This window comes from Eschrichtius robustus, chromosome 3 (assembly GCF_028021215.1).
Source record: "Eschrichtius robustus isolate mEscRob2 chromosome 3, mEscRob2.pri, whole genome shotgun sequence".
NCBI classification, from domain to species: domain Eukaryota; kingdom Metazoa; phylum Chordata; class Mammalia; order Artiodactyla; family Eschrichtiidae; genus Eschrichtius; species Eschrichtius robustus.
This window is the reverse complement of record NC_090826.1, coordinates 106,012,402-106,072,334: the sequence shown is the minus strand read 5'-3', so window position 1 is coordinate 106,072,334 and position 59,933 is coordinate 106,012,402. Positions and strand designations below refer to the sequence as shown.

The 59,933-nt window shown below is 41.0% G+C and overlaps 1 protein-coding gene across 1 annotated transcript; it reads left to right on the top strand.

The window, feature by feature from the left end:
• The first annotated feature begins 20,192 nt into the window (after positions 1–20,192).
• On the top strand, positions 20,193–42,740 carry REG4 (regenerating family member 4). The gene is given in 7 exon segments (XM_068537569.1): positions 20,193–20,291; positions 20,618–20,678; positions 32,735–32,842; positions 33,041–33,138; positions 36,520–36,657; positions 38,443–38,548; positions 42,673–42,740. Coding segments are annotated over 7 exon segments (678 nt in total).
• Positions 42,741–59,933: the final 17,193 nt, after the last annotated feature.

Below are 59,933 nucleotides of genomic sequence, written 5' to 3'. Positions count from 1 at the left end.
TCACTGCATTCAGCTCAGAATAATTCCTTGAGGAGCCCAGCTCTAGGCCAAAATCTTATGTGTGCTTTTTCAGGCCTGACCATAGTCAGCTACAAGGTTTTGCCTGGCAGGCCTCACTAGAGTCCGTACATAGTCAGTGCATTGCAGTTCTCTGCAGGGGGTTGCAGTCAAGGACTCAGGCCCTCCTGGGCCAGCTGTAATCTTACGCATATCTGCATTCATAGCCCTCTGCATTCAAAGGAATTCTTACTGGGGCCTAGGCTGAGGCACTTCTCTCCACTTTGACTCAATACTTTTCCACTTCTGGCCCTTCCCCCTCTCCTGTCCTTTCTCTTTCTTCTTTCCCCCAAGGTCCCTGGGCCCATAAAAAGGTAGGAGTCTTTTGTTCAGGGCTCCTGGGCAGAGATGATTCCCCACTCCCTCCCACCTGCACCATTTGTCATCTGACCCTCTCCTGGAGCCATTCTGGGGGGTGGGGGGGAATGCAACACTAGTGCTATATACTGAATGTTTGTGTCCCTCCAACATTTTTATGTTGAAACTTAATCCTCGGTGTGATTGTATTTGGAGATGGGGGCCTATGGGAGGTAATTAGATCATAAGGATGGATCCCTCATGAATGGGGTTAGTGGTCTCAGAAAAGCAACCCCAGAGAGTTCCATTGCCCCTCTGTCATGTGAGAAAACAGCAAGAAGATTGTCAACTATGAGCTAGGAAGCAGGCTCTCACCAGTCTGCCAGAGACTTGATCTTAGACTGCTCAGACTCCTTACCTGTGAGAAATAAATTTGGGTTGTTTATAAACCAACCAGACTATGATATTTTTCTTTTAGTAGCCCAGACTGACCAAAATAATTCCAGGGAGCTGAGTACCATTGTCTTTTGTCCCCTGTCTACACTACTAAGTAAGTAAATAAAGACTTGTTAGTTTCACTTTGTCTTATCCCAATTGACTACTCTGACACATGGCAGCTTGACATTCCAAATTTCTTTTTGATTTCTGTTTTGAGTCATGGATAATTATTATATTTTCTGAATATTTGGAGATTTTCCAGGGATCTTTCTGTTGATTTCTAATTTAATTAAATTATTATCAGAGAACATACTTTTATGACTTGAATCCTTCTGAATTTGTTGAGACTTGTTTTGTGGCTTTGAATATGTCTATCTTGGTAAATGTTATGTGTGCACTTGAGAAGAATATGCTATTGTTGGGTGGAGTATTCTATAACTGTCAATCAGGTAGAGTTGATTGATAGTGTTGTTCAAGTCTACTATATACTTGATATTCTGCCTCCTTGTTCTATAAATTATTGAGAGAGGGGTAGTTCAATCTCTGATTATAATGTGAATTTGTCTACTTCTTCTTGCAGCTCTATCAATTTTTGTATCATGTGTTTTAAAGCTGTTATCAGGTGCATAAACGTGTGGGACTGTTATGTCCTCTTGATGAACTGATCTCTTTATTAATATGAAACAACCTTCTTTACTCTGGTAATATGGTTTACTCTGAAATATGTTATATCTGATATTAATATAGCCACTCCAACATCTTTTCAACTACTGTTAGCAGAGTATACCTTTTCCATCCCTTAATATATTTGTATCTCCATATTTAAAGTGTGTTTCTTGTAAGCTACATATAGTTGAGTATTGCTTTTTTAAAAATAAAATCTGACAATCTCTGCCTTTTAATAGATGTTTTGACCATTAACATTTAATATGATTATTGAAAGGGCTAGGTTCAAGTCTATTAGCTTGCTATTAGTTTTGACTTTGTTGTTTGCTTTTTTGTTTTCGCTATGCCGGGCAGCTTGTAGGATCTTAGTTCCCTGACCAGGATCGAACCCAGGCCCCCAGCAGTGAAAGCGTGGAGCCCTAACCACTGGACCAGCTTGCTATTAGTTTTTGATTTGTCCCTTTTCTCCCTCTTTTTCTGCCTCCCTTTAAATTAAGCTAGTGTTTTTTATGATTCCATTTTATCTTTTTTGGTTACTAGCTATAACTCTTTGTTACTTTAGTGGTTGTGTTAAGGTTTGTAGTATATAGCCTTAATTTATCACAATCTACCTTCTGGTGATATGTTTCTTTACACACAGTACAAGAACCTTAGAATAGTATACTTCCATATATCAGCCCCACCATTGGCCTTTATGCTATTGCTGTATGTATTTTATTTTTACAAATGCCATAAACCCCACAATATATTATTATTATTGTTGTTGTTTAAACAGTCAATTATCTTTTAAAGAGATTTAAATAATAAGAAAACAAATGTATATATTCTCCTATGTAATTACCATTCTGGTGCTCTTCATTCTTTTGTGTGGATCCAGATATCCATCTGGTATTATTTTCCTTCTGCTCAAAAGTCATCCTTTAACATTCTTGTAGTACATATCTGCTGGTGACTAATTATTTCAACTTTTGCATGTCTGAATACATCTTCCTTTCACCTGCATTTTTTAAAAGATAGTTTTGCTGGGTCTAGAATTCTAGGTTGACAGGTTTTTGTCTTTGAGTGCTTAAAGATATGAGTCCACTGTCTTATTGCTTCCATTGTTTCTGACAAGAAATTGGATGTTATCTTTCTTTTCTTTGTAGGTAGTATATCTTTTTTCTCTGGCTGATTTTTAAAATTTGCTCTTCATCTTATTTTTTAGCAGTTTAATTATGATGTTCCTTTATGTAATTTATTTATGTTTATAGTGCTTGAGTATGTTCAATTCTTGGATCAGTGGATTCACAGTTTTTGTTATGCTTAGAAAGTTTTCAGTTATTATTTCTTCAAATAGTTTTCTGTCCTCCTTCCTCCTCCTTTGTGGACTCTAATTATTCATATTTTAGCTCAGTTGAAGTTGTCCCACAGTTTACTGATGCTTGTTTTTAAATTGCATTCTTCTTTCAGTGTTCCTTTTGGATAAAATCTTTTGCTTATGCCTCATATTCACTAATTTTTTTTCACTAATTTTTTCTTCTGCTGGGGCCTAGAATTTTCTAATCTGCTGTTATTACTACTGAGGAATTTTCCATCTCGTACATTCTAGTTTTCTTTCCTAAAAGTTAGATTTGGGTCTCTTTTATACCTTTCACTTGTCTATTTAATGTTTTGAATTATGGAATATAGTTATAATAACAGTTGTAATGTCCTTCTCTGCTAATTCTAACATCTGTGCCAATCTGGGTCAGTTCCAAATGATCATGGGTCCTATTTTCCTTTTTCTTTGAGTGCCAAGTAGTTTTGAATGGTGCATGTACTTTGTTGCTGAATAGTTTTATCTTCCTATAAATTTTAAGCTTTGTTTGGCAATGTAGTTAAGTTACTTAAAAAGTTTGATCCTTTCAGGTTTTAATTTTATGATTTTTCAGATGGTCCAGAATAGTGCTGTCTAGGGATAACTATTTATAGCTTCTGAGGCAAGACCTTCCCCATTTCCTGTCAATGATAAGTTGTTTCACTCTGACTGTTGGGAACATGTCTATTCCCAGCACTTTGTGAGTGGCAAGTACTGTTCTCTCTAAAATAATTTTACCTTGACTTTGGGTAGTTTCCTCACATGGTTGTGTTGATCGGTACCCTGCTGGACATTGGAGGGAAATCCTCTGGAGTTCTTTATGATTTTCTTCCTGTAGCTCTCTCTTCCTGGCATTCTGTCCTATGGATTACACCTGCTTTGACCTCCCTAGACTGTCAGCTCAATCTGCTCAGTTCAAAGGGGCCCACTGTACCTGGCTTGGAAACTCTCTCAAGGCAGTAAGTTGGGTATAATACTAGGGTTCAACTCATTTTTTCCATTTCTCAGGGATGATTGTCCTTCTTTGCCTGATGTCCAGTATCTCAAAAAGGGTCATTTCATGTATGTTGTCTGCTTCTTTAGTTTTTTCAGGAGGTAGAGCATATCCAGCCATTGTTATCCAGTCTTGGCTGTAGCACCATCTTTTAAGGAAATCAAAGTTGGACAATATCAATCTAGATTTTGAATGGAGAAATTTACAAAATACAGAAAGCAATAGCCACATCGGGTTAAAACCATTAACCCTTAAAGCTTGTTTTTAAAAGCACCATACCAGTTGTAAAGACAGTTTCTGTTTGACCCTATGACAGAGAGTGCACAAACTCCATCATCCGTCCTCGCCCGAGAGCTGAGCAGATATTCCTGTGCAGTCTGTGGTGAAAATAGGCCCTTTGTGAGTTGTGCACTTTAGGAGCCTGTCAGTCTTGATCATTTCTCCTATCTCAAAGGTCCCCCAAAGGAAAGATGAACAATGACTATAAAGCAGCCCTAAGCAGAGTACTGTCTTCCTCTGGTTTATTGTGAGTCTCGTGGTTAATATTGGGCTCCCACAGGATCTTCCTACATGAGCTACCTTTTATTTTCTGGGGAGCAAGGGAGAGACATCACCTTTGCCAAATCTGTGGGCTATAACCCAAGCCCTAAAGGAGAGATAAAGTTGCTCAGACACTCTCCCAGGCCCCTCACGGGGCTGCACCAAGAGACTCCAGAAAGGGAAAGGTTTCCATGCAGAGGATCATTTTCTTCCTGTTGACAAACAATATTTGTGTAACTTGCTTGTCAAGCAGTAGCTACAGCAGTAGATATTGTCTACAAGTTGGGGGTACTGCTGTCCCCATGATAGAAGAAGAAAAGGAAGAGGAGCAGGAGGAGACAGAATCTATGTGAGATATCAAAATGTTTGGACTCCCTAGGCTGGAAGAAGCGGCACCTGGACTCACAGGTATCCCTGAGTTCAGAACCTTTTTGGGTGTGAAGGGGCAATTTCATTTTCTCCTGTCACTGCTAAAAACTGGGCCTTTAATGAGAGAAGAATGCAGACAAAGTAGACAAAGACAAGAGAGAATTAGCAAAACATGAGCAGGTAGTTTAACCATGGTCCAATGCATTTTTATCCCATGGACACCAACGTTCCCTGAAGTTGATTCCACACCAGGTAACACCAGAGGGCACTACTAGAAATATTCTTTATAGCTAGACCAACAACTCTGAAGTAAAAAAGCTGTAGTTTTAGAGGGATAAATTAGGAGTTTGGGATTAACATATCACATTCCTATATATAAAATAGATAACCAATAAGCTCCTACTGTATAGGGAACTCTACTCAGTATTTTGTAATAACCTATAAGGTAAAAGCATCTGAAAAAGAATATATATATATATATATATATATATATATATATATATATATATATATATATATATATATATATATATATATATACATGAAACTGAATCACTGTGCTGTATACCAGAAACTAACACAACACTGTAAATCAACTATACTTCAACTAAAAAAAAAAAAAAAAAAAGCTGTAGTTTTACTTCACTTTTTTTCTCAAACTACTCCCTCAAGAAAGATCCTCTTTTAGCAGTTGATACCAGGGTAAAAAATGGCATAAAGAAGTATGAACACACAAGCTTTTCTCTGAGTTTCAGTTTTTATTTACCATTATATTCTCTTTAGGAGAACGAGACCTAAGGTTCCCTACTGAGATTTTGTGTAATGACAAAATTTATTTTAGAGGAGCATGGCCACAATGGCCGAGTAGGAAGACCCTGAGCTCACCTTCTCCCATGGGCACACCAAAATTACAACTATTTACAGAGCAATTATTGATGAGAAAGACCTGAAGACTAGCAGAAAAGATCTTCTACAACTAAAGATATAAAAAAGGAACCATAATGAGACAGGTAGGAAGGGCAGAGATGCAGTATAGTCAAGACCCATATCTCTGGGTGGGTGACCCACAAATAGGAGGATAATTACAATTGCAGAAGTTTTCCCCAAGGAGCAAGGAGTCTGAGCCCCATATCGGGCTCCCCAGTCTGGGGTGTCTTGCACCAGGACGACAAGCCCCCAGAACATTTGGCTTTGAAGGCCAGTGTGTCTTACTTTTGGGAGAGCCAGAGGGCTGTGGGAAATAGATAATTCACTCTCAAAGGGTGCACACAAACTCTCACACACTCAGGGACCCAGGGGAGAAGCAGTAATTTGAAATAAGCCTGGATCAGACCTACCTGCTAATCTCAGAGAGCATCCCGGAGACACAGAAGGCAACTGGAGCTCATCCTAGGGGCATAGACATTGGTGGCAGACCTTTTGGGAGCTCGTTCAACCCCGAGGACACTGGAGCTGGCAAGCACCATTTTGGAATCCTCCCTCCAGCTTATTAGCTCTGGGACCCAACCCTGTCCACCTTATTGTGGGCACCAGTACTGGGACACCTCAGGCCAAGCAACTAGCTGGGTGAGGACATAGCCCCACCCACCAACAGGCCTGCTACCTTAAGACCCCCTGAGCTCACAGGTGCATGGGGACCCAGCCCTGTCCACCAGAGGGCCCAGGAACTGGCCCAGCACACCAATGTGCCAGTACAAGCAGTTTAAAGTTAAATGATCTGAATAAGAAAACACCACTCTCTGGAGATAAAAGTCTTTCACTGCAGACAACCTAAAAGCAGAAAGCTATCTTGTAAATGTTAAATTGGATATATGATGCTATAAAATTATGAGCAAAATATACCCATTCCTATATGATGAGATATCCATTTTATTCTGCATTTTCAAATGGCAACAAATAATTTGTATCAGATGATACATATCCCATACAATAGTCACTTCTCCAAGACAAAACAGAAGTTAGTAAACTGTACTCTCAGTATTTGTATTCTTTATTTGACCTGCTCTGTCTTCCTTGGATTTAGAATTTGGAATATGGAAAATCTGGGTTTAAACTTAAACATACAACCGTGACAACATCGGAGTTGCTCTAGGGAGCTTTTCTCTGCAATATAACGTAAAGAAATGCTCCCTTAAGGCAGGGTCTAACGCAGGCTTGACATCTGGCACAACACACAGTCTACAACAAAACAGCCTCCTGATTTTTAATAGGCCAGGAAGAGTGAGAAGCCAAGAGTCATTTCATAGTGAGGGTGGAAAGAGGCACATGTGTATGCAGGACGGGAGGCGAGAGGCAAAGGCGGTTCTACGTGTAGTTCCATCCTGCTTATAAGAATCATCTGGAGGGGGGGCTTCCCTGGTGGTGCAGTGGTTGAGAATCTGCCTGCTAATGCAGGGGACACGGGTTCAAGCCCTGGTCTGGGAAGATCCCACATGCCGCAGAGCAACTAGGCCCATGAGCCACAACTACTGAGCCTGCACATCTGGAGCCTGTGCTCTGCAACAAGAGAGGCCGTGATAGTGAGAGGCCCGCACACCGCGATGAGGAGTGGCCCCCGCTTGCCACAACTGGAGAAAGCCCTCGCACAGAAACAGAGACCCAACACAGCCAAAAATAATTAATTAATTAATTAATTAATTTAAAAAAAAAAGTATCAGTGTTAATTTAAAAAAAAAAAAGGATCAAATCCCAACTAATTTTGAAAGCTCCCTCCTCAGCAAGACCCTAATAAGCAAAACCTTACAAAAAAAAAAAAAAAAGAATCATCTGGGCAGAGACTTGAATTCCCATCGCAGTACTCTGCAAGGTCACATGCATTTTCTTCCTGCCTACATACATATCCAGATGGATGTAACTGACACTTATGACAGCTAAGTCCAATACTACAGTTGGCATCATGTTTCAGTTTACAATCTGGCTGGCAACATTCATTGTTTTTACAGCCCTCTTTTGAGCTACAGTCACATTCCTCTCCTTTGCCCACAACTTTGTCTCCACATCTCTTCCCTAAAAATGTTATCTCTGGTATATTATTCAAACAATCAGCTATTTTATATATTAAGTCTAAATAATTGATAAAACTACAGCTACTAAACCCATTATGCCCAAGACCCACGATGCACCTAGGACTGCCTCCCTTATACCGACAAGAGTCCTGAGTCATGCCTCATTCCCACAGCATGTCCCAGTTCATGTGTAGACACAGAAGCAGAAGAAACCATGTTTTCAGTTCCAAGAATACTAGTTGATGCACCATGATACTTATCACAAACACCTCCAATCTAGCCCCTCCCACGTGCATCACCAAAAGAATCTTTTACAAATAAGTGTGACCAATCTGTTTGAATTTGAGGATACTGGACATCTCTTCTATACGTTGAAAAACAATGCAGAACATTTAGCAATTGTTTTTCACTAGTATTTATTTCCTCACTCTCAATCCGGATTTGAATAGCTGCTCGATGTATCTGTAGATTCAGTGCCTGAAATTGAGAGTCCATAAAACCTGCCATGAGAAGTCCTTCAAAAGTGATACGGGTTAGATTATATCCCCTGAACACAAACCTCTTCGGATCAAATACGAGGAGCAATTCCATACACTTTCTGTGGCTATGTCTGCCAGTATATTCCAGCACCTCTGGTCTCTCACGTCTGGTGATCTGCTGTTCTATTTCTTCATCGGTTAAGCCACAGGCATTAGTGATAAAATTCTCATCCTTTAGGAGATAAAAGATGTACTCGAAGCTGGAGGCGTCTTTGATGGGCTCAATTTGGAAAACCCAAATCCATCTTCAGAATGCCTCTGAGGCCCCCCAGGCATGTACTTAGCGTGGCTTCAGACTCCTGGGAGCCTTCCACAAAGCCCATATAGTTGCAGTCTCTGGGTAAATAAGGGTGATCCTGCAGGAGGTCTCTCTCCTCCTCGAAGGAGAAGACTCGCAGGCGTGAGGGCAGCAGGAGCCTGTTGGGCCTCAGGGAGAGGACATAATTCCTGCCCATCGGGTTCAGGAGGTAGGACACCTGTCCTGGCACGGTCTGTTTCTCCATTCTGGGGTTCAGCTTCCTGGGGATGATGATTTACCCCACTCGGGGTGTAAATTAAAATCCTGTCCCAGGCAGCGTGGGCCAGCGCGGTTTGCCAGCAAGGTTAGTATCAGGTTGCAGCTGTCCAGGCACCGGGAAGTCTCCATTGCCCTCCAGCCTGAGCCTGGGCCCAGGGCCCGGCAAGAACCACAGTGGCCACCACTAGAGGCGCTAGAGGGTCCCGCGCAGGGCCAGACGGGCTGCTGGCGCAACCGGAGCTGCTCTGCCTGTTCGCCGTCCATCTTTCGGCGGCGTCGCAGCGCCCCTCGCAGGGCCTGGCCGGCCTATTCGGGCGCGGCTGTGGGCCTGAGCTCTCGGGGAGCCGGGCAGAGCGCGGAGCGGAAGTACTCGAGGAGAAAGAGCGCCCGGTCGCGCGGAGGGATTCGGAAAGGAGAGGCGAAGGGGACCCCTCTGGGGTGAAGCGGCGGGAAAATTGGGAATCTATGGGAAGTATAAAGACCAATAACGTCTTCTCTTCTGGTGCCTGCCCTCTGCATCTCTCGACACTGAGTTGGTGTTATTTTAAAAATCAGAATGGAGGGGCTTCCCTGGTGGCGCAGTGGTTGAGAATCTGCCTGCCAATGCAGGGGACACGGGTTCGAGCCCTGGTCTGGGAAGACCCCACATGCTGCGGAGCAACTGGGCCCGTGAGCCACAACTACTGAGCCTGCGCGTCTGGAGCCTGTGCTCCGCAACAAGAGAGGCCGCGATAGTGAGAGGCCCGCGCACCGCGATGAAGAGTGGCCCCCGCTTGCCACAACTAGAGAAAGCCCTCGCACAGAAACGAAGACCCAACACAGCCAAAAATAAATAAATAAATTAATTAATTAATTAAGAAAAAAAAAAATCAGAATGGAGATTTTATCTAGAGTTCTGGGTCTTAGCTGATTTCATTTCTTAAGCTTATTGGTACAGTCTTCGGAAGCGATCTGGTTGGATAAACTAGTCATTTGGAGAGCATGGCAGTCTTACAGTTTGCCTTTTACCAACCTGTGGAAAGCAGTATATTCGACCCGTCATGAATATTTGGGGGAGAATAACGGACCCATATCAAATCTGCTTGTGTAGGCAAGCAGATTAGCCTGCCTTTTCTGGTGATTGTGAGAGCCCCATCAGCTGGTCTGCCCTTCTCCTGGCACCCTTTTATCACCTACCCGAGGATCATTCTGTGGTGCAGAAACAATGAGATACTTGTTTGAAGACTGCTCCAGTCCAGGTCTTTATGTGCCTTGGAAAATATATATTATATTAAGTACATGCATGTATTCAGTTAGTGCAGACAGTATTAGGAAAACAGTAACGTACATGAACAATAACAATAAAGCGTACTAGTTGGAAATTTCCATTTTTTCTACATGTTATATCTCTTCATTTGTTGAGAATTTTTATTTTTTGTATGTAAACTTTGAATCCTGTGACCATGATAAACTAAAAAATTAATACTAGTGATTTTAAGATTTCTTAGAATTTTCTACATACATGTTTTCTGCAGAGAGTTTTATTTCTTCATTTCCACACTTCATTTCTTTTTATTCCTCTTTTTTTCCTTATTACATTGGCTAAGATCCCCAGAATAATATTGAATAGATGTGATGAGAGCAGACATCCTTACATTCCTCCCTATCTTTGGTGGAAAGAATGCAGCATTTCATCTTTAACCATAGTATTAGCTGTATGTTCTTTTTTTTTTTTTTTTAACATTGTATGTTCTTTATAGATGCATTTTGTCAGGTTGAAGAAAGTTCATCCTATTCCTAGTTGGCAAGGGTTTGTTTCTTTTTAAAAGTATCCATGAATTTCAGTTTTGTTGAATGTTTTCCACATCTATTTAAATAACTTGTATAATTTTTCTTCATTCTATTAATAGAGTGAATAATACTGATTAGTTTTCAAATGTTGAACAAACTTTGCAATCATGGATAAACCAGACTTGGTCAGGATGTAAATATTATACCTCATATATGTCTGCTTTTGATTTGCTAGTATTTGTAGATGATTTCTTGTGTCTTTGTGTATGAGAAATAGTTGTATGTAATTTTTTTCTTATAAAATCTTTCTCAGGTTTTGGCATTAGGGTTATGCTTGCTTCAAAAATGAGTTGGGGGCTTCCCTGGTGGTGCAGTAGTTGGGAATCCTCCTGCCAATGCAGGAGATACGGGTTCAAGCCCTGGTCTGGGAAGATCCCACATGCCACGGAGCAACTAAACCCATGTGCCACGACTACTGAGCCTGTGCTCTAGCGTCACAACTGCTGAGCCCCCGTGCCACAACTACTGAAGCCCACGTGCCTAGAGCCTGTGTCCACAACAAGAGAAGCCACTACAATGAGAAGCCCGCGGACTGCAACGAAGAGTGGCCCCCGCTTGCCGCAACTAGAGAAAGCCCACCTGCATCAACGAAGACCCAACGCAGCCAAAAAAAAAAAAAAAAAAAAAAGAGTTAGGAAGTTTCTTCTTTCTCTATTCTCTGAAATAATTTATGTAATATTTGTATTATTTATTCCTTAAATAAATGAAAGAATTCAATAAGAAATCATCTGGGCTTGGATTTTGCTTTGTTTCAGTTTTTTTCTTTATTATGAGTGTGATTTCTTTCATATATAGAGGGAAATTATTACCTCTTTCTTTTGGTCAGTTTTGGTGAATTACATTTTTCAAGAGATTTGTCCATGTTATCTAAGTTGTATTTATGGGCATAAAGTTGTTCATTATAATTTGTATCCTTTTAATGTATATAGAATATATCATCTTTTAAATTCTTGATTAGTTGGCTAAGTGTTTATCAGTTTTATTAATCTTTTCCAAAAATCAACTTTTGGCTTTGTTAATCTTTCTATTGTTTATTTTCAATTTCACTGATTTCTGCTCTTTATTATTTCTTTTGTCCCATTTACTTTGTGTGTAATTTGCTTGTCTTTTTCTAGGTTCTTAAGATGGAAATTTACATCATTGATTTTCAAGCTTTCTTCTTTAATATAAACATTTAAAGCTGTATATTTTCCTCTAGGTACCTCTTTAGGTGATCCCACAAACTTTAGTATATTGTGTTTTTATTTTCATTAAGTTTGAAGTATTTTTCAGTTTTTTGTGATTTCTTTTTTCTTTTTTTGTGTATTATTTAGCAGAATGTTATTTTAGGCTTTGCTAAGGCTGGTCTAGAATAGATCTTATTCTAAAGCATGGTACTTTTTCCTAAGGTACAGACTTTCTGGTGTCTCAGCTGAATACCTAGTGTGCTAATGAGGTATTAATGAGATCTCCCCACACCCTGGATGGGCAGGAACTCCATCATTTATTTACCAACCCTGCTGGACCTCAAATATTTCTGACCTATACTCAACCTTATAGTAGCCATTCTCTGTTTAACCTCAGTTAGTCTTTTCCTGTGCAGATACAGCTCAATCCTTGGTAAAGTATTTACATGAAACGCCCACAGGGAATTTTGAGGTCACCTCTCTGCACAGCTTCTTTGTCCCTTCTTTGCTGGATGGAGAAGGCATGTGGCAAAGGATATGGGAGGCTTCTAGGAGCTGAGAGAGGCCCCTGGATGATGGCCAGCATGAAAATGGAGACCTCAGTCCCATAATCACAAGGAACTGAACTCAGCTGGCAACCTAAGTGATCTTGGGAATGAATTCTTTCCCAGAACCTCCAGAAAGAAACAACACATGGATGACAACCTAATTTTAGCCCATGGTACCCTAAGCAGAGGAGCCAGCTAACCCATTCCTGGACTTTTGACCCATTGAAACTATGAGATAATAAACAGTTTTTGCTTAAGTTTGAAGTTTGTGGTAATTTGTTATGCAGCACTAGGAAATGAAGCAAATATGGAATAAAAAGGACCTTGGAGTGGTGACAAGTACTAGACCATGGGGAAGGGTTGCCCGTACACTGAACAGGCTGTGTTGGGTCTGTTTCTTTCTCATCTAATTAGTATGCTCTATTAAGGTGAGCAGCTATACACAGATATTGGCACCAGATGAGTCCCGCAGAAGAATGAATCGCATGATATAGAGTAGACAAGAATACCTTGAATTTGGCATCATTCTATCATACTGCAAGATTCAATAAAAGAGACTCATGGGAGTCTAATGATTTATTCCCTTTTTAACATAAATAAGTTAATATGCAGAAGCAAAAGAGACTATGGAAGAAAAGTCAGAGTTACCACAGGAAAGCAGTTTACATTCTCATGATTCACCATGAGTGTTCTGTTGGAGGGAAGTGGTACGAGGTTTTCTCTTCACAAGCTAATCCTCACCCTGGGAAGATGTCAGAGAGCTCTGGATTCAGAGCACATTTGTTGGGGCTGCTGACTAGTTATGTTTTCTGCAGCTGGAGATGTGAGTGGTGTGTTTTCATGGCCACTACGGGCCTCCATATGTTTGCATTACTCAAAGCCAGAATCGAATAAATCCCAGAAGGTCTGGGTATTTCCCTTTCCTCAGTTACCCCAGGAAATGGCTTCAGGTCCCTCTGCAGAAGGCCTGGAGGAAGATTTACAGCATACACTTGTGGCTGCTTTGCAGGGTTCAGTCTTTCTCAAAGAGACTCAATCTCCTCTCAGTCAAGGAGTTCCAAGTCTAAGAACAGGAAGCGAGGTCACAAATTCCACTACGGTGACTCAATTACATTGCTGTTACCTCAAACCAGATTTTTTTCTAATTATGTAAATCAAACTATTTTGTAGTAGATTTCTTGTCTATTTCGCTCCTTGGGACCTCACATGATGATTAATCACCACCACACATCCCTGCCCCTCAAGGAATGTAGTTACTCCCAGCTTGTCTCTTGATGGTTAAGTGCCACCACCTGTCCTGTGTTCCTCCAGAATCCTGTTATTCCCACCAACATCATGGATGTTGGAAGCCAAATCCATGCCACTGTCTCCCACCATTACCTCCAAGCCTGCAGAAGATACACACCACAAGGCCTTTTCCTGGGCGCCGGTGCTCTTCTCATCCATGCATGTCTTAATGCCTTGGTGAAGAGAATGTCTTCTGCACCTTCCTTGTTGGGAGACAAAGAAACAGGTAAATACTGCTACACAGACCTACTGACAATTGGGACTGTGGAAGAGGGGTCACTGAAATGATGGAAAGATGCCGCTACTGCCAAAATCTCAGTACCAGAGCAGGGAGGGAGAGGGGAAGAATATTGACCCCGACTCTCTTCTCATCTTCCAGCCTCCATCTGGTACCTCCCATTGGCCAGACCCGAAAGCCTGCAAGCAAGGGACCCCAGAGCATACATCTTGAAGGGGACAAGGCTCCAGTGGCACAAAGCAAGACAGAGATGCTTGGAGAGTGGATCAAGGGGCAAGTGGTTGGGATGGTGAGTGTGGGACAAAAGAAGAATACCAACGAATACATTAGATAACACTAATTTCATACTTTCTGGGCGTTGTTCTATGCATTTTACATGTGTTAAATGGATTTAATCCTCACAAAACCCTGCAGGGTAGAACTATTACTATCCCTGACTTAGCAATGAGGAAACTGAGTCTAAACTCTCCTACCATCTGTACTCACATTCAGAAAAGAAAATTCAGCATAAATCACTAAACCAGGAGTCAAGGTGTTGGGCTTTTCAACTGTCACTCCAACAGACATGTTATAAAGAGCAAGCCGTTTCCGGCTTTTAAAATTTGACCTTACAGGGTCCGGTAGCACTGGGGCTGGGGCAGCCATGTTCAATTATGTGTTGAGGAGTATACAAAGAATGCCAAGCTAAAGGAAGAAGCAAAAGACGTCCAAAGGGAACCACAGATCATGCGACCTCAGAGTCAATGGCTGCATCAACCACTAATGGCTTCTCATTTCCCCAGAGAGTCCACAAGGCCTAGCCATGCTTTGTTTCTGCTAGATGCTTCTCTGTCCTTTCAATAAGCCCACTTGAATTTGAACTGGCTGGAGATTATTTCTCTTTCATCATAAACAAAATCTCAGCTGTACACAGTCTCCAATGAACTGTGAGTGCAGAAGTCAGGCTTATCCCTGCTTTGATTCCACTATCTTCCTTACAAAATGAGGAGGAGGGAGTGATGACCGCCAAATTCTCCTCTGGCCTTGACATTCTGTAATTCTGGTTCCTTTTCAACCACTTTGATTTTGGAAGCATATATCCTAAAGTAGCCAGTTGAACAGTTTCTGTCTACCGTGTCCAGGCATTCCTAGGGCTATTTCAGATAAAAGGCTCTCAGGTTGCTATACTCACAAACATTGAACCTGTTCCACGACCATCTGTGTCATGGCCATATATTTGCTCATTTGATGTGTGCATAAAAGGAAGTAGACAAACAGCAAACTTACATATTATAAATTTTGTCATATAAAAAGGAAACAAAGGCAAGACATTGCAATAAAACCATAGATTTATCAATTTTAAGGCCGAACCCCATGAAGAATGGCCATAAAATTCTTATCTAAAGAACGTTTAAGGAATTGTTGGACAAGGGACATCATTCAAAGAGGTGTGAAGAAGTTTCTCAGCTAGCATATGGTCTATATTAGAAAGAAAAATAAACAAAGAACTTGTGTTTTCTCTGGAAAAACAACTGATGGCCTTTTCCAAAAAAATTACCTCTATTTGACTCTACACCTTGACATGGAGGCATAAATTTGATGCCCACTTGCTGTTTCTTGGCATTAACCTGGCATTCCTCTCTTTTTAAATCTTCAAAAGACCCGAGTTTCTCCAGATACGATATTATTTTGTTTGACCATCCTTATCTTCAAGGATTACCAAGAAGGGACAAAGAATGTATTTACCTGCCCATGGGCACAGGTATCATGATTCACCATGAGACACTTCCCTACTAGTGACCCCAGGGCCTCCTATTCTCTAGTCACTTGAACACTCTGTATGGTTTGATTGGAACTCATGCTGGTCCTAGGATTCCTTATACAATTGACCTACTCCTTGAAGTCCAGGATGATGGTGGTGGTGGACTTGACTCTGTATCCCATACTCATGTTCCTGAAGTCATCAGCCATGTCTCCAGACAAAAAAATTCACATGTATAGATAGAGGAACCCCTTTGGAAGTAGCAAAAGCTTTCTCCCTTCTCATACATTATTGGTGTGAATGTAAAAAAACTTACCCTCTATGGGAAGAAGTTTGGAAGATTCCTTATAAAACTAAACAACTACCTATTCTATGACTCGGTAATTCCTAGGTATTTATCCAAGAGAAATTAAAACATATGCCCACAAAATGACTTACGTGAAAATGTTCATAGCAGCTTTATTATTATAACAAAAACTGAAAACATTCAGGTATCTGTCAATAGAATGGATAAACTGTGATATATTCATTCTATGGAACAGTAAAAGGGAACAATAAAAAAGAATAAATTACTGATATACAAAACAACATGGATGAATCGCAACAGTTTATTGAGTTGAAGAAGTCATGCACAAAAGAATACGTACTCTTTAATTCCATTGATAGAAATTCCGGAATTTAAAATTAATCTTTGATTAAAAAATATCAGAACAGCTCTTGCCTATGGATGGGGTAGGAATTGATCAGGAAGGGACACAAGGAACTTTCCAGGTGATGGAAACGTTCTATAGCTTTATAGGGGTTTGATTTATATATTTGTATGTACTTGTCAAAACTCTGCAAATGTATACTATGTATTTGTGCATTTCATTGCATGTAAATTTTACCTCAAAATTTTTAAAAATGTAAATAAATATTAAACTTTAGTAAGTGATATGTATGTTGAAGTATTTAGAGGGAAGTGTACTGATGTCTGCAAACTACTTTGAAATGCATCCAAAAAACCCCCATGGATTGATGGGTAAATTGGGAGATGTGTAAATGTATAGCTATATGGTAAAGCAAGTATTGTAAAATGCTAATGATAGAATCTAAGTTATGAGCATGCAGGTAGAAGTATACCACCTTTGTAAAAGTCTTTCACTTTGTTTTATGTTTGAAATTTTTTGTGATGGTGAAGTATTTCAGTTGTTTGGAGATCCCACAAGGAGGGAAACTGCCATCCACATCATGCCAGCCACATTAAGGATTGACTATGTTCATTAGAGCATCACCTTCTCACCCAGAATACATTTTAGAAAGTGTTCATTTTTTAAAAATCTGATATTTATTAACTTCTTACTATGTACCAAGCACTGTGCAAAACTCTTTGCATTCATTATCTCATTTAATGTTCAAACTTTCCTATGGTAGTTGTACAATTCATATCTGATTTTATTAGTAGGAAGATATTCTTGAGACTAAGTATCTACCCAAAGACCCCCAGTTAATAAGAAGCAGAGCCCAGTGAGAACCTGAGTTTCTGATGCCAAACCCACTAACAGACAACTACGTTCCCTGTCTCCCTCCAAATCCATTATTTGCCTCAGGAATTCTGCACTTCAATGTCATTCTTTTAGAGATAATAAGGAGCCCAGAAAAGAATACAGATTGTCCCACATGTGAATTCTCTTCTCATTAAGGTCTGAGTCATTTTCTTTGGGTAGTCTTTAATCCCGTACTCCTGAGTGATGTTACAGCACAGGAAATGACTATCTTACTTTTTGAATTAAGAAGAAAATACAGTTAAGTCCCCTACATATGAACGAGTTCCATTCTGAGAGTGCGTTCATAAGTCCAATTTCTTCATAAGTCCAACAAAGTTAGCCTAGGTACCCAAATAACACAATCGGCTATGTAGTACTGTACTGTAACAGGTTTATACTATTCACACAAATAATACATAAAAAACAAACAAACAAAAAATAAAGAAAACATTTTTAAATCTTACAGTACAGTACCTTGAAAAGTACAGTAGTATAGTACAACAGCTGGCATACAGGGGCTGGCATCAAGTGAACAGGCAAGAAATAAAGATACTGTTCTATTATACTCTATACAGTACTGTACAGTAAAGTACACAAAAGTGCAACCACTTGTAGAGGATGCACGCACGTGACAATGTACGCCAGACACATGAACTAATTTACGTGGTTGGACATGTGAATGCACGTTCGCATCTTTGAAAGTTCGTAACTCGAAGGTTTGTATGTAGGGGACTTAGTGTATTAAAAGACTGACACTTTCTAATGAACTTAACCATACACTTATTCCATGACCCAGCAAGCCCTCTCCTAGTGATGGAATGAAAACGTGTGTTTCCCAAGAGACTAAGAATGCTTATAGCAACTTTAGTCAGAAGTTGGAAATAGCTAAAATGTCCATCAACCAAGAATGAGTAATCATAATAATAAATAACCTGTGCTATATTCATGCAATGGAATGCTACTCAGCATTATAAAGAACAGATTATTAATACAGGTAACAATATGGAAGAATCACAAAACATTATGTCAAGTGAAAAAATACAGACACAACAGAGTACATATTATATGATTTTTTTCATACAAAGTTTTAAAGAAAGGCAAAATTCATCTATGATGTTAGAAGTCAGAATAGCTGTTGCTTTGGTGGGAGGATCGAATGGAAAGGAGCAGGAGGGAATTTTCTGGGGTGATGGAGATGTTTTATATCTTGATCTGGGTTATTGTTACGCAGGGATATAGATTTGTCACTTCTCTTTTCTGCTCCCCTCCACTAAATTTCATGTTTATTGCTCAGAAGCAGAAATATTTGGATACAGGCATACCTTGTTTTATTGAGCTTTGCAGTTATGTTTTTTTTTTTTTTTCACAGATTGGATGTTTGTGGCAACCCTGCCCCGAGCTAATCTATTGGTGCAATTTTTCCAACAGCTATTGCTCACTTCATGTCTCTGCCACATTTTGGTAATTCTCACAATATTTCAAACTTTTAAATTATTATTATATTTGTTATGGTTATCTGTGATCAGCGATCTTTGATGTTACTATTGTAATCGTTTTGTGGCACCACAAACTGTACCCATATAAGACAGTGCACTTAGTAAATACTGTGTGTGTCTGGCTACTCCACAGACCCACTGTTTCCCCATCTCTCTCCCTCTCCTCAGGGTTCCTTAACCCCTGAGACATAACAATATTGAAATTAGGCCAATTAATAACCCTACAATGACCTCTAAATATTCAAGTGAAAGGAAGAGTCACACATCTGTCACTTTATATCAAAAGCTAGAAGTGATTAAGTTTAGTGAGGAAGGCATGTCGAAAGCTGAGATAGGCTGAAAGCTGGGCCTCCTGCACCTAACAGTTAGCCAAATTGTGAATGCAAAGGAAAAGTTCTTAAAGGAAATTAAAAGTGCATCTCCAGTGAACACATAAATGATAAGAAAGAGAAACTGCCTTATCATGGATATGGAGAAAATTTTAGTAATTTGGGTAGAGGATCAAACCAGTCACAACATTTCCCTAAGTCAAAGCCTAATCCAGAGCAAGGCCCTAATCTCTTCAATCCTCCAAAGGCTGAAAGAGGTGAGGAAGCTGCAGAAGAAAAGTTTGAAGCTAGCAGAGGTTGGTTCATGAAGTTTAAGGAAAGAAGCTGTCTTCATAACATTAAAGTGCAAGGTGAAGCAACAAGTACTGATATAGAAGCTGCAGCAAATTATCCAGAAGATCTAGCTAAGATAGTTAATAAAGGTGGCTACACCAAACAACAGATTTTCAATGTAGACAAAACAGCCTTCTATTGGAAGAAGATGCCACCTAGGACTTTCATAGCTACAGAGGAGAAGTCAATGCCTGCCTTCAAAGCTTCAAAGGACAGGCTGACTTTTGTTAGGGGTTAATGTAGCTGGTGACTTTAAGTTGAAGCTGATACTCATTTATCATTCAAAAACTCCTAGGGCCCTTAAGAATTATATTAAATCTACACTGCCTCTCCTCTATAAACGAAACAACAAAGCCTGGATGACAGCACCTCTGTTTACAGCGTGGTTTACTGAATATTTAAGCCCACTGTTGAAAACTACTGCTGAGAAAAAAAGATTCCTTTCAAAATATTACTTCTTATTGACAATGCACCTGGTCACCCAAGAGCTTTGCTGGAGATGTACAATGAGATAGATGATGTTTTCATGCCTGCTAACACAAAATCCATTCTGTAGCCCATTGAGCACAGGGAACTCTGCTCAATATTATGTAACAACCTAAATGGGAAAAGAATTTGAAAAAGAATAGATACATGTATATGTATAACTGAATCACTTTGCTGTACAACTGAAACTAACACATTGTTAATCAGCTATACTCCAATATAAAATAAAAAGTTAAAAAAAGAAGTAATTTTAACATTCAAGTCTTATTACTTAAGAAATACATTTCATAAGGCCATATATATATGCCATATATATGGATCTGGGCAAAGTAAGTTGAAAATCTTCTGGGAAGGATTCACCATTCTAGATGCCATTAAGAACATTTGTGATCCATGGGAAGATGTCAAAATATCAATATTAACAGAAGTTTGAAAGAAGTTGATTCCAACCTTTATGGATGACTTTGAGAAGTTCAAGACTTCAGTGAAGGAAGTAACTGTATATGTGGTGAAAATAGCACGAGAACTAGAATTAGAAGTGGAGCCTGAAGATGTGACTGAATTGTTGCAATTTCATGATAAAACTTACATGGATGAGGAGTTGCTTCTTATGGATGAGCAAAGAAAGTAGTTTCTTAACATGGAATCTACTCTTGGAGATGATGCTGTGAAGATTGTTGAAATGACAACAAAAGATTCAGAATATTACATAAACTTAGCTGACAAAGCAGTGGCAGAGTTTAAGACAATTGATTGCAATTTTGAAAGAAGATTTACTGTGGGTAAAATACTATCAAGCAGCATTACATGCTACAGAGAAATGATTGATGAAAGGAAGAGTCAATCAGTGTGGCAAAATTCATTCTTTCTTATTTTAAGAAATTGCCACAGCAGCCCCAAGCCTTCAGCAGCCACTACCCTGATCAGTCAACTGCCATCGGTATTGAGGCAAGACCCTCCACCAGCAAAAAGATTAGGACTTGCTAAATGCTCAGATGCTGGTTAGCATGTTTTAGCCATAAAGTATTTTCTAATTAGGTTTGTACATAATACAAATAATACAATTGCATACTTAATAGACTATAGTGTAGTGTAAACATAACTTTTATATGCACTGGGAAACAAAAAAATTCTGTGACTTGCTTTATTGTGATATTTGCTTTATTGTGGTGGTCTGGAACCGAACCCACAATATCTTCAAGGTATGCCTGTATATGTTCTATGCTTCCATCCTACTAATAAATGTTCTTAGGATCTTACTTTTCACCCCAATTTGCTTATCAAGGTAATGTTTTTGAAGACAACCCCCTCAAAAATGAATTATAGTACCTGCTATTATACAATCTTTTCACACCTCTACATATGCGTAAGTTATTCAGAAAATATAGAAAATGGAAGCTAACATATATTGTGTATCTTCTATGTGTCAAGCACTGTCCTAGAGATTTTAATATATTGAGTTTGGTCCAGCAAACACGTTTTGAGCACCACCCAAGTGCCAAGTGCCCAAGATAGAGATTAAGTCACATCCCTGTTCTTGAGAGTGGCATCCTGGCCCACGAACAAATAATTTCCATACAATGAGGGAAATGCTATTACAAAGGAGGGGCTGGTTTAGGGCAGGGTTCACGGAGGAGATAAAGCCTGGGATGAATGTACTGAAGGATGAAGAAGAGAGCTAATCATGTACAGACTTTTCAATTTAAAATTCTGTGACATAACTTCCATTGTGCTTCTTAAGCAAATCACCTGAGGCTTTGTAGCTGGCAGAGCTTGTCACATATATAGACAATAGATTGCCCAGGAAATGTGGAGAAGGGGAGATTCCTCTATACCACCTGTCTCCTACATTGGGGCTGAGTGGGTTATCATAAAATCTATTGTCGCCAAGATAAGTGTTTCTCCAGACTGTCTGTAATCAACACCTCCTCGGTGACTCATTTCCTCTCTCCCACTGATAGGATTTGTTCCAGTATCTTGGGATATTACAGGGCTTGCTTGCAACAGTACTCATGGTCAATATCTCCGTCAAATATAATACGACAATGTCCAAGCCTGTAAAAATTTGCACCCTAACGGGGGCAAGGAGGAACTCTTCAAAAGTTTCTTAAAATAATGAGGGGTTTATGCTGTTTTCTCAGGATTTAGGATTGGAAAATATTTCAAGACTCTCCTTCTCATTATATAATCACTTCAGATTTTTCCACATCCCTCTACCAGACTTTATTTTTCACATTCTCTTAAAGCACCTTTTTAAAAAATCTCTTTCTCTGATCATTCCATTAGGTACTCCCCACTCCCCTGCCCCTGCCTGATTGAGGTTCTTTTTTCATGCCAGTCTAACAGTACTAAAATGTTTAGCTGTCAAAAAGTAATCGACTTTTTTTTTTTGAATTTCCGAATTTTATTTTATTTATTTTTTTATACATCAGGTTCTTATTAGTTATCAATTTTATACATATTAGTATATATATGTCAGTCCCAATCTCCCAAATCATCACACCACCACCTCCCCTGCCACTTTCCCCCCTTGGTGTCCATACATTTGTTCTCTACATTTGTGTCTCTATTTCTGCCCTGCAAACTGGTTCATCTGTACCATTTTTGTAGGTTCCACATATATGCGTTGATATACGATACTTGTTTTTCTCTTTCTGGCTTACTCCACTCTGTACGACAGCCTCTAGATCCATTCATGTCTATACAAATGACCCAATTTCGTTCCTTTTTATGGATGAGTAATATTCCTTTATATATATGTACCACATCTTCTTTATCCATTCATCTGTCAATAGGCATTTAGGTTGCTTCCATGACCTGGCTGTTGTAAATAGTGCTGCAATGAACATTAGGGTGCAAGTGTCTTTTTGAATTATGGTTTTCTCTGGGTATATGCCCAGTGGTGGGATTGCTGGGTCATATGGTAATTCTACTTTTAGTTTCTTAAGGAACCTCCAGACTGTTCTCCATAGTGGTTGTATCAATTTACATTCCCACCAACAGTGCAAGAGGGATCCCTTTTCTGCACACCCTCTCTAGCATTTGTTGTTTGTAGATTTTCTGATGATGCCCATTCTAACTGGTGTGAGGTGATACCTCATTGTAGTTTTGATTTGCATTTCTCTAACAATTAGTGATGTTGAGCAGCTTTTCATGTGCTTCTTGGCCATCTGCATGCCTTCTTTGGCGAAATGTCTATTTAGGTCTTCTGCCCATTTTTGGATCGGGTTGTTTGTTTTTTAAATATTGAGCAGCATGAGCTATTTATATATTTTGGAGATTAATCCTTTGTCCGTTGATTCGTTTGCAAATATTTTCTCCCATTCTGAGGGTTGTCTTTTTGTCTTGTTTATGGTTTCGCTTGCTGTGCAAAAGCTTTTAAGTTTCATTAGGTCCCATTTGTTTATTTTTGTTTTTATTTCCATTACTCAAGGATGTGGATCAAAAAAGATCTTGCTGTGATTTATGTCAAAGAGTGTTCTTCCTATGTTTTCCTCTAAGAGTTTTATAGTGTCCAGTCTTACATGTAGGTCTCTAATCCATTTTGACTTTATTTTTGTGTATGGTGTTAGGGAGTGTTCTAATTTCATTCTTTTACATGTAGCTGTCCGGTTTTCCCAGCACCACTTATTGAAGAGACTGTCTTTTCTCCATTGTATATTCTTGCCTCCTTTATCAAAGATAAGGTGACCATAGGTGCATGGGTTTATCTCTGGGCTTTCTATCCTGTTCCATTGATCTATATTTCTGTTTTTGTGCCAGTACCATACTGTCTTGATTACTGTAGCTTTGTAGTATAGTCTGAAGGCCAGGAGCCTGATTCCTCCAGCTCCGTTTTTCTTTCTCAAGATTGCTTTGGCTATTCAGGGTCTTTTGTGTCTCCATACAAATTTTAAGATTTTTGTTCTAGTTCCGTAAAAAATGCCATTGGTAATTTGATAGGGATTGCACTGAATCTGTAGATTGCTTTGGGTAGTACAGTCATTTTCAAAATGTTGATTCTTCCAATCCAAGAACATGTAAATCTCTCCATCTGTTTGTATCATCTTTAATTTCTTTCATCAGTGTCTTATAGTTTTCTGCATACAGGCCTTTTGTCTCCCCAGGTAGGTTTATTCCTAGGTATTTTATTCTTTTTGTTGCAATGGTAAATGGGAGTGTTTCCTTAATTTCCCGTTCAGATTTTTCAACAATAGTATATAGGAATACAGGAGATTTCTCTGCATTAATTTTATATCCTGTTACTTTACCAAATTCATTGATTAGCTCTAGTAGTTTTCTGGTGACATCTTTAGGATTCTCTATGTATACTATCATGTCATCTGCAAACAGTGACAGTTTTACTTCTACTTTTCCATTTTGTATTCCTTTTATTTCTTTTTCTTCTCTGATTGCCATGGCTAGGACTTTCAAAACTATGCTGATAATAGTGACAAGACTGGACATCCTTGTCTTGTTCCCCATCTTAGAGGAAATGCTTTCAGTTTTTCACCATTGAGAATGATGTTTGCTGTGGGTCTGTCATATATGACCTTTATTATGTTGAGGTAGTTTCCCTCTATGCCCACTTTCTGGAGAGTTTTTATGGTAAATGGGTGTTGAATTTTGTCAGAAGCTTTTTATGTATCTATTGAGATGATCATATGGTTTTTATTCTTCAATTTTGTCAATATGGTGTATCACATTGATTGATTTGTATATATTGAAGAATCCTTGCATCCCTGGGATAAATCCCACTTGATTATGGTGTATGATCCTTTTAGTGTGTTGTTGGATTCTGTTTGCTAGTATTTTGTTGAGGATTTTCGCATCTATATTCATCAGTGATATTGGTCTGTAATTTTCTTTTTTTGTAGTGTCTTTGTCTGGTTTTGGTATCAGGGTGATGGTGGCCTCATAGAATGAGTTTGGGAGTGTTCCTTCCTCTGCAATTTTTTGGAAGAGTTTGAGAAGGACGGGTGTTAGCTCTTCTCGAAATGTTTGATAGAATTTACCTGTGAAGCCATCTGGTCCTGGACTTTTGTTTGTTGGAAGATTTTTATTAATTAATTTATTTATTTTTGGCTGTGTTGGGTCTTCGTTTCCGTGCCAGGGCTTTCTCTAGTTGCGGCGAGCGGGGGCCACTCCTCATCGCGGTGCGCGGACCTCTCACCATCGTGGCCTCTCTTGTTGCGGAGCACAGGCTCCAGATGCGCAGGCTCAGTAATTGTGGCTCATGGGCCCAGCTGCTCCACGGCATGTGGGATCCTCCCAGACCAGGGCTCGAACCCGTGTCCCCTGCGTTGGCAGGCAGACTCTCAACCACTGCACCACCAGGGAAGCCCTGTTTGTTGGAAGATTTTTAATCACAGTTTCAACTTAAGTGCTTGTGATTGGTCTGTTCATATTTTCTGTTTCTTCCTGGTTCAGTCTTGGAAGGTTATACCTTTCTAAGAATTTGTCCATTTCTTCCAGGTTGTGCATTTTATTGGCATAGAGTTGCTTGTAGGAGTCGCTTAGGATGCTTTGTATTTCTGCGGTGTCTGTTGTAACTTCTCCTTTTTCATTTCTAATTTTATTGATTTGAGTCCTCTCCCTCTTTTTCTTGATGAGTCTGGCTAATGGTTTATCAATTTTGTTTATCTTCTCAATGAACCAGCTTTTAGTTTTATTGACCTTTGCTATTGTTTTCTTTGTTTCTATTTCATTTATTACTGTCTGATCTTTATAATTTCTTTCCTTCTACTAACTTTGGGTTTTGTTTGTCCTTCTTTCTCTAGTTATTTAGGTGTAAATTTAGATTGTTTATTTGAGATTTTTCTTGTTTCTTCAGGTAGGCTTGTATTGCTATAAACTTCACTCTTAGAACTGCTTTTGCTGCATCCCATAGGTTTTGGATCATCGTGTTTTTGTTGTAATATGTCTCTAGGTCTTTTTTGATTTCCTCTTTGATTTCTTCAGTGATCTCTTGGTTATTTAGTAACGTATTGTTTAGCCTCCATGTGTTTGTGTTCTTTACATTTTTTTCCCTGTAATTGATTTCTAAACTCATAGTGTTGTGGTCAGAAACGGTGCTTGATATGATTTCAATTTTCTTAAATTTACTGAGGCTTGATTTGTGACCCAAGATGTGATCTATCCTAGAGAGTGTTCCATGTTCACTTGAGAAGAAAGTGTAATCTGCTGTTTTTGGAAGGAATGTCCTATAAATACCAACTAAATCTAGCTGGTCTGTTGTGTCATTTAAAGCTTGTGTTTCCTTATTAATTTTCTGTTTGGATGATCTGTCCGTTGGTGTAAGTGAGGTGTTAAAGTCCCCCACTATTATTGTGTTACTGTTGATTTCCTCTTTTAGAGCTGTTAGCAGTTGCCTTATGTATTGAGGTGCTCCTATGTTGGGTGCATATATATTTATAATTGTTATATCTTCTTCTTGGATTGATCCCTTGGTCATTATGTAGTGTCCTTTCTTGTCTCTTGTAACATTCTTTATTTTAAAGTCTATTTTATCAAGTATGAGTATTCCTATTCCAGCTTTCTTTTGATTTCCATTTGCACAGAATATCTCTTTCCATCCCCTCACTTTCGGTCTGTATGTGTCCCTAAGTCTGAAGTGGGTCTCTTGTAGACAGCGTATATATGGGTCTTGTTTTTGTATCCATTCAGTGAGCCTGCGTCTTTTGGTTGGAGCATTTAATCCATTCACGTTTAAGGCAATTATCAATATGTATGTTCCTATTACCATTTTCTTCATTGTTATGGGTTTGTTTTTGTAGGTCCTTTTCTTCTCTTGTGTTGTAGAGCTGGTGTGGTGGTGCTGAATTCTCTTAGCTTTGGCTTGTCTGTAAAGCTTTTGATTTCTCCATCAATCTGAATGAGATCCTTTCTGGGTAGAGTAATCTTGGTTGTAGGTTCTTCGCTTTCATCACTTTAAATATATCATGCCACTCCCTTCTGGCTTGTAGAGTTTCTGCTGAGAAATCAGCTGATAACATTATGGGAGTTCCCTTGCATGGTATTTGTCATTTTTCCCCTATTGCTTTCAATACTTTTTCTTTGCCTTTAGTTTTTGTCAATTTGATTACTATGTGTCTCAGCGTGTTTCTCCTTGGGTTCATCCTGCCTGGGACTCTCTGTGCTTCCTGGACTTGGGTGGCTATTTCCTTTCCCATGTTAGGGAATTTTTTGACTATAATCTCTTCAAATATTTTCTTGGGTCCTTTCTCTCTCTCTTCTCCTTCTGGGACCCCTATAATGTGAATGTTGTTGTGTTTAATGTTGTCCCAGAGGTCTCTTAGGATGTCTTCATTTCTTTCCATTCTTTTTTCTTTATTCTGTCCCATGGCAGTGAATTCTACCATTCTGTCTTCCAGGTCACTTATCCATTCTTCTTCTTTTTTTTTTTTTAATTTTAGAATTTTATTTATTTATTTATACAGCAGGTTCTTATTAGTTATCCATTTTACACATATTAGTGTATATATGTCAATCCCAATCTCCCAATTCATCACACCATCACCACCCCACCCCTGCCACTTTCCCCCCGTGGTGTCCATACATTTGTTCTCTATATCTGTGTCTCCATTCTTATGCCTCAGTTATTCTGCTATTGATTCTTTCTGCTGTATTTTTCATTTCAGTTATTGTATTGTTCATCTCTGTTTGTTTGTTCTTTAATTCTTCTAGGTGTTTGTTCTTTAATTCTTCCAGGTCTTTGTTAAACATTTCTTGCATATTCTCGATCTTTGCCTCCATTCTATTTCTGAGGTCCTGGATCATCCTCACTAACATTATTCTGAATTTTTTTTCTGGAAGGTTGCCTATCTCTGCTGCATTTAGTTGTTTTTTCTGGGGTTTTCTCTTGTTCCTTCATCTGGTACATAGCCCTCTGCCTTTTCATCTTGTCTATCTTTCTGTGAATGTGGTTTTTGTTCCCCAGACTGCAATATTGTAGTTCTTCTTGCTTCTGCTGTCTGCCCTCTCACAAAGTAACTGGCTTTTTCAAAAAACTTCTAGTAGTCACCAAGGGTAAAGTATGAAACTCCTTACTAGTTAAAATGGATAGTAGGTGAGTTCCTGTCATACTAAAGCTGGAGACAATTTTTGCTTGACCTCAAATGATGAAGCAGTGAAAAGCTCTACTATCTGACTCAAAATGGAGTTCATTGGTCATTTGAAGAAGAAGGCAAAGGATTACTGAAATCCAAGGTTCAATCAGGGTAACTGGCATCAGAAAACATCCTGCAGATATGACGAAGATTTCTTACTGAAGTGTAACCTAGGTGTCAGCTTAGTGATCTAATTAAATTTGACTCAAATCCAAGTTCTATAGCTTTCCTCCGAAACTTCTCACATTTCCTTCAAGTTCTCAGGACTTACTTCTACAAAGTTGCTCTCCGTTTCTAAGCTCCCTCAAAAATAAGAACAAATTCTCTTTTGTTTCATATCAATCTGCTTCTATAAGAAATCCACTCCCCTCCTCTTGGTCTTTCCTGTCCAGTGTGGTAGCCACTAACCACATGTAGCTGCTTAAATTTAAATTTGACAAAAATTAAATAAAATTAAAAATTCAACTCTTCATTTTCACTAGCCATATTCCAAGTGCTCAGTGGCCATATGTGGTTAGTGGCTACCACATTGATAGCACAATTTAGGACATATCAATTATCACAGAAAATCTTATGGGGCATTTGTACTAGTGTGTCATGAATTGATGTGTGCTTACTGAATATTTGTGGATATATGTCAAGAGGTCATATTTCTACTTTCCATCAGAAAATTCACTTTGATCTAAACATTTTTAACCACCATTCTCTTTTCAGCAATGTACCATCCGTCTATAGAGATATTTCAGTGTACATGTTTCCACTTGGAGGAGTTTCTTAGGAAGCAAAGTAGAATCATCACATAGATGACAATAAGATGTTTTCAAGTGGGTTTAGAGCATGAATTTTTCCAAGAGAAGAAGTAAAACATTTCTCCCTGAAAAAGTGGTGAATGTCAAAAAGCAACAAAAAACAAGCAACAAAAAAGTTAAGTGAAGCTTTTGTCTGGGAAAAAGAAAGATATGAGTGAGCTTGCTTGTTCTCTAGAAGAAAACATCTAAGAAGAAAAGGGGCAGGTTTGGAAGCAACTACTCTTTCTTAGGTCACTGGTCAGATTAGCACTAAAACCTCCTGAGCATAAGGTTATAGAGATGAGGTAGGCATGATCCCAGACCTGAAGTAGCTAAAAGATTTATTAGGAATCAGGCAGAAGACAGAATTTAAATACAGGTATGTGCTCTTCAATAAGTGGTGCTGGAAAAACTGGACAGCTACATGTAAAAGAATGAAATTAGAACAGTCCCTAACACCATACACAAAAATAAACTCAAAATGGATTAAAGACCTAAATGTAAGGCCAGACACTATAAAACTCTTAGAGGAAAACATAGGCAGAACACTCTATGACATAAATCACAGCAAGATTCTTTTTGACCTACCTCCTAGAGAAATGGAAATAAAAACAAAAATAAACAAATGGGACCTAATGAAACTTAAAAGCTTTTGCACAGCAAAGGAAACCATAAACAAGATGAAAAGACAACCCTCAGAATGGAAGAAAATACTTGCAAATGAAGCAACTGGCAAAGGATTAATCTCCAAAATATACAAGCAGCTCATGCAGCTCAATATCAAAAAAACAAACAACCCAATCTAAAAATGGGCAGAAGACCTAAATAGACATTTCTCCAAAGATGATATACAGATTGCCAACAAACACATGAAAGGATGCTCAACATCACTAATCATTAGAGAAATGCAAATCAAAACTACAATGAGGCATCACCTCACACCAGTCAGAATGGCCATCACCAAGAAATCTATAAACAATAAATTCTGGAGAGGGTGTGGAGAAAACGGAACCCTCTTGCACTCTTGGTGGGAATGTAAATTGATACAGCCACTGTGGAGAACAGTATAGAGGTTCCTTAAAAAACTAAAAATAGAACTACCATACGACCCAGCAATCCCACCACTGGGCATATGCCCAGAGAAAACCATAATTCAAAAAGAGTCATGTACCACAATGTTCATTGCAGCTCTATTTACAATAGCCAGGACATGGAAGCAACCTGAGTGTCCATCGACAGATGAATGGATAAAGAAGATGTGGCACATATATACAATGGAATATTACTCAGCCATAAAAAGAAATGAAATTGAGTTATTTGTAGTGAGGTGGATGGACCTAGAGTCTGTCATACAGAGTGAAGTAAGTCAGAAAGAGAAAAACAAATACTGTATGCTAACACATATAAATGGAATCTTTAAAAAAAAATGGTTCTGAAGAACCTAGGGGCAGGACAGGAATAAAGATGCAGATGTAGAGAATGGACTTGAGGACACGGGGAGTGGGAAGGGTAAGCTGGGACGAAGTGAGAGAGTGGCATTGACATATATATACTACCAAATGTAAAATAGATAACTAGTGGGAAGCAGCCGCATAGCACAGGGAGATCAGTTCGGTGTTTTGTGACCACCTAGCAGGGTGGGATAAGGAGGGTGGGAGGGAGACGCAAGAGGGAGGACATATGGTGATATATGTATATGTATAGCTGATTCACTTTGTTATAAAGCAGAAACACACCATTGTACAGCAATTAAACTCCAATAAAGATGTTTTTAAAAAAAGAGATAAATATGTAGTATGAATAAACTGTTTATCATAGTGCCTGACAGCAAGAAAGCACTTTGTACATGGAAGCTGGTGATAGTGGTAGCAGAAGTACCAACAGTGGCATTGTTACTGACCAGGGTTCTTGGTCTCCTTAATCAATAGAAATTCATCAGAGGCCAGACAAGAAATTCAGGCAAGGCTTTATTGGGGCCCCTGCTGCAGCAGGCGGGAGCAAGAACAAACAACAGGTTTCCTTGCTTGCTCGTTCCCTGAGTGGGGGCGAGCTTGTTCCTTATATGGGGTGAGGGTAGGGGTGTGTCCAGGGGTTGGGCCAGAGGGGTGGCTTAGGTGTTTTGCTCACCCTTTAGGTGGTGGTGTGCGCAGGGGGCATGTGCAGTACCTGCTTTTGCCCCTGACCCCCTGCTTTTGCTCCAGGCTCTTCAAAAGTGGCAGTTGGGTTTTTTGGTCTCTGTATCTTTTGTCCAGTATTTGCACCAGCTGAGCATGCACGCAGTTATTTTTAGTCCCATACAGCTTTTTTGTGTTTTGTTGCTTGAGGAGAGGTGTGTCCAGGTGCAAGCATTGCAGCACTGCAGCAAAGGGTCCCAGATCCCAGCCTGCCTCATCATAAAGGCGTTCTTTTTATTTAACATCAAATGATGTTTGTATTTCTAAAGGTAGTAGAAGATGAGGTATTTAAGCACATGAGTGTCTATGTCGTTTGTTCCTAGTACATTTGATGTACCCCTTTGTTACCAAACCCAGGTTCGGTTGCTTCTTGCTCAAGAACCAATAATTCGAGAGGCAAGTGTCAGTAGAAAGGAAAGGTGCTTTAATCAGAAAAGCCAGCAATCTAGGGAGAAGGTGGACTTGTGTCCAGAGACCAACTCCGAAGATTCTGCTCAGCCATGACGGTTTTTAAAGGAGAAAAAGGAGGAAGAATCTCAATGAATCATCGACGCAGAAAGTTGGATTCTGCATCATTCCCCGTTGCTTGCAGACTGGCTGGCTCTTCAGATGTTATCTTGCCTGCATGATCAGCCTGCAGGATTGCTAAGGGGGCTGTTGAGAATAGAGAGCTCGTCATTTTTTGACTGCTTAATTCTTCATTCTTACTTCTTTTTATCTAGGAAAAGAATCAGCAAGTTAGACAAGGCATGGTGTGCATTCAAGAGAGCATAAGTCAGGAGTTAGGTTAAATTGCCTAGTGAGCTCATTCCTATAGTTAAGTTCTTTTAAGGTTAGAGGGGAACAGAAATGGGCAAACAGGAAAGGGGCAAAGGAGCTGCTTTCACCTTGAAACCTTGCCTGCTGTGCCTCAGCTGGGTTAGCCATTGTCCACCATTCACAGGTACAAAGCATAGCACAAGCAAAGGATCTATGTCAATAATGAGCGTCATGTTCCAAGATGGAGCTGAGGCTGCTGCACCGGAAGCTGTGTCTCAATAGGACCATAAGACCAGGTTGTGAGCACCTTCAAATGTCAAACTGAGTGGAGAGCTTATCTGAAAGCAACAGGAAGCCCCTGGAGATTTATAGGCAAGGAATGAAGTAGAACAGAAGAGTGGGGCAAGCAAGTGACAACAGTGTCATCTCAGTAGGGAGAGAGGAAATGCTCTGTGACCACAAAAAAGTCTGTGAACATGCGCTGGGGGTGGAAAGACCCCTGCACCCACCAAGAGCATTGGAGTGCCGCCACACTGGCACAAAGTCCAAATTTCCTAGCTTGGCATCCCCTTCATCCTCTGGGCCCTCTGTGTTTCCAGACATCTCCGCTTCTTCAGAAACCTCAGTTTCAGTGATGCGGCCCGTTCACCAACCCACTAGCCAGAGGAGCTTGTGCCTTTCTTGATCACAGCTTCCCTGGCTTCTGGGCCCTGACTGTCTCCTTCTCTCCTACAGTGCTTGCCTGACAGGTGCCCTACAGTTAAGGCAAACTTAAGTGCTTGCTTTGCTGCCACCATTCCTCTGCTCACCCACCCCCTTCGCCTAAAATGGCCCCTCCCCTTGCTACTGACTTTCAGCCCCCCTATTCTCAAGTTCCAGCCAAGTTGCCATCTAACCTGTCCTGCGTCCCCCTAGCCAAAACACCACTCCCTCCTTGTAATGCCTAAAACTACCAATTTATGCCCCTCACCCACTCTTGTGAGGTCTTGAATTATAGCTGTTTGATCTTGCTACCAGTGTGGGGATTCTGCTATAGTTGCTGAGGATGTCTGTTCCAATTATGTATTCCATAACTGGGGAGATTACCACAGGATGGGCTTGGGGACCCACTGGGTCCACTGTGAAGTAGTCCTGAGCTAAAACACCATTGATCACCCGACCTCCATAAACCCCTTCTCTGACTGGCAGACCACAGTGATGTCTGGGGTCTCCTGGAATCAGTGTCAGTTCAGAGCCAGTGTCCAGTAATCCTCAAAGAGCTGATTACCTCCTTTCCCCCAATGCACAGTTACTCTGGTAAAAGCCCACAGTCCCCTTTGGAGAAGGCTACGAGAAAGATGAACAGTATAAAGATTTGGCAGCAGGGAGGGATCCTTCCTCCAGGGCAATTAGCCTTCCCTCCATTCAAGGCGAGCCAGGTCTTAAACTGGCTCAAGTGTAGGAATTGCTTCTCTTTGCCATCATAACTTGTAATTGCCTTTTGTTTGTGCTCAGCCATCATCCTGAGACCTAGCTGTGCTACTGGATGGTTTTACTACAAATCCTGTTGCTAGGGATACTTCCAGAAGCTGAGGAACTGGTCTGATGCTGAGGTAAGAAATCTGGCCCATGCTTGGAGAGGCTTCTCTAAAGCAAGGGGCCACCCAAGGCTCCAGGTATCATTCAACTCAGAGCCAAGGGTCCTTCCTTGGCATCCTGAGAAGTAACCTGGCTGGTGAAATGGAGAGTAGAGGGTTATGTGCTCAACTCCTTTCATCGTGTAAGCATTGATGGAGCGTGTGCTATAGGCCCAGACCCTGGACGGGCTGCAAAGACATGAGGATGAACAAGGAACAGCCTGCCCTCAAGGAGTTCACTGTCAGGGAGAAAGACAGAAATACATAAATCCAAAGACGATGAGATGAGGAACTTACAGAAAGAACAACTGAATTGCCGTACAAGATTTACCAGCAAGAGAGCCGTGTGTAGACAGCCTCAGAGCCACCTGACGGAGAGTGAAGCATTCCAGACAAATGCAAGGCCTCACTGTCTCCATAACCCAACAAATGTATTGGTTTTATTTCACTGAGGCTTTTCTAAGAGATACCCACATAGCCAGTCAGAATAAGTTACCTCAGAGTGCTGGGAGTCAGTGCTGCTGTGTCACTGAATTGTGGTTGTTAAACTGAAGTGACTGACCGAGGAGCTACGTGGGGAAATGGGGTGTGATCTGGGCCCAGAATGGCCTCAGAATCCCTGTAAATCAATAACTCAGAATGAGGAAGCACCTATCACGTGATAGCTACTGAGAATGCAAAGGTCTTTTCTGGCCTTAAAAAGTGCAGAACTGACGCAAGATTGTGACATTTAAACAAAAAATTGCCATGCGGTATGAGCATAAGTGACTTTCCCAAGATTACACCGAGAATAACCAGCAGAGCAAACCCAGGGAAGGTGGCCCCAATGCAATGCTTTCCTAAGCAGATGTGAATGATAGCAAAAAAGATAAAAAGAGCCAAACATAGAAAGGGCCGCCCGGATTCTGTCCACTGAAAGAAGAAAAAGCTCATGGACAACAGTGGACTTCTCCTCAGTTCTTGGGAAGCAACTTGGAGAAATCCTGGACAGATGTTCGTACTGCCTGTCCCTGGAGAGTCCAACACTAATTCTACCAAAACAAAGAGGAAGATATCTGGGGGCTTTGGAATAATATAGACCTGAGTTTAAAGCACGCTCTGCCATGCATTAGTTGCAGCTATACCTCGCTTTACCAGTTTTCTTCTGTAAAATGGGGATAACACTTTTATCCCATGGGGTTGTTGGGAGGATTCATGAAAAGAACTTGCAAAAAGCCTGTGGCACACGGTGGATGCTCAATTCAGGTTTTCAAGGCAAAAACGATCCACATGATTGATACCAAGCCTTAGCAGAGTTAACCACTCCTGAACCAGAGTGCAGAGAAGGTGCCGGAAAGGACCAGAGAAATTGACACCACGGCCGCTGTGCTCCTTGGTTCCTAGCTGGCATCTTAGTTCACAAGACTCCTGGAGGTGATGGAGGTGGCAGTTAAAATGACAGGAAGACCTGATATTGGGCCGATGAGGCAGTGCTCTGAGTTCTAGCTGTATGAACTGACAGGAAAGGGAAACATCATTTAAACAGGGATGGAGCCTGTTGCCTCTTCTGTCCCAGGAATCTTTTGTAACTGGTACACTCACTACACATTGACTGGTAATCCAGCTTCCGTGTGTCACAAATTTAAAAGTCAAATGAAATTACAGGTATATGGAAGGACCTAGAGTCTGTCATACAGAGTGAAGTAAGTCAGAAGGAGAAAAACAAATACCGTATACTAACACATATATATGGAATCTTAAAAAAAACAAAAGAAAGGTTCTGAAGAACCTAGGAGCAGGACAGGAAGAAAGACGCAGACGTAAAGAGTAGACTTGAGGACACGGGGAGGGGGAAGGGTAAGCTGGGACGAAGTGAGAGAGTGGCATTGATATATATACACTACCAAATGTAAAATAGATAGCTAGTGGGAAACAGCCACATAGCACAGGGAGATCAGCTCGGTGCTTTGTGACCACCTAGAAGGGTGGGGTAGGGAGGGTGGGAAGGAGATGCAAGAGGGAGGAGATATGGTGATATATGTATATGTATAGCTGATTCACTTTGTTATACAGCAGAAACTAACACAACACTGTAAAGCAATTATACTCCAATAAATATGTTAAAAAATGAAATAAAAAAAAGAAATTACGGGTATAAAAACATTCTGGTATTATCAAGTGGTTGGTAAATTATCATTAAGCAGTCACCACATCTAGTCCTGAGCAAGTTCAAAGGCAAACCTGAGAGTAGCAACCACAGCCAAAACCATGTTTTTATTAAATTAGTTTTATTATGTAGGCAAATCCTGTAACACAACCCCAAAAGAGCATAAAGTATATATCTTTGTCTAGCTATAAAATGTACATATATAAGATGATTTCTTTATTTGGGCAGTAAGTGTCTTGTTAGAGAACAGCACATTTTACAATCAGTGGTTTCTTAGGTTTGTTGAAGTGCAGTACTATAATACATAATTATAAAAATTCTATCCTCGTAACAACTCCCTTGTGTAGTCCTAATTATTTCCTCCATTTACAGATAAGGAAGAGAGGTGAAGTGACTTGCCAAGGTCACATACACTAAAGACAGGCAAGACCAGGACCCCAGGCACTTCCACTGGCCCTAAATCTCGTGCCCTTGCCTGGAGCTGCCTCCCCCTCTGAGGCCTGACACCTGTGACAGTTGTGTTTTCTCCCAAGGTGACAGGAAGTCTTCTGTGGGGCTTAGATCCCAAGGGGAGGCAGGGACTGTGTGTGCCCATGCTGCCTGGTGCTCTAGGGCTCTGAGGTGAGGGCCGTGCTTTTCTTTTTTTTCTAATTTTTATTGAAATATAGTTGATTTACAATGTTGTGTTAGTTTCAGGTGTACAGCAAAGTGATTCAGTTATACATATATATACATATATATATTCTTTTTTAGATTCTTTTTTCTCATAAGTTATTACAAGATATTGAGCTCCATGTGCTATACAGTAGGTCCTTGTTGGTTATCTATTTTACATATAGTAGTGTGTATATATTAATCCCAAGCTCCTAATTTATCCCTCCCCCCCCCCCTTTCCCCTTTGGTAACCATAAGTTTGTTTTCTAACTCTGTGAGTCTATTTCTGTTTTGTAAATAAGTTCATTTGTATCATTTTTTAGATTCCACATACAAGTGATATCATATTTGTCTTTCTCTGTCTGACTTACTTCGGTTAGTATGATAATCTCTAGGTCCACCCATGTTGCTGCAAATGGCACTATTTCATTCTTTTTTACGGCGGAGTAATATTCCTTTGTGTATACGTACCACATCTTCTTTATCCATTCCTCTGTCAATGGATATTTAGGTTGTGGGCTGTGCTTTTAAACCTCACATCTCCTCCTTGCCCTCAGCTCGAGTGTCAGTCATATGGAAACGGAGCCCACCTGGCATCTATCCTGAATTTAAAGGAAGCCAGCACCATAGCAATGTACATAGGTGGCTGTCAAAGAAACAAGCCCGTATGGATCTGCCTGCATGACCTGCAGAAGGTAACCTCAGACTTGGCCCACAAATGGCCCCTTGGGAAAGCCAGATAGATAGCCCCTCTCTGGGAAGCAGCCCCAGGCCTACTGACAAGGGCACACACAACAGATCTTCTTCAGTCACCTGCCTCCGATTGATAGAGACCAAAGCTCCAAGGTTAGGGAGGAAACAATTTCCTCCACTTACAGATCTATCTAATTAAAGTTCTCCCACATCTTTGAACACAAAATGACCAGCTCTTCAGAGCCTTTAAAAAGAAGTTTGTGTAAGTATATATGGGTGTATACAAATAAACACACACACACACAGACCCGTTATGAGACCAAGCTTAGTTAAACCCCCATTAGATCTTGAGTTAAAGTTGGAAACTTTCAGCTAAGCTTTTTGCTAGATGCTATCATGTTTTTTATGTTATCCTAAACTTTCTTCACTGGTCCCTCATTTTACCCGCCTCAATACCTCATAGAAAGAAATGACATGTGAGGTTGCTGAGGTCTCTGTGTGGGATCTGCAGTTTACAGATTCTTTGTGGAGCTTCTATGTTAACCCCAAAAAACACAAAGAATACAAGGAGAAAAACCCCAGACTTTCTGTTTCTTGATAAACTTTGCCATAGATGTTACATATATTTTATACAATGAATTTTACATTTTTATATATTCACATTGCTATCAATCAGAACTCTCTCATTCAGAGATAGGATAAATACATCAATTTCTACCAGATATTTTTTTGTGATTTAGTTTTTATACCTTCATGACTGAGGCTAATAAACAGTCTAACAAATTGTGCAATGTCTCTAGTTATCAAAGAAATGCAAATTAGAATAACAATATAATTTGAGTTATCAGATTATTAGACTTTTGCTTTGTCTTAATGAATAATATTTTTAAGGATAAGGAGAAATTCCCCAGTAAATGAGGATGCAGATTCCTACAACTGAACTGTTTTTGGAAAGCAGTTTGGCAATAAATATCAATATCCTCAAAATATTCATGCCCTTTGGCCATTAATTATACTTCTGGGATTCTAGCTTTAAAGAATAATTTTAAGTACAGAAACAGCTTTGGAAATAAAGTGGTTCATAGCAGTATTCTTTGCAATAATTGTAAATTGGAAACAACATAAACATCAGTCAATAGGAGAATTAGTAAGGTAAATTATGGTGCATTCTTTTTTTTTTTTTTTAATTTATTTATTTATTTTTGGCTGTGTTGGGTCTTCGTTTCTGTGCGAGGGCTTTCTCTAGTCGTGGCAAGCGGGGGCCACTCTTCATCGCGGTGCGCGGGCCCCTCACCGTCGCGGCCTCTCTTGTTGCGGAGCACAGGCTCCAGACGCGCAGGCTCAGTAATTGTGGCTCACGGGCCTAGTTGCTCCGCGGCATGTGGGATCTTCCCAGACCAGGGCTCGAACCCGTGTCCCCTTCATTGGCAGGCAGATTCTCAACCACTGCGCCACCAGGGAAGCCCTATGGTGCATTCTTACCATTAAAAAATGTTTGGAATGCAAGACGCTACAAAATTGAATATATATTTTAAAGGCCACCACATTTTTCAGTACATAAAAATATGGTGATAGACAAAAATGGTTTCACCAAAAGTAAATACGGTAAAATATTAGTAATGTTTTCCTCCTAGAGATTAAACGGAGTGACTTTCTTATTTTCCCGTCTTTACACATTTCTGTGCTTTCCCAGTTTTTACAATGAGAACCATGTTTTAAATGGGTCTGGGCTGTGAGCAGGTGGGCAGGCTGATGTGTACATGTCTCCCGTCTCCTGTCATTTGCAGGGGCAGCAGTGGAAGTGGCTCGATGGGGCCATGTATATATACAGAACTATGTCTGGCAAGTCCGTGGGTAGGAACAAGTACTATGCTGAGATGAACGCCAAGAACAGTAAGTTCTATTGCATCTCTTGCCAAATCGCAGCTCCTTCCCTTTCCCATTAAGAGCAAAGATGCACATTGACTCCTCTTTGCTCCATTTCACGCCAGCAACTCTTTTTTTCTACAAGGCAATGGTCTTGTCGCAGACATTATTTACCGACCATTTTACAATCTTTGCCATATCACTGTACCAGCGGTTCAGTTATCAATATTTTCTTTAAATCCACTCACTTTTTTCTTTCCGTTTTTTTGATTTTTAATAACTCATTTTTAAATTGAAGTATAGTTGATTTACAGTGCTGTGTTAATTACTCCTGTGCAGCAAAGTAATTACATTCACTTTTTTTCTTAAATATGTTTATCTTAAAATTCTGTTACATACCATGAGGGGGAAATATGTCACATTTGGGGAAAACCAGGCTACAGGGAGCAAATATATGTGACTCCTTTCTGGCTTCTTTATAGTTAGGGTTCCCCATGAGCCCTGGAAACCTCGCCTTTGCCTGGGTTATTTCCTCATTTGTTTCTCTGAGGATGCAGTGCCCAGAACCTCAGCTGCAGGCTGCACACAATCACTGCAGCCTCATTTCTCTTGCCTGCCTTCATTCTTTGCTTTTTTAAGTCTTTGCTTTTTTAATGCTAATAAGCTAGGGTTTTCAGCCTTGGTACAAATGACATTTGGGGGTGGGTAATGCTTTGTGTTGGGGCCTGTCCTCTGCATTGTAGGTTGAGCATACCCTAGTCACTCACCAGCAGATGCCCGTAGCATCCACACAGACACAGGTTGTTACAACAAAAAGTGTCTTCAGACTTTGCTAAATGTCCCCTAGGGGGACAAAATCACTCCTATTTGAGAACCACAGGTAAAAAGTGATATGAAAAGAAAAAAGAATGTCAAGTATAAAAAGCACACTTGATATGAAACAGAACATCCCAGTGGGTTTAAAAAGTCATCATAGTGTCACTAAGACTCCCCCACTAGCCAGGGGGTGGGTCAGGGACACAGCCCGGACTGAGGACTCAGGTACCGGGGCTCAGGTGGAAAGGGACGTGGAACAGGGTTTACTGTTGTCTGAGGAATAAAGCTTATATGCACAAAAGAGTGAGAAAACTTTCTGACAGCAAAGGATGAATGATGGCCATGTGGAGACAAACTCTGAAGCAAGCTCTAGGCAAACCCTCAGAGGTAAGTGGGTCATATCACAGACCAAGGAAGGACTTTCCACAGTCTTGCAGAGACTACAGCTGCTGCTGTTAAAGGAATAATTCATCTCAGATGGAAGGAACACACCAAGACCAATAGGTAGAAGCTACCAAAATGTGGATTTCTATCCAAACTAAGGAAAAATATTTTGAACAATCGGCACTGTCCAAAAACATAATGGGCTACCCCAGGAAGTAGTGAGAAACCCATCACTAGAGTTAACCAAGCAAAAGTGGACATTGTAGTTGTTGTTGTGGTTGCCGCATTAAAAGTGTTAAAAGAGGCTCACAGCACATGAGAGTCAACTGAGGAACATTTTAAAAATATGAATTCCAGGGATTGCTTCAGACCGACAACATGAGAATCTCTAGGGCTGGATGCCGGACCAAGCTTCAGGGAAGCAATGGACCAGATGCCTCCCAAAGTCCCTCCCATGACCCTAAGATTTCACTCGGACAAAGTTCTCAAACAAAAATCTTTCCCCTGTCAGTCCGTGTTTACATCAGCAAATTTCCCAACGACAAAGTTTCCTGTGTGGGGCTCAGAAGCCAGACGTCCACCTGAGAATGCCAGGCCATTGGACACTACCCTTCCCATTCACTCAGCCCAGCTCTCCACTCTCAGAATACAGGCTCTCAAGGCAGAAAAGTGCAAGGAATGAAGCAACGATTAGAAACTGGTGAAGGTAGAATAAAAGGACATTCCTTCAGCCTCGTCAATGTCACTTTATATTTGTATAACAGATTTAGCCTCACCAACTCAGTGGCTAAATTGTTTTTTTAAGATTCACAAGGTTTTTTTAGGCCTCACACTCACATCCTGTGTGTGTGCCTGTCTGTGTGACTGGCCTTGTTCCTTTTTTCTATCTATTTAGAAAGACCCTGACCCTCTGGAAAACTGTATTTCATGGTGCCTCCTGACTTATCACCTTGAGATACTGAATAATGATAACTAGGGTTCTATAACTGAAAAATAAATTTCATATGCAATATAGTTTAGGTCAAAACCCTGGGCTCTGCATTCTGAATGCCTGGGGTTAGGAGTCCAGCTCCTTCTCTCAGCTGTGTGACCTTGACCAGATTTTTTACTTCTCTGTGCCTCAGATGCCACTCTGTAACGGGGAAAAAATACTACTACTAATCATCGTAATATATGTCAAGTGCTTATCACGGTGCAGGCTTGGCTCGTGGCTCTCGTGGCCTGGAGGGGAGAGTGCACCCCTGCACTTGCCCCTCTGGTGTTGAGGAATGGAGGATGAGAGTGAAAAGAGATACCTCCCTAAATTAGTGCCCACAGGGGAGCTTGCTAACCCTTGGTTGTTTGATGCCTCGTGCCACGTTCTCTTTGTCCCGCACCATGACAGTGCCCAGAATGCTTGCATCTCCATCTCATTTACACTCTGCGGCCCCGCTCTGGGGCCCATGGCTGCAGGAGTGAGAAGGACCCATCCTCTATACCTCCCGAGAGCCAGGCACATGAGGGGGCGTGCCTCACCCCACCTTGCCTGGCTGTGCCTCCATATGCCCTCTCTCTCAGGGCTCTTATCCCATCGACCTAGCACACACTGGTACTGGCGTCAGGGCCAGACCTGCAAGTCAGAGCCAGGCAGACATCCAGCTGGGGAACAATGCATCACTCTACGGCAGACACCCCAGCAGGACAAGTGATTCTGCGGAGCTTGGTTTCTGGAAGGGAAATAATTGGACCTCTCTTCAAAAATACTTCAGTCCTTCAAAAGTCCTTCCTCTCAGTCCTTCTTTATAAATGAGTGGCCGGATGGGACACGGCTGGCTTCAGCAGCTTCCAATTCTTTGAACTTCGGATGGGCTCTTTGTAGCTCCTCAGCTGTGGACGTCAGGAAAGATCACCGTCTGTTCCTTACAGCATCCTGTTTCAGACACGAAAGAGCCTCTCGTTTTCAGTTGGTTTATGTCAAGCCCTGCCTTCCCTCAAAAGCAGTGCTGGTGTGGAGTGTCTGCAATTGTGTGTGACGTATAAATTATTTTTCTTTCCATTAGCAACGTTAGTACCTCTTTTAGTCAGGATTCTCCAGAGAAATGGAAGAAATAGAAGGAAGAGAGAGAGAGAGAGATTGATTTATCTTAAGGAATTGGTTCATGCGATTATGGGGCTGGCAAATCTGAGGTGCACAGAGCAGGTCAGCAGGCTGGACGTCCCTGTGAGTTGATGCTGCAGTCTTGAGGCTGACGGTAGTCTGAAGGCAGAATTCCTCCCTCTTCCGTGGACCCCAGTCTCTTCTCTTAAGGCCTTCACTGATTGGCTGATTACTACATGATGGAGGGTAATCCGCTTTACACAAAGTCTGCTGATTTAAATGCTCATCACATCTAAAAAGAAAAATACCTTCACAGCAAAATGTAGACTGGTGTTTGACCAAACAGCTGGACACCACATGTTAGCCAAGCTGACCGGTAAAATTATGTACCTTATCCATGGGTGCAAGCAAAACACCCCGAGGAGGGCTTCCCTAGTGGCGCAGTGGTTGAGAATCTGCCTGCCAATGCAGGCGACACGGGTTCGAGCCCTGGTCTGGGAGGATCCCGCATGCCGCGGAGCAACTGGGCCCGTGAGCCACAATTGCTGAGCCTGCGCGTCTGGAGCCTGTGCTCCGCAACAAGAGAGGCCGCGATAGTGAGAAGCCCGCGCACCGCGATGTAGAGTTGCCCCCGCTCGCCGCAACTAGAGAAAGCCCTCGCACAGAAACGAAGACCCAACTCAGCCATAAATAAATAAATAAATAAATAAATAAATAAATAAATAAATAAATAAAAAATAAGATTAAAAAAAAACCGGTGTTGGCCTGTCCTGGAGGCCAAAAAAAACAAAAAAACAAAAAAAAACACCCCGAGGACACTGATAGGCTCAATACACAATCAAACAGATTTAAAGGTCCATTTATTTTCTTACAGATTTTTTAACTTGGAACAGCAAAGAATGCAGCAAGCTCCAACACTTCCTACGCAAGTACCGACCATAGAGCAAGAATCAAGATCCTGCCAACCCTTGCTCAAGCCCCTTTCCTCTTCCTTCTCTGCCGTGCTGGCGATCTGATCATTGTCTCGGAGAGTATACATAGCAGCTAAGGCTGATGAGGCCCTTACTGCACTGACATTTTTAAGCTCAGGGGCAGGGACGTCCACGTTGGTATGACAGTGTCTTCTAGCTCTAAATGTTCACCCCACAACCCCTTTCCGTGGTACTCTCCTCCTCCCCACCTCTAGCTGCCCTCAGCAGATGAGGGGTATGCATCTCCCACCGATGAAAGAGCCAGGTCTTTGGCCATCGGGGATAAAGGTTTGATGACAGGAGAAAGAAACTCGGGAAAGAGCCTCTAGCCCTCTTCTGCGTCTGCATCCCTCTGCCCTCTCCCTGTGGCCCTCATCCTCCTCAGCCACCTGCTTATTGTTCCATTTGCCATGGGGAACATTTACCAGCAGAGTCTCTACCAGGGTGATGTGGACCGTAAATTCCAGGGCCACCTTTCAACAGATGGTTGTGTGCATAGAAGGCTGCTCTGTCCCACTTCAGTAGCGGTGAGAGTGAAAAGGTGAAATACGACTCAGAAAACACACCCAAGTGTTTCTCCATTTCCTTCCTTCCAGTCTCTGCCTCCCACCCCCCTTAGAAGAGCTCCTCCCCGGCTGCAGCCCTGGTGTGATAAAGGAGAGATGGAGGTGACATGCCTGGCCAACCTCTAAGCAGGCTTGAGTGGGTGGCAGTTTATTTCATTGTAAGCTCTGCAGCTCATGAGGGGAGATGACAGGCACAGCAGGTGCAGTGGAGCTGACCTGGCCTTGGGTGCTCTTCTCTCTTCTGCTGCTGACAGCTCACGTGGTCTTGCTCAAGTCTCTTTGCCTTCTGAGGTATGTGATTCTTTATGAGGTGGTGGCTCCAATACCGAGGAGGTCATTCTTTTCCTCCCTAGGTCGGGAATCTACTTGGCAATGTAAGACAAAACAATATGGACTTGACAATTACAGAAAATATGGCTTTGGTGTGATCCCATGCCCGTTTCTTAGCAGGAAACGTCTCCAGAGAGGAGAGGAGACGTGGCTTGGCCATGCAATCCAGGCTATGCAGATGGCCACTCACTTCACCCACATGGCACTGCTGAGTAGTAAACACAAAATCTTATACCCCAACCTGAAGATGATCCCCTATCGCCTAAGCAGCCTCAGACTAGCTACCGAGCGCCGGCTGAAAGAAGAGAGGGGAAATGAAACAGATCATTGGCCCCACCCACCTCCCCCTTCTTCTGTCCTTCCTTTCTTCTTCCTTCCTCACATCACAACCTTGTCACCGTTTTGGTTGTCAAACAAAAACATCAGAAAAAATGTATTGCTCCCCCGAAGCGTTAAACAGCTTGTTAACCCAAAGGATAAATCTCTTAACAGTGACAGTTCAGATAAGGTTGACAGGCAGATGCAAAAGGGTCATTCTTACGAAGCATACAGTTAGCTTCGCAAAAAGCAACCACCAACTCCCAGGAGGGCTCTGGGGCAAATCACTGTCAGAGAATCAAACAAAAGTATCAGATTCCATGATGGAGATGGTAAATAAATGGGGATTACCAGACTGACAGGAGCCATGTAAACCTTATTAGATTAAGTACCAGATTCTGTGGTATTACCTGCAAGAAGTGAAAGGATGTAAATGAAATGTGGATGACAATCCCCCAAAAAGGTAGAGGTTCTCAGTTTTTTTTCTGACTATGGCACATACGAGAGATAAAGGACACCATGGCTCACCTATCTCCCCTAATTCAGTTACACTTTCCAAAGGAAAAATAATACATCATGATAGCAAAGAAGTAGAGATGAACAAAATAAAAATCCAAAAAGTAAAAAACATCAGATACACCAACATAAAACAAAAAGTAAAACCTAACAGTCATTCTATAAATATATTAAAAGTATTTTAAATGTACTTAGAAAGAGTTCCAATTGAAAAGCCTCACCAACTGAAAACAATCTTGGTGATGTAACAATAACTAAGCCCCCTCCCTGAAATTGCTGAAATGCCAACAATCTGCATGTACACGTGCACAGTGCAAGCTTTATTACCTTCCCATTGTCTTATTAGAAGGCTGGGATGGTCCTTGGTCAACTCTAGAACTATGCTGATTTTCATTTATGCATCTGGAATTTTAGTAATCCTTAATAATTCACTGAGTAGGGGTATATCATTCAACAAAATTTTGAATGCATGCTGTGTGCTAAGAACTCATTTCAGGAACTGGGAATCCATCAGTGAACAAAGAAGATAAAATTCCTTGCCATTTAGAGCGTTCACTTCAGCAGGGGTGAGGAGTGGATGTAGGAAAACGATTAACTAAATATGTAAATAAAGTACAATGAGGGCTTCCCTGGTGGCTCAGTGGTTGAGAATCTGCCTGCTAATGCAGGGGACACGGGTTCGAGCCCTGGTCTGGGAGGATCCCACATGCCGCGGAGCAACTGGGCCCGTGAGCCACAACTGCTGAGCCTGCGCGTCTGGAGCCTGTGCTCCTCAACGGGAGAGGCCGCGATAGTGAGAGGCCCGCGCACCGCGATGAAGAGTGGCCCCCGCTTGCCGCAGCTGGAGAGGGCCCTCGCACAGAAGCGAAGACCCAACACAGCCATAAATAAATAAATAAATAAAATTAAAAAGTGTTAAAAAAAAAGTCTTTAAAGTACAATGAGAAAGCGACAGATGCTATGATGAAAATATAAAGCCAGGACGTGGTATAGGCAGCAGGTATGTGTGCGGGTGTGTATGGAATAGTTAGTGTGCTTTTGGTCACAACTGACAGCCAGACTGTCTCAAGCAAAAAAGAGAATTTATTGGTTTATGTTATTCCACAGTCCATAAGTAGATTTGGGCTTCAGGCATAACTTGACCGAAGGTTCAGCAATGTCACCAGGATAAGGTTTTCTCTCGATATTTTTTGACCTTTTCTGGGAATTAACTTCATTATCAAGCCCCACCTAGTTGCAAGATGGCTGCAGCAGCTCCAGTCCTCACCTTATCAGGCAAGAACCACAGCCCTCAAACAAAAGCCTCCAAATCAAGCCTCACTGGCCAAGAGTCTCCTGCATGAGTTATGTGCTCATTCCTCAACCAATCACTATGGCCAGGAGGATAGACTGTGATGATTAACTTAGCTAAGTTATAGTACATGTAACTTCTCTAGAGCCCAGGGGTTTAGTCAGCTTCACCTAAAGGACAGGGCCACTGCTAGCAGATATGGTGCCTTTGTAGGGATTATAAAAGGATGATGCCCTTCTGGGAAGACCCTGCCCCATGGACCCCCAGGACCAAAGCAGGCCGGATTCTAACCCCCACTTGCCCCCTTAGCCATATGCCTTTGTGCAGTGCACAAGCTACACTGCCCTCATCTACGTGGCCCTGCTGACACATGTGGGCTGAGCGCGGGAAAGGTGGCTCTCTACCTGGGGGCTAAGGGCCACCCTGTGGAAAACTCTGTCCTAAGACCCCACGGCAGGACTTCAGAATCAGCTGTCTGAACTTCAATGCATCTGGAGATGCATCTGATGTAAGAAGAAGAAAAATCAGGTCTATGTTGTTTCCCAAAATGTGCTCACTTATGTAAGACTCCAGCCACAGCCTATGGTAGTTATTATAGTGGGAAGAGCAAAGGCTTTGGAATTAAGCCTCTCTGGATCTGACTGACTGCCTCAAACTGGCTGTATGAGATGGAGCCTGGAGTCTCTGAGCCGTCGTTTACTTTCTGTGGGGTTTGAGGATCAAACTAGTTAAAATGTGTAAAGAGTTTAGGATGGGGCCTGGCATAAGCATTAACAAATATAGTTGTCCTCTATGAAAGTCACGTGAGCTATCGTAATTAGCTGCTTGACTACCATGACAGAAACTAACATCCTGTGCTGGAACACGGGAGGACAGCCGTCTGGGAGAAACCTTGGGTCCCAGAAAACTCTATGTTATGTGTCTGCCTGGCATGTGCATGACCACCAATGTAACTTAGGGAAGGCTAAGCATCTCTTCTGATTTGACAGCTCTTCCCATGCAACTCATCAATAGTAATATATTAAATAAATCTAATTATTTCTAGCAGCTGTCTTTTTATAAGATGAAAGAACAAGTCTTTGTGATTAACCAGGGGCTCTCTGGGAAAACTGGGAAGTCCGAAAGGTAGTTTTACATGCAAAAAATATTCCCAAAGTATTATTTAAAAAACTTTTTTTGAATGTAAATTTTGATTTTAGGAAGGCAGAGATCAAGTTGTCAGGAGATTCAAAAACTTACAATAGGAAAAAGATCATGGTGCCTGAGAAACAATACTCAATAAAACATTAAAACAATAAAACATTAAAAGAGAGAGAGAAAGAGAGAGAGAGAAGGTAACATGATTATAAAGAACTTTAGCTCTTTCTTAAGTGACAAGCCTTTATTTTTTTAAATAATCAAGGACATGATAAAGTCAACACAAACCATAGAAGGTTATTCTGGTAGACATAGAATCTTTGTTGTTCTAGGCAGGTGTCACCGAAAGAAAAGAAAAACAAGAATAACCCTTTATATTTGTAGCTGAAGGCAATAAACAGTAAATTAGGAAACAAGCACATTGAAATTAAGCTCACTTTATAAGATTTTAAATACTTCATAATTTTCAAATTCAAGTATTATAAACCAAGGCAAATAACATTTATTTAAAAATTGTGTCCTTCATTGTGTTCTTTCATATTCTGGAACAAACTGATGTTTTACTTTACAACCATCTCAGGGGGTTCATGAGGTTAAAATTAAGTTTTATGTAACATTGCTAAAATATCATTAACATGCCATGCATTCATTGTCACTATCTTCAAATGAATCAGTAAGTAAGCATTTTAACACTTCTGTTTCTATTTCAATTTTCAATATGGTAAACATTAATAGTTACAATACATAAATAAACCTCCCTGGGGTCCTCAATCAGCTTGAAGAGTGCAAAGGGACCAACAAAACAGTCCTATAGGACAAAACTAATCTTTTCCTTAGCAAACAAATATGTGCAGAGTTTTATTTCCCTGAAATTATTGTTCCTAAATAGAGTTTCATTCACATATACTAATCATAACTTTTAACCGAAGTAATTTCTATTTCACAGAAAAAACTTGGGGTAGACAACTGGAGTTACACACCAGCATCTTCGCAGTCCTGCAGAGCTCATAAATACAATACAACTTTCTATAGCCATAATTTACACAACTTCTCAAAATGGCAAAAATGAACACATTCTTTAATAGACCCAAAGATAGTCTATTAAAGTCTCTATATAGTTTCTCTGCAGCGTATAAGAAGAAGCAAAAACATAGAAAGTTAAAATAATGCTTAGTAATTAATGTTTCAGTGTTCTGTCTTACTTAGAAATTATGCAGGTAGCCAATGAAATTTCATTTATTAATTCAACTTAATCCTAGTCTAAGGTTTTAAATTACCTAAACATTTTGGAAATTATCCTCAAGTTGACATACTACAAAACATAATTGTTAAAATAAAATTTTATCAGAATAATGAGTCAATTTGGTGAAACACATTTTTCATATTTTTACATTTTTCATAACTTTAAGTATTAAGTAGAAATAATGACAGCTTATTTGATCAGTAAATCTGCCTAAGTTTGGGAACAATATACCTACAACAGAATAAAATCTACACTTATACTCAACTGTGATAAATCAGTGAAGACTTAGCTATTTTTAGTAACTAAAATTATTAAACTAGCTTCACTTGCCAAATATTTACCTAAATTGTGTGAACTTGAATTCTTAAAACATTTCTGAGTTATTCTCTGTAAGGATACTTTTTAAGTCTAATACACTGAAAACATTAAAAGTTCAATTTCCTTATTTTCTTGGAATCTTAGAAATATTCAATTTATATAAGTGCTTATTTATCTCATTAGCTAATCAGAATAGAGATCCTTTAACTTAAGATAATTTATAATCTAATTTGTTAACACCAATGGCAAGTAGGAAAATATTACACCCTCACACAACTAGATGTAAAGATCTCTTGAATCAGATACATAGACATCCAGACTGAGACAAAGGGAGTTTACAACTTCAATTCTAGAATTTCAGCTATGAGTCAGAATAAACACATAATTACAAAACTCACGGTCCATTTCAAAGAGCTGTTCTCTTCTGCAAAATTCTTAATTACTTTGAGATCCAAAGAGTCAACAGACAAACAGAAAAGACAAACAAACCAGATTCTCTGTCACCTCTCACCCAGTGAAATAAGATCTATCAACTATTAATCCATTTATAGAGATCATCAAATGAACAGACCGTAAAACCAAACTCCTGATTGAAAAGGCCAATAAACTAGATTCTCTATGAAGAAATGACCGGGGATACCAACAGAAACAAAAATCTCTTTAAACCGTTAATTTATTTACAGAGATCATTAAATAGTCAGACCATAAATCCAAATTCCCAATAAGGAATAATTCACCCCATCCCTCAAATATCAGGGACCTGTGCTCTGATTGCTGACCGCTGCTTCTCACCGCAAAGGTGCAAACACAGAGGCCATTGTCCTCATACCTCGCTCCGTTTTTGCAACACCTCCCCGTTCAGCTGAAGTGACTTCCCAAAGATTTGAAGAGCAGGAACACTTTCCCCCATCCCCCTTCATTTCTCTCTTTTTCCACTCTTGGGAGCCAGACATCAAAGACCAGGACATTCAAAAGGAACCATGTATGTGGGGAAAATTATTAATAGAAAGTGACTGTGCATGCCCAGGGAAAGGCAAAGTCTCAGAAAACACCAGAGAAAACCTTAAGTTTACACCTCAGGCTGGTCTTTAGCACAGAGATAGCGTACAACAGTCAAAAAAAAAAAAAAAAAAAAGCACAAACAATAACAAAAAAACCCAGTAAACCCTGGAGAAGGGACAGAATCCAATTTCCAGAGCCACCAAATCATCCAGTTTCAACCAAAAAATCACAAGGCTTACAAAAGGAGCCTGGTATGTTTGCTGCAGTTCAGATTCTTTTGGCATTCCACAGTTACTTTGTGACTCAAATATCACTCTAGCTTTTCTCCTTCCAAATTACAACAAGGCCTTCATTCTTTGACAGCCCTGCAACACTCAGCCTCAACTGCACACCATGTTACATAGAAAGTCAGCCTGTGTTGTCTCCCATTCACCCATGTTACATAGAAAGTCAGCCTGTGTTCTCTCCCATTCACTCATAGTTAACGAAGTACTACTTGGTGCCAATGACTTTTACCATAAATGCAAATGCAGCATGCAAATCTCAAGGCATTACTCAGAAAATAATTAAGCATATTATACAGAAAATTATTTTTTTCCCCCACATTATCAGCAAAATGAAAATACACTTTTAGAAGTTTTTTCAGAGAATGAGCAAACTCCCTAAATTAGTCCTGTAAGGTAGCAGGGGTACATGACTCTAGCTTGAGAAACACCTTTCAGTGTTTAGGTTCATAAGGCAAGTCTTTATATTCCCCCATCAGCCCAGGAGTTCTCTTCCTTCTTGTCAGAAGACAAGAACAAAACATTTATTTTGTTGTCAAACGCACTTGGGTTCTAATCCCAGGTATGTCAATTAATAGCTGGGTGACCTTGAACAGCTCATTCAACCTCTCTGAAGTTGTTTTTCTACCTGTAAAATAGAAAAAAAAAAAAAAAAAAAGACTTTTTTTTAGGATCATTGAGTAGATTTAATGAAATTGTTTGTCAAGAAAGGTATTAAATTGGGAGCACAGTGGCAAGTGTCCTATACTCCTGTAGCAAATCGTCTAAAGAAATAACACACTTGAATTGCTACTCTCCGTAATATTATAACTATATCACCTCAGGCAGTCATTGTCCTGGGAAAAGAATCTAACAAAAAATTTTGGCACTTGATTAAAGTTCCTGAGATTCATGGTGAGCAAGTTGTCACAGGGGAAGAGGTGGGTCATCTGCATGAGCAGTTCTAGAACGGGGGAGACACGCTGTGCTCTGGAGAATGAGGGGATGGCCCAGCCTGTGGCTGACTCTGTAAACTCCTGGAAGCAGCTCTCCCAACACAGTGGTTGTTCTTTGGGGAACACTGGCTGAGCATAAGAGGGAGACATGAGGCAGTGGTGAGCTTAGAGCCCAATCATGGGCCAACACCTGGACCACAAGTGCTTTTCCTGTAGCAGTGGTCAAATACATCAACTGAACATGCCTGACCACGCTCTAACAATCAGAACAGTAGGAAGACCAAGAGCTGTAGCAGTAGACCAGTATCTGAGAGAGCTGTCTGCTCCTGTGAAGGATCCATGGACACAGGTGGCCTGGATGCTCGGAACCACTGCTGATTTTTGAAATAGCGGTGGGCCGTGATGAGACTGAGTTTGAAAGGATCCGACTTGAAGATTTTGTTTTAATGGGAGCAAATATAAAGTGGCTTGCAACATTTTTCACAGGAGAAGAGAGAGTAAATACAGCTTTATTAGGATATTAAATTTTTCTGACTTCCAGTGTGATAACAGAGCAGGGAAATACCTTTAATGTGATTTTTTAAGATTTTGCCTTTGTCTCTGAATGTCTCAAAAGGCTAATCCTCTTCTTAGGACACAAGTGAACACGGTAGAGCTTGGGTTACAAAAACATGCCTACTGCCCACACTGGGGCCAACCAACAGAGATGAGGGCTGATGTGTGGAGCGGTCAGTGGAAAGCTCCATTTGGCCGGACTGAAATGTGAGATGCTACAGACAGAGAGAAGAGACTTGGGGGTGCGGGGGGTGGGGGGGGGTGGGTTGGGATTTTGGGATTAGCAGATGCAAATTATTATATACAGAATGGATAAACAACAAGGTCTTACTGTGTAGCACAGGGAACTACATTCAATATCATGTGATAAACCATAATGAAAAAGAATATATATATATATATATACATATATACACGTATAACTGAATCACTTTGTTGTACAACAGAAATTAACACAACATTGTAAATCAACTATACTTCAATAAAATAAAATAATGTAAGATGCTGAATGAATCTTCCCCATAACTCCCACTTGCACCCCATCTCCAGGGAAGAAATATTTAAATGTTGACTGGAAATAGTACTGAAATGCTACATAAAGCAGATATCAGAAAGCAAGAACACAGGAAGCTAAGCTGGTTCTGCTCCAAAGCTGTAGGGAAATTCTTGGAAGCCCGTAAAACAATACTTGAAAATATAGACAGCTGCCAAATAATGTTGTAAAATTTCTCATAACTTCTCAGAGAACAGAAGAGAGAGCCTCAGCATTATAGCAGTTTAGAGGATTGCCCTAATTCATAAGTCAAGTTGCTGACATACACAGGAAGAAGAAGAGAACTTTACGTATCCTGTTACAACCCAACAGACTTTTGAAATGAGCCATGGAACAAGGTCCTGCGAGCCTGGACCTGGTCCTGACCTTGGAAAGATCAGGCTCTTCTGGATCAAGTTCTCCAGAAGGAATTCAGAGAGAGGCATTATTGAAGAAATGTGCATTTACCAGAGAATTGGTGGACCATCCAAATAGTCACTTTTAGTGAAAACTCAGGAGGAACAAGAAAAAGTGTCAATACTGATTGTTCTTAGATAACAAATCAAAGAGCAAAGTTAGACCTGGAGGCACTTGAGGTTGAATTCCTGCCAGCAAGGTCCTAAGGAATGGGAGAAACACGTCCCAACCCCAGGTCAAAAATTTCCACAGAGAATGCAGTCATTTTCTACTGCTTAACAATTTACCACAAACTTAGTGGCTTAAAACAACACATTTGTTATCTCAGAATATCCATGGGTCAAGGGCTTCCACGTAGCTTAGCGCTGAGTCCTCTTGCTTGTCCAGAGGCAACACCCAGATCATAGGGACCCCCACAGACACCTCAAACATGGTGGTCTGCTTCTTCGAAACTGACTAGAGAATCTCTCTCTTATAATGTAATATAAGCCCTGGAGTGACTATTCCATCACTATTCATCCTATTTGGTTGGCTAGAAGTAAGTCCCAGGTTCCATCTACATTCAAGGGGAAGGGATTACACAAGGGGTGTGACTCATTAGAGGTCACCTTAGGGTGTGTCTGCCATACACTAATACAATTCATTGTTGTGTATGTTTGTGTACATGTGCACATGGGCATGTCCACCTTGGTCTGTGTTCCCCTAGACTCAGGCACTGAGACAAAGGTTCACATGGAATTGGGAGAAGATCCTAGGAAACCTGCTGGGGAGTGAGGAACTGAGATAGGGAAGGGAGGCAGCTAATAAAGGGTGTGTCAATAAATTACAAACTATGAGCAATGTGAGCCTTAGTCCCTCTAAGGAACTCTGGAAGCCCGCCTGCTACACATGCCTCAAACTTATCACACATTGGGGCAAGGGCATTGAGGTATTTATACACCAATAGCAGGCACTGAAAATGGTGAGGTCTGAGTGGATACAGGCAGAGCCAGACTGCAACTTTACAATTCCTAACGTCACAAGTGTGGTCACTAGACTTCCACCCTTGGTACTTAGCATCTAATTACCCTAAGAAAAAGCAAACAGAGAGGAGAGGAAGATGAAGAAATATGTCTGAACTGGTAAGTTAGTGGAATACCAGGTGTCTTCTTCTTATCTATCCCTTAGGGACAGAATTTGTGAATCCAAAATTGTAAATATTTGTGTTACCGACCAGGGTTCTTGGCCTTCCCCAGTCAATTGAAATTGACTAGAGGCCAGACAAGAAATTCAGGCAAGTCTTTAAATTGGGGCCCCTGCTGCAGCAGCGGGGAGCAGAGAACAAACAACAGGTTCGCTTGCTTGCTCGCTCCCTGAAGGAGGGCAAGCTTGCTCCTTATATGGGGTGAGGGTAGGGGTGTGTCCAGGGATTGGGCCGGAGAGGTGGCTTAGGGGTTTTGCCCACTGCTTAGGTGGTGTTGTATGCAGGGGGCATGTGCAGTACCCTGCTTTTGCTCCCAACACCCCGTTTTTGCTCCAGGCTCTTCAAAAGTGGCAGTTGGGTTTTTTGGTCTCTTTGTATCTTTTGGGTTCAGAATTTGCCTCAACTGCGCATGCACGCAGTTATTTTTAGTGCCATACAGTTTCTTTGTATCGCATTGCTTGAGGAGAGGTGTGTCCAGGTACAAGCATTGCAGCACTGCAGCAAAGGGTCCCAGGTCCCAACAAAGGGTCCCAGGTCCCAACAAAGGGTCCCAGGTCCCAGCCTGTCTCATTTGCAAATATTTTCTCAGGTGAAAATACAATGGAATGAGAACATTTTATTCACTATTCACAAGAACTTCTGGAAGAACTATTGAAGACCAGAAATTCAGGCAGGGCCATTCTCTGAGAGGGAAGCAGATAGAGCAAAAAACTATCCCTTCCAGGGAGCCGTGCCAAACAGGGAAGGAAACTTGTTTGGAGCAGGAGCTGAAAAGATCCCTGAGCATGAGGGGTAGAGCAGGGACACAGCTGAGAGAGGAGACAGAGAGGACCCCTGGTTGACCAGGCAGGCAAGGAGGGCCTTTGGGAAGAACAGGAATGTCTAATAAGATTTCTTTAACTTTTTATTGAGGTATATAATATACACAAAAAAGTCTGCTTATCAAAAGTGCAAACCTCAATGACTTTTCACAAACAGAACACACCTATGAAAGCAACACCCAGATCAAGAAACAAAGCATGACCAGAGCCCTAGAAGATGCCCTTGCACTCTGCGTCGTGGTCCGAATGTGGGTTGGAAAAGAATTTCCAGACACAAGGCGGAATGTAAAGAAGACAGAATTTATTAGGGGGAAGGGTCGCTGCCAGAGCAGCGGGCCAACTTCTTGATAGGGAGAGTCGACCCTCAGCAAGGGTTTCTGGTCTGTTTTTTTGTTTGTTTGTTTTTTTAAATTTTTATTTTATTTTTATTTATTTATGGCTGTGTTGGGTCTTCGTTTCTGTGCCAGGGCTTTCTCTAGTTGTGGCAAGCGGGGGCCACTCTTCATCGCGGTGCGCGGGCCTCTCACTATCGCGGCCTCTCTTGTTGCGGAGCACAGACTCCAGATGCGCAGGCTCAGTAGTTGTGGCTCACGGGCCCAGTTGCTCCACGGCATGTGGGATCTTCCCAGACCAGGGCTCGAACCCGTGTCCCCTGAATTGGCAGGCAGATTCTCAACCACTGCGCCACAAGGGAAGCCCCTCTGGTCTGTTTTTAAAGCCAGGGAACCTGCGAGTCATCTGCTGACTGGGAAGAGTATGTATACTTTCAGTATGCTGAGCTGGAGAAGAATGGGGCATGCTGCTTAGGAGGGCTCTGGGACATTGCAATGGTCGCAATGTGACAGAGTGATAGGAGTCCTGTAACTCTTTGTTCCGGCAATGTTGGCCCTTTGAGTTTATCTTGTTCTTTGTCCTTGGAGCACCACACTCTGTTCCAGTCGTGACCCCTCCCCAAAAAGGTAACCACCAGCCTGACCTTGAACAATATGATCAGCTTTGCCTGTTTCATAATTTAAATGGAATCGTACAATCTGTACTCATTTTTGTCTGGCTTCTTTCACTCAGCATTGTGTATGTGAGGCCTTTCATGTCATGCATTGTTGTATATCACTCATTCTCATGCTGTGTAGTAGTGCATTCTGCAAATATGCCACGTTTTATGTGTCCATTCTACTGATGATGGGCACTTGGGTAGTTTCTTGAAATGATTTAGTTCATGTTTTTGTGGTGTACATTGCAACCTTCTCTGTCTCAGCACAAAATCTTTAATCAATGACGTGTGATATAAGGGGATTCTTTAAAGTGAATGCAAAGAACTGCCAGGTCCAGTGTCAGGGACAGTGTGGGGCAGAATAGAAGCCACATGAGAACCAGACACATCAGGTTGACTTTTTTTTTTCTTTTTTTGATATCTTGAATTACTCATTTAGAATTCATTCAACAAAAGTATGTTCAAGTGACCTAGTCAGGCTTACTAGAACCAGGCAGATCTGGAGAGAGGTCTCTAGTGGAAATCTGTTGTATTTTTTCTTCTTTCTTTCCTTCTTGAGAAATTCCATATAGTTTGGAGCTGCTGATTATAAAACTCCACTTACGTATCAAGGGAATGGATATGTGACCCAATAAAAACAATTTAAAGTTTCTTTCTCTGGAATTTGAATCTTGAGAATTGAAATTTGTTTGGAACTGAGTTACCTAATGTACTCCCTAACAGAAGGTTTGTGAATTCATGCTTCTGTGATTCCCAGAGGGTCCCCAGTTCCTCTCCTTCTCAAGGCTATAAATATTCCTTCTTTCTAGTGTGCTTAGGGTTCTTTTGTTTGCCACCAAAGAACCTGAACTGTTGAAGCTCTTCTGACCTAAAATCTCTCCCCCATATGCCTACCTAAATTGTTTTGGAAATTTTCACGTTAGTGATTCCTTGAGGGTCTACAGTGAAAATAGATGCAATACTACAGCTGTCGTATGAAAGTATTGGGGAGGGAATCTCTAGTAAGCTAAAATTAATTACTGAAACATTAGTTGTCATAGATTTATCAGCTCTCATTTATCATTCCTTCATGAAGGGGTAGAATATAGAATGGATAGTTTTGGGTTAGAATGAGGCAGTTTTGCACATGACACCCCTCCAGATGAAAATCTCTGGGCAACTGGGAGAAAGGTACGAGGGCGTAGGTAGTTGTCGGCTCAGTGGAAGGAGGCTGTTGGAGACAACTACCAATGGTCCACTATATCCACAGGCTCCACATCCACAAATTCAACCAAGCCTGGACCAAAAATATTCAGAAAAAAAATTCCAGAAATGTCCAAAAAGCAAAACTTGAATTTCCCAGGCTCTGGCAAATTTATACATAGTGTTTACATTGTATTTATAGCTATTGACATAGCATTTACATTTTATTGGGTATTACAATAATCTAGAGATGATTTAAAGTATATAAGAGGATTGCATAAGTTATATACAAACACTATGCCATTTTATGTAAGGGACTCAAGCATCTGCAGATTTTGGTATTCATGGGGTTCCTGGAATCAGTCCCTTGAGGATATCAAGGGACCACTGCATTGTCAACATCACTGGTTAGGCCAGTTTAACTTATTGTATGTAGCCGGTAGTATGGCCTCCTATCCAGAACAAATGGCTCAGAAAGAATGTTTTCTGATTTTGTTTTTGTTTTATTTCCGCCCCCCCCCCCCCCCCGCCCCCGCGCCCAGTGATTCTCATGTCCAGCAGGTTTGGGAACCACGGAGTTAAATGACTTCTTATAATAACTTTGCATTAGATTTTACCTCGATACGTTTTTATTGCTCATTTTTATGTGACATTAGTTTCCTGAGCTTTTAAAAGGTAGTGTAGTTCGGGGTAGATTTTCTAACTTTAGTGAGTTCTCTCTTTTGTTTTCGTGCAGTGTTCAGAAATATGGCAGCTAGCTGTCTGAGATTTCCTGGCTCTGTTCCACTCCCCCGTGTTTACCTCGACCTTCTCTGTCCTTTGTAGCTGTTGTTCTTGTCCTACTCAGTTTTGATTCCACTCCCAGCAGTTTCTATTGTGTCCCTCCAATCCTGGAAAAGAGCTCTGGTTCTTACCAGAGTTCACATCCGGCTCCCACTTTGCAAGAATCAACTGTGCGTATCTCCTCCCAACTTTGTACTCATGTTAGCAGCTTGCAGTTGGCCATGGCAGGAGTATTTATACCATGGAAATCAACAAGCACCACAAATTGGACTGCTAAACAATTACCAGCACACCACTGGCTATGCTGCTCTGGCTCTTGAGATCTTACTGGGGAGTTGGGAAATGGAGCTTGTACTCACTGGCACTGGGGTGGACAAAACTACTCCCATTTTGAGCTAATGCCCCTGAATTAGTCTGCCTGCTCTCCAGCAGTTTCTCATTGGCTGTTTCGAGGTTCTCTGGTTCTCCAGTTCCTCAGACACACCACTGCTGCCCACTGCTCTCTCCCTCACAGATGCCACAGCAGGTTTTATGACTGTTGGTTTATCCTCATCCACTTGTATTTTGGGGGTCACAGGGATTCGCTATCACTTAGTTTTATTGCAAATGTGTATGAGATTTTGGTTTTCTTCTACCTGTTTTTATGTGAGGATTCAGAAATTCGAAGACAATGCCACCACTATATTCCCAGAATCTACAAGTTGGATGACTTCCAAGATTCGTTCTAGCTTTGAAATTGTCTGGGCTCAAATCATTGAAAACTCTTGTGAAACAGTGAATTGGACCCAAGTCTGTCACTGGCCTCCCATGAAACGCCCAAAGGCTTCCTGGGGGCAAGAGCTGGAGGGCTGTTGATCAGCCTCAGCAAAAGCTTTCATAGAAGATCCTTCTTGGCTACCAAGCCAAGCTTCCCCCTTTGAGCTTGATGACCTTTTACCTGCTTCACACAGACTCTGAATTTCCTCCAGCTTCCTGGTCACCATTTAACTCATCAGATACTAAAGTAACACAATAAAACAAAACAGGGACTTCCCTGGTGGCACAGTGGTTAAGAATCCACCTGCCAGTGCAGGGACACCTGTTCCATCCCTGGTCCGGGAAGATCCCACATGCCGTGGAACAACTAAGCCCGTGCGTCACAACTACTGAAGCCTGTGCTCTAGAGCCCATGAGCCACAACTACTGAGCCCGTGTGCCACAACCACTGAAGCCGTACACTCTAGAGCCCATGCTCCACAACAAGAGAAGCCACCGCAGTGAGAAGCCCACACACCACAACGAAGAGTAGCCCCTGCAGCAATGAAGACCCAACACAGCCCAAAGAAACAAAAACAAACAAAAAAATCTAAGTTTGAAATCTTTACTCTCCTCATGGACAGCTACTTTTCTGGAACTACCTCCTCCAGAAAAGAAGATTCCAGGACTCAAGGTCAGGAAATATCTTCTCAGACTTAACGTCAGTCCCTCATTTGGCAAATAATATAATTTTCCACAGGACTGGACTGGAGAAAGGAGTAAATTTACCTTGAACATTGTGGAAAGGTATGTGAGATATAACTTTCAAATAACAATATTACTTACTCTATTAGTCAGAGTTCTCCAGAAAAACAGAACCAACATGATATACATATATGTGTATATATATATATATATGGAGAGAAAGAGAGAGAGAGAGATTTACTATAAGGAATTGGCTCATGCGACTATGGAGACTGACAAATAAGATCTGCAATCAGCAAGCTGGAGACCCAGTAGAGCTGATGATGTAGTTCCAATCTAGTCCGAGGAGTAGCAGGCTTAAGACCCAGGAAGAGCTGATGCTTCATTTTAACTCTGAAGGTAGGGAAAAAAACAATGTCCTGGCTGGAAGGTAGGCAGGCAGGAGGAGTTCCCTCTTATTCAGGGGTGGGTTGGCCTTTTTGTTCTATTCAGACCTTCAACTGATTGAATGAGGTTCATCCACATTAGGGAGAACAATCTGCTTTATTCAGTCTATTGATTTAAATGTTAAACTCACTTAAAAATACCCTCACAAAAACACTTAGAATAATGTTTATCCAACATCCTGTGGGTCAGTCAAGTTGACACATAAAATCAGCCATCACAATTACTAACATTTATTGAGTAACATTTATTTATTGAGTACTTTCCAAGTATTAATTACTTACAAATTATCTCATTTAATCCTCACAAGCTGTAAAATACTTTAAATTATTATTCCAATTTTACAAATGAGGAGATTAAAGGTTGAGGTGTTAAATATATTGACTGAGGTCTCATAGTGAGTAAATAGCACACAAGGATCCAAATCTAGGATTTTATACTTTCCTTTCTGTTTTCATTTCCTTCCTTCCCTCCCTCCCTCCCTTCCTTCCTTCTTTCCTTCCTTTCTTCTTTTCCTTTTTTCTCTGTTTCCTTTCTTCCTTCCATCACAAATGATTGCCTCAAGAAATTAGCAGATGTTACTTCACATTAGCAAATAACTCTTTATGTGTTGATTTCTACATAGCAGCATTCGATTTGTAGCTGTTGACTCAATAAAGGACGAATGAAAGTTTCTCATGTGGTAAGAAGTGAGAGAGTTTCTAATCATTCTCCCATTCCATACTGTGCCAACATCTCCACAAGAGGCATGAGCAAGATGGTGCTGTTTGAAAAGCTGTCATGTGGAGTCTGGAATGGATCTGCCGGGACTAGGGGCCACTGAGGAATATGGTTCTGCCTAAATTAGTCAATTCTAGAAGTGGAGAGAGACCAACA